Here is a 72089-nt window from a genome sequence, read left to right as displayed (position 1 = left end):
ACAATATTATATTTGTTTTTTGTTTTGGTTTGGTTGTTGATTTGTTTATTTTGAATTTGTCTTTTGGTGTTTTTTTTTTAATTTTGGTTTTTTTAAGACAGGGTTTTTCTGTGTAGCTTAGAGCACTTCCTGGCACTCACTCTGTAGACCAGGTTTACTAATTCTCTTTCTCATAGCCATCTCTAGTCACCAGTAGTTTATAACTATGGGTGGGAAGCTGCAAACTTTGTTCTTCTCTATGTTAACATGTCCACTGATATTGTTATTGTCCCAGTGTTTATTATACAGCTATTTTTAGGAGACATTGTTTCACAGCCATTATCCTTATTTTCTTGCCCTAAGAAACTTCTGCACCCCTCTTTTGCTGTGTTTCTTGAGTAATTGGTGGAGGAGCTGCCCTATGGTTGTATCCATAATTACTAGGCATGACCTGCCAAACTATTCTCAATAATACAATAGTGCCTCTTCTAATAGCTGGTAACCAACAACTCTTGATTGTATTTATATGTCTTGATCGCAGGTAGGAAATTTTCACAGTGTGCTAAATGGTAATTTGTTAATCATCACTTCTAGGGGAGGTATCTAGCTTTCTATCAAGGTAACTTGGTAGCAATTTCAGGTTGAATTGCATACATAAAGTGTTTCAAAAGGAAATTTTAATTTAATTTTTTCAGCAGAAACTTAAAAAAGGAAATTAAATTTTGCTACAGACAGTGAGTTTTAGACAAGCAAAGTTAACTGACCTTGTTGTCTCTTCTTTTTCCCAAGATATACAACCCTCATCAATTGGCCTTAAGTGGCATGTATATGTAGGACCAAGATTAGGTGTTGACAGAGACTGATCCTTCATTCATGGCCATTCCAACCCTGAAATAAACACACAGAAACAATATCATTTGCAATACTGTTTGGTAATAACTTATGTATATTTTAGCTATCTTTTATACCCTGAAATAACCAATCTCCATTAATCTGTGCGTCACCACAAGTTTGTGGCCTATTGGAAATTTTTTGCTGAGCTCCTATCAAGGCATCTGTCTCCTGTGGTGGCTACATGGCTTCTCTCCAACTCTGCCTTCTCTCTCTCTCTGCATCTCTGTTTGGATTTCCCACCTTGTTTTACTCTGTTAATCCATTGACCACAAGAAGCTTTATTCATTAAACAATAAAAGCAACACATATAAAGAAGAACTTCCCACACCACTCAGGAACCCTCAAATTTCATCTCTTATGTCAATTCTCAGGAGCCATTCAGCTGGTTTTTCAGACATGTTATTTCCTTGCACTGAAGCCTCTCAAATACCTTAGTTTAGCATTTTACTGATTCCCAGGGATCATCTTGTTATCATTTTCTTACCTCAAGAAAAACAAGTATATAATCCACATCCAGCACATTATATAGAACATGGCAATGAAATTAGATTTACAGGTTTACCCTGAAACCACTTTGTTAAAGGAGGTATCTCCCATGAAACTAAATTGATAAAAAATGATACAGGATCTACATATGTAGCACAGTTTTATGTGTATCTCTGCTACCACCATGGTCAACAGGGTAATGATCCGCAGGAGGCAAGAAGGTATTTTGGTTCAAAATGACTAAATAATCTTTGTTAGTCTGGCACCAAGTAGTTTATTCTAGCAATATTTAGGCACCACACAATTGGGTGAAAACTGACCTGTTGTTTATTAACTCAATGCCATCCACACAATAAATCACAAAGTAAGCTAAATAAAGATCCAATGTGAATACATCAAAACTCTTTACAAAACACAGGTGAAAGGTTCCATAAAGATGGGTCCTATATATTGAGTACATGTGACACATTCCATAATGATGGGTGCTATAGAATGACTGCATGCAACACCTTCCACTAAGTAAGGTTCGATAGACTGATGAGATAAAGAAGATCACTATAAAGGTTGCTGCAGGAATTCCTACCACCATCAGCCTTCAAGCTACCCACCCAGTTTGGCTTGGTCTCTTATACTATTATGCCTATGTAAATCACATGTATGACCTCGATTCTGGCTGCGGGATTTGGTTGCTGTTCCTCATTCCAGCAGAGAATTGTGATCTGTGAGTCTACCCCTAAATAAATAACCATCTATTATTCTCAAATGTGAGCTAGTATGGGATTTCTTTTAAGCGTCCTTCTTCATCCGGTGGCCCAAGTGGATTCGGATTCCACACCTAAGGGGTGGACAGCCTAAAGGCCTAACCAGTCCACAACCCAGAAAAGTTTCCCAACTCTGCCTGCTTGGCTTACATTTACCTAAGCAGTCCTTTCATTCATTAATTTATTTATTAAAACTTTCCACCTCCCCCCTCCCATTACCCTCCCACTCCCCCCAATCCCTCTCGCCCTTCCTCTCCAGTCCTAAGAGCAGTCAGGGTTTCCTGCACTGTAGGAAGTCCAATGTCTCACCCCTCCATCCAGGTCTAGGAAGGTGAGCACCCGAACAGATTAGTGTCCACAAGGTCAGTTCATGCAGTAGAATCAAAACTCAGTCATTGTCATTGGCTTCTCAGTCAGCCTTCATTATCAACCATATTCAGAGAGTCAAGTTTGATCACATGCTCCATCAGTCCCAGTCCAGCTGGCCTTGGTGAGCTCCCATTAGATCAGCCCCACCGTCTCAGTGGGTGAAAGCACCCCTCACAGTCCTGACTTCCTTGGTCATGTTCTCCATCCTGCTCCTCATTTGGACCTTGGAAGCTCAGTCCAGTGCTCCAATGTGGGTCTATGTCTCTATCTCCATCCATCACCGGATGAAGGTTTAATGGTGATATGCAAGATATTCATCAATGTGGCTATAGGATAAAGCCAGTACAGGCACCCTCTTCTCTGCTGCCCATGGAACTAGTTGGGGAAATCCCTTTGGCCACCTGGGAACCCCTCTATAGCCAAGATTCTAGCTAACCCTAAAATGGCTCCCTTGATTAGAATAACTTCTTTCCTGCTCCCATATCCACCCTTCCTCCATCTCAATTATCTCCTTGCCCCAATTTCTCTCCAATCCTCCTGTTCTCCCTTCTCTCTCCCCATCTCCTCCTCCCCCCAATTAACCCCCACTCCCCTGCTCACAACTTTTGCCTGACTATCTTTTCAACTTTCAATATCCAGGAGGGGGCTGGAGAGATGGCTCAGTGCTTAAGAGCATTGCCTGTTCTTCCAAAGGTCCTGAGTTCAATTCCCAGCAACCACATGGTGGCTCACAACCATCTGTAAAGAGGTCTGGCGCCCTCTTCTGGCCTTCAGGCATACACACAGAGACAGAATATTGTATACATAATAAATAAATAAATATCAATATCCAGGAGGATAAATATTTTTTTTCTTTCGATTCACCTTCTTATTTAGTGTCTCTAGGATCACGAACTATAGGCTCAATGTCCTTTGTTTATGGATAGAATCTGATTATGAGAGGAACATACCATATTCCTCTTTTTAGATATGGGTTACCTCACTAAGGATAGTGTTTTCTGTTTCCATCCATTTGCATGCAAAGTTCAAGATATCATTGCTTTTTACAGCTGAGTAGAACTCTAAAGTATCTATGTGCCACACCTTCTTTACCCATTCTTCTATTGAGGGGCACCTAGGTTGGTTCCAGGTTCTGGCCATTAGGAATAGTACTGCTATGAACATAGTTGAACAAATGTTTTCTGTAATGCAAAGGACACTGTCATTAAAACAAAAAGGCAACCTACTGAAAGGGAGAAGATCTTCACCAAACCCACATCAGACAAAGGTCTGATCTCCAAAATATATAAAGAACTCCAGAAACTAGACATTAAAACTCTAACCCAATTAAAAAGTGGGGTACTAAACTGAACAGGGAATTCTCAACAGAAGAATTTCAAATGGCCAAAAAACATTTATGGTCATGTTCAACCTCCTTAGCGATCAGGAAAATGCAAATCAAAAAACAACTTTGAGATACCATCCTATACCAGTCAGAATGGCTAAAATCAAGAAGACCAATGATATGCTACACTGGAGAGGTTGTGGAGTAGGGGGAATACTCATCCATTGTTGGTGGAAATGCAAACTTGTGTAACCACTTTGGAAATCTGTGTGGAGGTTTCTCAGAAAACTTGGAGTCAACCTACATCAAGAATCAGCAATTCCACAACCACAGCAGAGCTAACTATGTGCAGCAACTTGAAAATTTCCAAAGGTTGTGACTATCCTCCTTCCCTACTACTGCATTTCTTGCTTCATTGTGTCTCTTGTGCAGCTTCTGGTTTATGCTCCCTGCCTGTGAGTTCCGGGCTTCTTGCTCCATGTGCAGAATTAATTTAATCGCTTACAATTTGTCAAGCAAATTATATTTCTCACTATTTAACCAGTACCAAAGCAGGAAACAATAGTGGCTAGGGACCATTCCTGTTGCTACTTGTTGCATCACTGCTAGTCGCCACTCTGCAACCAGATATCTGCTGGTTAATAAAAATTATTACAGCTAAAACAATTTACCAGATCTCATAACAGGTAATTAATAAATCAATATGGCAAACTACATTAACATTAAAATTATTAGTAACTTTTTTGCTAGTACTATGAATTGTATTTTGCAAAGCTTCTATGGTTATGATGATATTGGGACTCAGTGTTTTTTTCATATTATACCCTTCAGAAAATGGTTTGATAACAGAGCCAAGAATTAGGCACTTTTAGAAATGATACAGTCTTTATAAACTAATAATAAACAGATTGTTAACAGTATTAATGACATCAAAAATCAAAAGTTACCTGAAAAAATTAATACACTTGAAAAGTTTAACCATAATTTGACAGACAAATTATGTCTAAGGGTTCTGAGAAATTACTTGAAAGAATTCATATAGCTGAATCTGATATTTAAAATTTGTTAAAAAGTTATGATAGGTTAGCAGATAGAGTATCTCCTCAGGATGTCATTCTACACACTATCCAAATAAGAGCATGTTATCTTTAATATTAAAGAAGAGGTTTTATCTTAAACAAAAAACTTTCAGACCTTGGAATCACATGTACAAAATGAGGAACAAACACTAGGGGTGTCTGTGAAATCACTAGTAATATATATAGGCCAATGGTGTTGGACAATTCTGTATTCTGTCAATTATATTTTAAATAAATGCTGATTGGTCAGTAGCCAGGCAGAAAGTATAGGTGGGACAACCAGATAGGAAGTAGAGGTGGAGCAATGGGAACAGGAGAATTCTGGGAAGGTAGAAGCCCATTCCTCTCCAGTCCTTTCCAGACACCGAAGAAGCAGGATGTGATCTGCCCTGCTGAAAGAGTACTGAGCCATGTGTCTAACATAGATAAGAATAATTGGCTAATATAAGTTAACAAGAAGCCTGAGTTGAGGGGACAATCAGTTTCTAACTTATGTAGATCTCTGAGTGATTTTCTTTGGAGCTAAATGGCTGTGGGACCTGCTGGACAGAAATCAGACGAGACAGAAAACTCAGTCTACAGGCCAGGAGACTAAGGCTGTACAAAAGATAATAGTAAAATGATTTGAAATGATTGAGGAAATTTTTAGAGCTGATGAACAGGGAAAGAAGTCACAAGGACAGGATTTATCATCACCAGCAGCTGTCAGAGATGACTTATCCAGGGTTTTAGCTTCTTTACCTGTAATCTACTCTGATGAAACATCAAGATCTACAGGCCCAAAAGGAACCAAAGAAGGTAAATGTATACCTATAGGAATGAATGATCTAAAATAAATTAAGCAAGCTGTAGTAACTTATGGCTTGCATTCCACATTTGTTTAAGAGTTGATAAAGACATGGGCTTTAAGCATTAAGGTGACATCACACAACTGGCTTCAGTTAGTTTTGGCAGTACTGGATAATGAGCTCCATTTATGTTTGAATGTTATTTCAGGGAAGAGGCTAAAATTTTAGAACAACATGGAAAAGCAAAGGGACTTGAGACTTCCCAAGATCAAATTCTTGGCGAGGGCACTTATGTTGAATGATGGGTTCAAGCACTTTACAAGGAAGAAATCTTGTTCCTATGCCACAAAGCAGCCTTAAATGCTTATGACAGGATTCAAGAACTAGGAATATGAAGTGAATCATATACTATGGTTAAACAAGGCCAGAGAGAACCCTTTAATGACTTTTTACACAGATTAACTGAGGCTGTTCAAATAGAAGGAGCAGACCCAGATGCTAGATGAGTACTTATTATATCTCTGACCTTTGAAAATGCCAACTTAGAATACAAAAAGATACTTAGGCCTTTATAGGTTAAATTAGCACCAATGGATGAATGGATCTTGCATACAATGAACATTGAGACATTTGACTATTATACTGAATCTTCTGTAGGAGAAGCAATTTTGAAAGGCATTAAGGACACATAAAAATGCCCAATGTTTTAATTTTGGTAGAATAGGACATCTGAGAAGAGATTGTACACAAGGAATTCCTAGGATTAATATTTCCTCTAAGAATGATAAGAATGGGAGGACTCATCACTCAGGTATATGTAGAAGGTATGACAAAGGCCAACTTTGAACCAATGAAAGCAGATCAACAAAGGACAGACAAAGCAACCTGATATCATTGGGAAATTCCTTGAGAAGATTATCACAGGTTTCCAAGCAAAAAGTGGTCCAGTCATTCCCAGTCACTATGGAGAACATGTTTCACCAGGAAAATTAAGATACCCAGAGCCTTCTGTAAAAAAAAAAAAAAAAAAAAAAACAAACATACTATTCTGGATGATGGAATAAGCATGGAGAATAAATAAAAGAGTCTGATAGGAAAGAGGAACCCTCTACAATTCTTCTGCCATCTCTATTAACAAAAGGATGGCCTCTTATAGTTATTGATTTGAAAGACTGTTTCTTCACTATACATTTACAAGAAAAATAATAGAGATAATTTGCCTTTATAGTGTCTACTTATAGTAACCATCAGCCTACTAGGTGATATCAATGGACCCTTCTCACAAGGGGAATTCTCAGTAGCCCTACTCTGTATCCATATTTTGTCAGTCAGCCATTGGAAATAAAATGTAAGCAAATTCCTAAGCCTATAATTTACCATTATATGTATGACATTTTGTTAACTAAATCAAATGTAGATACTTTAGAAAGAATGAAGGAAGTAAAGAATGTTTTGCATAAATGGGGATGACAAATTGCTCCTGAAAAAATACAGAGAGGAGATTCTATCAAGTACCTAGGTTATAAAATAGGTTTACAGAAAATTAGAACACAAAAGGCACAAATTAAGAGAGAGCAGGTGTGGACTCTTAATGCCTTTCAAAGATTGTTAGGAGACATTTCCAGGCTACAACCAGCTGTTGGGATAGCACCAGATCTAATTATTCATTTAAACAAAATCTTAGATGGTGATAAAGACTTGACTAGTCCCAGAGAATTAATAGCTGAAGGAGAAAAGGTATTGACAACAGTTGGGGAGAAATTACAGTACACACATGTGGATAGGATGAATCCAAATCTTAATTATATTCTAGTCATATAGCCTTTTGGAATTTCTCCTACACCAATTTTTAATGTAGAGGGACAATATTATCCTTGAATGGACATTTTTCCACATAAAAGAAGTAAAAAATCAAAAACTTATGTGAAAAAGTCTCTGGGTTAATTATAAAAGCTAAATTGAAACTTTGTCAATTATCAGGTATAGACCCAGCAGAGATAATAGTGCCTTTTACTACTGAGGAAATAAAAAAAAAATGTTGTGGGAAAACATTGAACCTTGGCAAAGAAGTTGTGCTAATGTTTTAGGAGAGATTAATAGCAATTATACTAAAAGTGATAGAATTAACCATAAGATTAATAAAAAGAGAATTACTTGGATCCTTTGGCTATGTTACAAGCAGTGGTACAGTTACTTCATACGCTACATTTACTGTCAGCTTTTTGAAAATTATCCACACTGTTTTGCAGAGTTGTATGATTTAGCAGTTTTACCAAGAGTGAATGAGTGTTGCATATTCCCTTTACCCCTTCTGATATTTCCTGTTTGTTGTGTTTTTTATCTTTGCCCTTATGTCAGGGGTAATAAGAAATCTAAGCAGTGCTTTGATGTGCATTTCCCAAATAACTACTGCAGACAGACATTTTCAAGATACTTTTTGAGCAATTTCCATCTTTTTCTCTCATTTAAAAAAATACACCAGGTACAACCTCTTGAATGTAGTACGTAGGTTCTGCCTCTGTTATTTGAGTTCTTTAATATTCTGGATATTAATCCTGTAAGCTGTAGAGTTGGCAAAGATTCCTTCTAAAATTGTGGGCTTCTCCTTCATTTTTATTTGTTTCTTTATTTGTTAAACTATGATTTCTATTTATTTTATAAAGTCCTACTTCTAAACATTTAACCTTAATTCACATCTTATATGTTTTCCTGCACTGAGCCTGAACTAGATATTCTCCATTCATTGGGAATTCTGAAGGAAGAGCTCACTTATATGGTTTTACACTTCTATTCTGAACTATAGGAAATTGAGAGATTTTCTGTGTAGAGAGACATTACCTTCACTATTTTTCCTAACTGTACAGATCCCTGGAGTTCCACTGTTTTCCAAAGTTATCTATAGTCACACTGATAGAATGAATTTACAAAGTCAGAGAAGAAATTTTTTTTTGAAAAAATGAAATAAAACACGGATCTGTAAAAGAAACTTCTTGGTTGGGAAATCTTTGATAATCTTAGCATAAATATCTGAGAAGTGTGAGGTAATTGAAGTAAGAGAAAACAGAATAAGAATTCTGTGTGTGTGTGTGTGTATGTGGGTTTTTGTGTTTGAACCATTCAAAGAACAGTTTTATTTAATCATTACATGATAATGGAGATACATATGGCAAACCACCTATTTTAACAAATAAGAAAATAATTGTAGAGTTATGTACAAAGCATGAAACATTGAGATATTCTATGCTTTTCAGGGAAATGGCACATGACTCACACAGAGTCCATGACCTACTACTATGCTGCCCAAAGAACTTAGCCTAAGGTGTGTGAAACTCTTGATATTTGTGTGTCTCAAAGACTTATGAAATAATTAGTGGAAGAGTGATTAATTTCAATATTTGTTCATGTAGCCTAACATTCTGGATTTTGTCTCTGATGTTCATGGGAAGACTGATTTTCATCTACCATGAAGGATTCAAATGCTAAGTTGCCATTAGATTGATAATTGATGGACATATTTTTATTGTTGTTGATCATTCAAAGTAAAAGGAACAATCAGTCACTACTTTTTGTCAACAACTGTGCAGATATGTTTCTTGGCTTGATACTCAGGTTTAGTGCTGTCATAAAAGGATAGATTTAATGCATTAACTCATTGACTCAAGAAAAGTGTTCTTTACTCCACTGTTCAAATTCTTAAATTCTATTGTGGCCATTCACACTAAATCTTCTCCACATTTCTTTTTAAATATTCAGATCTATGACATGCCTGCACATAACTCTACCCCACCCGGAAATAGCTTTTCTTATAGAACTTCAAATTACAGGAAAGAAAAAAAAAAGCCTACAACCACCGTAAAAAAAAAAAGAAAAAGAAAAAAAAAAGAAAAGAAAAAAACCTCAGCCCTTATTGCAAAGAATTAGATTTTATTAAGCTCAAACTTAGGAGAATCCTTCTGCATAGGATATTCCTGGACAACATCCATTTTTAGCTTTCCATTAAAGTAGAGTAGTGTTACTATTCACAAAATCATTTCTACATTTTGGCCATTGTGACATTAAGAAGGAGATAATAATTCTCTTTTAGAAAAATAAAATTTAAACAATGATAAGTTGAATCAAGTATGCCAACTCAAGAAAATAAATAAACTTTCATTTCACTTCAGTGACAAATCAACTCAACCAGGGCCTTTGGCTTTGGCTTCCTCCACAGTCCAGGAAAAATTATCTCATTAATTCAGATTGAAGAAAATGTTTCCTTTATCATTTACTTCCTGCTTTTCATGCTCATTCTTACTCCTCTGAATGACTTCATGGACATTCCCTCTATCCTTGCTGCAATGAAAGCAAATTGCACAAACTAGATGTAGAGGTAGGTGGAAAGATAGCAGTTGGGTTGTAAAATTAAACAAACATTCCAAGTGAAACACAACTTCATATACCTAAAGAAGCCTGGCTCTTGGATTGGGAGGATCAACATAGTAAAAATCCCCAGTTAGTTCATGGGGCAGCTGAGGATAGGGAACCTGAAATGACCCTAGCCTATAGCCATACTGATGAATATCTTGCATATCACCATAGAACCTTAATCTGGTGATGGATGGAGATAGAGACAGAGACCCACACTGGAGCACTGAACTGAGCTCCCAAGGTCCCAATGAGGAGCGGAAGGAGGGAGAACATGAGCAAGGAAGTCATGACCACAAGGGATGCACCCACCCACTGAGACAGTGGGGCTGATCTATTGGGAGCTCACCAAGACCAGCTGGACTGTCACTGAAAAAGCATGGGATAAAACCGGACTCTCTGAACATGGCGAACAATGAGGGCTGATGAGAAACCAAGGACAATGGCACTGGGTTTTGATCCTACTTCATGTTCTGGCTTTGTGGGAGCCTAGCCAGTTTGGATGTTCACCTTCCTAGACATGGACGGAGGGGGGAGGACCTTGGACTTTCCATAGTGCAGGGAACCCTGACTGCTCTTTGGACTGGAGAGGAAGGGGGAGAAGGGTAGGGGGAGGGGAAAGGGTAGAAGGAGGGGGATGGAAATGGGAGGCTGGGAGGAGGCGGAAACTTTTTTTTTCTTTTTCTCAATAAAAAATTTTAAAAAAAGGAAAAAAAATAAAATAATAAAAAGGAATATTCCAAAACTAACACATTTTCCTGAAGGTAAAATGAAGTATGTCTAGTGCTGTATTTTATTAGAAACAGTATTTCAACTCAAATGTAATTTTTTAGTTGTGTGCTTAATGTATCTGGTGCTGCTTTAATGAAGTTTTAAGTTGTTAATTGAAATAGGACCACATCAATTCCTTTCCCCAGCAACCCAAGATATGGTTTCTCTAAGTACCCTCATATACTTAGCTACTCTCTATTTCATTGGTATGGATTTTAAGGTCATTTTTTATATGTATATGTATTTGTGATCTTGAATAAGGTGTTGTGATTGTGTAGTTCATTTTTAAAATGTAATGTATAATTAGGAAATATAGGTTGTTGATGGATAATCATAAATAATAGTCAAGTTTGTAGTCATGTTACTTAGATTTTCTAGATATATAGAGATATATTTCAGATAGGCATTCTTCATATCTCTCAAAGGCTACAGAATATGGCATTTAAAATATTTTAATAACTTAAGACTTTTCATGACAATGAGACACTCTGCTCCTAGCAGCACCAATCTACTTCGAGAGGAAGATGGGCATCGAAGAGGATCCTTATGGAGTTTGATAGCCATTTGGGCAAGAAACTGCTCTTGCCTAGACTGTTGCATAAAATGGACACAGAGAACCCGCAGAGAGAGGACTGCTGAACTTGCCAAAAGGTGAGACGGTGTTTTGGGATTCATGACTCATGAAAGAGTCTGTGAGACATTCTGCAGGACACAGCAGATAGTGACTGAACTGTCTTTGAAATTGCCTGCTTCATGGAAATGTCTGCTGGATACTATGGGCCTGATGGCTGAAGCTGGATGCCCCAACGGTACAGAGGAACGTTGGGTGATTGTACAGGCAGCGAGATGTCTCTGTCATTTCTAGAGTTTTAAAAGTTGCTTACTTTTTGTTTGCTTAAGTAATATTGTATTCTTCTGGAGTCTTTGATGGAGTTGAAGAATAGATAGATAATTATAGTTTTCCATTGTAATGATAAAAGATAAAAGATAGAAATATTATAACTCTAATTCTTGCTTGATAACTGTTTTGTTATATGTAATTTTACTATGTTAAAGTTAAAGCCTTTCTTTTTTGTTTAAACAGAAAAAGGGGAAATGATGTGGGAGTGATTTCTTATTAATAAAGAAACTGCCTAGACCCATTTGATAGGCCAATCCTTAGGTAGGCGGAGTAAACAGAACAGAATGCTGGGAGAAAGAAGCTGAGTCAAGGAGTCACCATGATTCTGCCACTCCAGGCACACGCAGGTTAAGATCATTCCTGGTAAGCCAGCTCATGGGCTACACAGATTATAAGAAATGGGCTAGTCCAGGTGCGAGAGTTAGCCGAGAAAAGGCTAGATATAATGGGCCAAGCAGTGTTTAAAGAATACAGTTTCCATGTAATTATTTTGGGTAATGCTAGCCGTGGGGGCGGCCGGGTGCTGGGAAAGTAGCCCAACCGCTCTTATTACAACAATTCATTAACTCTAAGAAACATACTGAGCACCTCTTTTGCTGTGTTCCTTGAGCCATTGGTGGAGGAGCTTTGCTGAAGTTGTATGCATTATTAATAGACAAGACCTGCCATGCTATCCCCAATAATGCAATAGTGCCTCTTCTAATAGCTGGTAACCAACAACTCTCCATTGAATTTATACATCTTAATTGCAGGGAGAAGATTTTCACAGTGCACTAAATGGTAATTTGTTAATTAACACTTCCAGTAAAGGTTTAAATACCATGGTAATTTGTCAGTATTTTCAGGTTGGCCTACATATGTAAAGTGTTTCAAAAAGGATGTTTCAATTTAAATTCTGTCAGCAAAAATATAACTAGTGAAATTTGATTTTGCCACAAACAGTGAGTTTTAGACAGTCAAAGTTACCTGACTATGTTGTCACCTTTTTCTTTTCCTAAGTCCTACACATTTTCTTAATCCTCATCAATATTGTGCTTCAGCAGCATGCATTTGGAGAGAAAAGTTCATCCTCTTATGTCAGTTCTCAGGCATCAACAGGTTGCTTTTTATACATGTTCTTTCATTGCACTGAAGCTTCTCAAGTATCTTAGTTTAACAGTTTACCGTGGCCCAGGGATCCTCTTGTTTCCATTCCTACACTGCAAGATTGACAAGTTTATAGCCCACATCTAGTACATTATATAGAAGAGGGCAGTGCACTTAGATCAATAGGCTTTCCCCGAGAACACATTATTGCCTGAGGTATCTCCCATGAAACTAAAATAATAAAAAAATATTGAGACAGGATCTACATATGTAGCACAGTTTTGTATGCATCTCTGCATCCACTGTGGTCAGCAGGATAATGATTAACAGGAGGCAATAAGGTAGTTTGCTTCAAAATTACTAAATAATCTTTGCTAGTCTGGCACCAAGGAATTTATTCTTGCAATATTTAGGCACCACACAATTCAGTGAAAACTGGCCTGGGGTTTATTAACTCCATGCGATGTACACAATAAATCACAAAGTAAGCAAAATAAAAGATCCAATGTGAATACATCAAAATTCTTTATAAAGTACATGTGACACATTACATAAAGATGGGTTCTATACATTGACTACATGTGACAAATTCCAAAATGATGGGTGCTATAGAATGACTGCATGCAACACCGTCCATTAAGTTTGGTTCTATAGACTGGTGAGATAAACATGATCACAATAAGGGCCTAGGTGAGGTTCTGGTCTAGTCTCTATCACAAAGTTCACCCAAGCCCCAAGCCTTGTGGGCTGATATCAGTTTATGCATTACTGTATTTGAAGGAACAACCCCATGTGGTTAACATCCCAGTACCCTAGTACTTTTCTTCGAGCACAAAGACCTCAGTTTCTCCTACACTGTTAGACATTGAAATCATAATTCCCATGCCTCCACTCACCATGTCTTAAGATCAAAGAAGTTAATCACACCATAGAAAGTTTTAATATGACTAGTACTAGTAACTTCCAAACCTGTGTAAGTATAACACAATCTGTTTCTATGTTATTTTGCTTTCTCTAATGTTTGAATTCTTGTTACTTTGCATACTCTAGTTAATAAAAAACAATATATATATACTTTATTATATATATTTGAACTACTTAATAAAACATTACTGAAGTATTAGGCTTATTTATAATTGTTTACATAGAAAAAATATGAATATATGATTGTTATTTTGTTTAAGATATTGGATCATGATTCACATCCAAATACATTATTCTCTTTGAATTTACAAAAGCATAGATCAAACAATTCATATAAGAATAATTCTATAAAATGGCTGACTGTTGGAAAAGTATTAGTATACATTTAATTCACTTTTAGTGTTCATGAGATTTTCATTCCTGTTATCAGTGAATTAAAGTAAGTGAAAATTCCATTTACATTCTTAATTAAAATTAATGATATGCCTTTCTCTTTGTTGACCTTTTCAAACCAACTGACTAACTCATTTACTATTTTTTGTGAAGAAGTCTCCTACAGACTTCCTTGACATGATGGTCAAAATCAATACTGACAGAAGAAAGAATAAGTTAGATATATCTTTGCCTATTAATCTCTTCTGTTCTACTGATACCTATCCACACCACGCATTATTTCCATAGCAGTATGGAAGACTTTTGGTTTTATGAAGGTACAGTTGCCAATACTTGGCCTCTGTTCCATGGCAAATGGAAGGATGTTTGAAAAATCCAGACTTATACCTATAACTTGTAAGGTATTACCTATGTTTTCTTCCAGTGTTTCTACTGTTTCAGGATTCAGATTTAGGTCTTTGGTACATTTATATCTAATCTTTGTGAAAAGAAAAAGAAAGGGTCAAATGTCATTGTACTGCAAGTAGATGCCCAGTTTTCTCAGGATCGATCCTTAAAGATGCTTTCTTTACTCCAGTGTAAGTGCTTTGACTTTTAAGGAAGGTTGGACAGGGGAGCACAGAACCACAATTCTTAGTTAAGGGAGCCACTTTAGGGTTGGCAAGAGACCTGACCCTAGAGGGGCTCCCAGGTGCCCAAGCCGAGGTCCCCAGTTAGTTCCTTGGGCAGTTGAGGATAGGGAACCTGAAATGACCCTATCCTAGAGCAATACTGACGAATATCTTGCATATCATCATAGAACCTTCATCTGGTGATGGATGGAGATAGAGACAGAGACCCACACTGGAGCACTGGACTGAGCTCCCAAAGTCCCAATGAGGAGCAGATGGAGGGAGAACATGAGCAAAGAAGTCAGGACCACGAGGGATGCACCCACCCACTGAGACAGTGGAGCTGATCTATTGAGAGCTCACCAAGACCAGCTGGACTGTGACTGAAAAAACATGGGATAAAACTGGACCCTCTGAACATGGCGAGCAATGATGGCTGATGAGATGCAAAGGACAATGGCACGGGGGTTTGATCCTACGTAATGTGATGGCTTTGTGGGAACCTAGCCAGTTTGGATGTTCACCTTCCTAGATATGGACGGAGGGGGAGGTCCTAGGTCTTACCATAGGGCAGAAAACCCTGACTGCTCTGTGGACTGGAGAGGGAGGGGGAAAGGAGTTGGGGGAGGAGAAGGGTGGTAGGAGGGGGCGTAGGGTGGGAGGAGGGGGAGGGAAATGGGAGGCTGGGAGGAGGTGGAAACTTGTTTTTTTTTTCTCCTGTTCTCAATAAAAAAAATAGAAAAAAAAGTCCATATAACCATAGGAATAACTGTTTGTATTTGGATTTTCTACTTGATCCTCTTGGTCTATATATCTATTTTTGTACCTGTTCCAGATTGCAAGTTTTATTATTCTGTCTACGGACTGATCAGGCTATCTTTATCTATTTGGAAAGCATAGGAAAAAAATCATGCACAAATATGTAAGAGAGTTACAAACCCAATACAAAACTATATACAATGGGAATAACTATCAAGCATCAAAATTAGAACTACAACCAGCATAAACACTAGTAAGCAAGGAACATATGCTAAATGTTTCAATAATCATTATATCCCAAGGAGTCTAAGCCTTATATTAGAAATGACTTTGGTAAACCATAAGAAGGAAGTAATTACAACAAATCTGTAAACCCCATCGAAGTTCTGAGAAGGAAGATAATATTACTTGAGTAGGTAGGAAGTGTAATCAAGCAGTTTCCAAAATGTGCAGTAGATCACAGAGACAACTGACTATCTTGGCAATCACCCAAAGTCTCATTTGCAATGTTGAAGCATCCAACTTTGGTTAAGGCCTAGAGTAACTGACAGACCATTTTCAGAGGCAAGAAAATTTTTCAAAAGTGTCATACTCTGTCTTTGAAAGTTTTGGCAGTCTTTTTTTCTTGTACCCTGAATGTCCAGTCTGGACACCATTCATTTTGTCAGACGTTCATGCATGGGTAGTTCCTTGCCTAAAGGCCAGTTTTGCCAAAAAGAAAACAAGCTCCAAGTGGAGTGTCTTCAGGGCTGAACATTCTCTTCCAAATTGGTTGGTGCTGTCATGAATAATCATGCCTCATGTCAACAGAATCCTAAAGTATTTAAATGTCATATTCTACCGGTCTTTGAAGTGGTTGAAGATTACCTATCGATGCCGAATACAATCTCTGTGTATCTAAAGAACCTGATTAATCTAACTATAAATATGAGAAACAGGAATGACCATTGTACTATAATACTTAATGTGGGAACTGCAGCCCCAAGTTGATATCCCTGCTCCCATTTGAGGTGCTTATCTGCAAAGAAAACATAATAAATTCCCTCTGCTCCTGGAGCAGGGAAGGAAGGAATTTTAAGTGCATGGTGACCATTCCTTGATCCCTGCCCGGGTCAGGTTACAGTCCCTTCGTAGCCCCCTCCTCATTTGGTGCCATGGTATAAAGCCAACCCCAGTAAGACAATAAAGAGAAGCTGTTTCACCTCAACCTCATGCTCTGTGTATTCATTCAACCTGGACACCCTCCACCGAGACTCTTGGTTCCAGCCCATGCTGGCGCGGCATCTGGAGGTCCCACACATCCATTGCCCAGATTGCATTCCTTTGAGTTCCCTTTTGGTTACTCTCCTCAGGTAATGGTATTTGGTTATAGAAAGAGCAAGTACAACATCTCTTTCTAATCCACTTAGCTTATTGCCAAGTAACAGTAAACTGTTATTTTAAACTTTGGCTATTGACATAATGTTTCTTTTGAAATTCTGAGTCCTTTGGCACATTTCTAATTAATAATCAGTCAATTTGTGCATTACCTTGTGCTAGAAGACAGAGCAGATCCATATGGGATTAGATTGTGTTATGTGAATGGGATAAATGCTATTCCTGATTATAACTTGAACCTGAATGGATAATGAAGTCAAATCTGTATCATCTTGTATAAATTCAGTGGTTTCAATATGCAAGACAACTCTTTCTGCATATTGTCAGCAACCTCCACTGGGCCAGTCTCTAGGCATAGAACTCCTCAAGAACAGGCTTGAGCCAGAGATCTGCACAGGAGCAGGTTCAAGTCAGGAACATCCTCAGGAAGAAGTCCAAGCCAGTGACATCCAGCAGAACAGGCCTGAGCCAGCCATTTTTGGGGAACCAGGCCCAAGCAATCAAACTCAGCAGGAGCAGGACCAAACAAGTGTCCTCCACAGAAGCAGGCCTAAATGAATATCATGATAACAAAGCAAACCCCAGGAGCACTGAGCGAGCCCTCTGATTGCTCAGAGGGCTGTTGTCTGGTACAGTGATCTTCAAGTTTATTCCCCTTTAAATAAATACCATCCTATTAATCATAATTCCAAACTGGTGTGGGATTGTTTGTGACTTATGCCTTCAAGAAACTGAAAGTGATCCTACCGAAATTAAGAACAAAACAAGGTTGTCCACTCTCTCCACATCTATTCAATATAGACTTGAGGTTCTAGCAAGAACAATAACAAAATGAAATAAGAAAAGGTAATTCAAATTAGAAATGAAAATGTCAAACTTTCACTACTTGTTTATGATATGATACATCACATAAGTGACTCCCCCCAAATTCTACCAAGTTACTTCTAAAACTCATTAATACATTCAGTAATGTAACAGGATAGAAGATTAATAACTTGTTTATTTACACTGCTGATAAATGGACTGAGAAAGAAATCAGAGAAACATTACACTATATAATAGTCACACACAGCATAAAATATCTTGGTATAACTCTTACCAAGCAAAAGGAAGAGCTGTATGACAAGAACTTTAAATTATTAAACAAAGAAATTGAAGATGACACCAGAAAGTGAAAAGGTCTCCCATGTTCTTGTGTAGATAAAAATAACATATTAAAAATGGCAAACGTATCTATAAAAAGGCACAGGTTAAGAGATTGGATACGAAAACAGGATCCAACATTCTGTTGTTTACAAGAAACACACCTCAACCACAAAGACAGACATCTACTCAGAGTAAAGGGCTGGGAAAAGGTTTATCAAGCAAATGGACCAAAGAAACAAGCAAGTGTGGCCATACTAATTTCTAACAAAGTTGACTTCAAATTAAAATCGATCAGAAGAGATGGAGAGGGATATTTTATACTCAAAGCAGGAACAATTCATCAGGATGAAGTCTCAATCCTGAATATCAATACCCCTAATATAAAAGCACCAACTTATGTAAAAGAAACATTATTAAAACTCAAGGCAGTCATCAAACCACACACACTAATAGTGGGAGACTTAAACACTCCTCTCACTCCATTGGAAGGGTCAATCAGAGAGAAACCAAACAGAGAAATAAGAGAATTAATGGTGGTAATGGATGAAATGGACTTAACAGACATCTATAGAACATTCCACCCAAATAGGAAAGAATATACCTTCTTCTCTGCAGCTCATGGAACCTTTTCAAAAATTGACCACATACTCGGTAACAAAGCAAACTTCCACAGTTACAAAAAAAAATATTAGTAATCACCTGTGTCTTATCGGATCACCATGGATTAAAGTTAGAATTCAATAACAATGCTACCCCCAGAAAGTCTACAAACTCATGGAAACTGAACAGTCAACTACTGAACCACACCTGCATCAAGGAAGAAATAAAGAAAGAAACTAAAGTCTTTCATGAATTCAATGAAAATAAAGACTCATCATACTCAAACCTATGGGACACAATGAGAGCAGTGCCAAGTGGAAAGTTCATAGCACTAAGTGCACACTTAAAGAAAACGGAGAAAGCATACATTGGAGACTTAACAGCCCACCTAAAAGCTCTAGAAAGAAAGAGAAGCAGACTAACCTAGGAGGAGTAGAACACTGGAAATAGGGGCTGGAGAAATGGCTCAGTAGTTGAGAGCACTGCCTGCTCTTCCGGGGGTCCTGAGTTCGGTTCCCAGCAACCACATGGTGGCCCACAACCATCTGTAATGAGATCTGATGCCCTCTTCTGGCCTGTGGGCATACATGCGGACAGAATATTGTATACATAATAAATAAATAAACAAATATTTTAAATAGCCGGGCGGTGGTGGAGTTCTGATCTCCAAAATATACAAAGAACTCTAGAAATTGGTCATCAAAAGAACACATAATCCAATGAAAATGGAATACAGACTTAAACAGAGAACTCTAAACAGAAGAATCAAGAAATGGCTGAAAGACAGTTAAAGAAATGTTCAACATCCTTAGTTAATGATGCCTGTATTTATTGCCAGTGGACATCTAATGATTTTTGTTCTATTATTTATACAGTCGACTTATGCTGGAGAGGTTGTGGGGAAAAAGGAACACTTCTGCATTGCTGGTGGGAATGCACGCTGGTACAGCGTCTTTGGATGTCAGTGTGGCAATTTCTCAGAAAATTGGGAAACAGCCTTCCTCAAGACCCAATAATACCACTTTTGGGTATATTTACAAAGGATGCTCAATCATGCCACAAGGAAATGTGCTCAACTATGTTCATAGCAGCATTGTTTGTCAGAGCCAGAACCTGGAATCAACCTAAATGTCCTTCGATGGTCGGGGTCCAGTGCTAGCCTGGACCATAAATTATTTCTCTTGACTAGACCTCAACATAAACTATCTTTGCCTCTCTGGACTGTCATGGAGGCATGGGAATACAACAACCATGGCTTTAATGGGAGGAGGATTCTCAGTGGTCCCTCATGAAGTCTTGAGTTCAGATCCTGAATAATTCCTCCTGCATTATTTTCCAAACTGTCTTTTTACCAAAATGTAAACTGAAGGGTAAATACATTAGCATTCTGTATCCTAGGTAACCAGGCTTTTAGTCACGTCCACATCTACCTATCTGCTCTGTATGCTACCTGGCACGTGGGCTTAAATCAGCATCTCTATCAGGCATCCTCCAAATTACAAATAAACAACATCCCGACCTTTTGTTAGGTTAGCACCAGCCTGTCTGGAAGGTAACTTGACCACTTTAAATACTGACTATGACTTTATAGCCTGGCTGCCATACCATATAGTAATAGGGGCCTACACTCGACCAAAGAATGGATAAGGAAAATGTGGTACATTTACACAGTGGAGTACTACACAGCAGAAAAAAAATAATGACATCTTGACTTTTACAGGAAAATGGATCCACTTAGAAAACATCATTTTGAGTGAGGTAACTCAGACACAGAAAGACAATTATCACCTGTACTCAGTCATAAGTGCTTTTTAAACATAAAGCATAGAAAAATAGCCCACAAAATACAATCCCAGAGAACGTAGACAACAATGAGGACACCGAGAGACATACATAGATCTAAGCTATATTGGAAATAGAAAAAGACAAGATCTCCTTAGTAAATTAGGAGCATGGGGACCTTGGAAGAGGGTTGAAGGGGAGGGGAGAGGCAGGGAAGGGAGTAGAGAAAAATGTAGAGCTCAAGAAAAATCAATAAAAACGAAAAGGGAAAACACCTACACTGGAGAAAAGGCTGCATCTTCAAGGAATTCCGCTGAGAAAACTGGGAATCTACTTGCAGTACAATGAAATTGAATCCAATCTAACACTTTGCACAAAAATTATATACATGAGGATCAAGACCACAATCTGAATCCTGAAACAGTAGAAACACTAGAAGAAAACATAGGCAAAAAAAAAAAAAGAAAGAAAAGATAGGCAATATCTTACAAGTTGTAGGTGTTGGTCAGGATTTTCCAAACAGGATACCATTTGCCAAAGAATGGAGGCAAATTATTGGCAACTGTACCCTCACAAAACTGAAAGTCTTCCATACTGCCATGAAAACAATGTAGGATGTGGAGGATAGTATCACTAGAACAGGAGAGATTTATGGGCAAAGATATTTCTAACACATTCTTTTTTTCTGTCAGTATTGATTTTGACCATCATGTCAAGGAAGTCTGTAGGAAAGTTATTAAGAAACAGTAGTAAATGAGTGATCTATTTGGTTTGAAAAGGTCAACAAACAGAAAAGTGTATCATCAATTTGAATTAAGAATGTAAGTGGATTTCTTCACTTACTTTGATTCACTGATAACAGGAAAAAAACCACATGAACACTAAAAGTGAATTAACTTTCTCCTAATACTTTTCCAATAGTCAGCCATTTTTAAGAAATATTCTTATATGAATTGCATAATCTATGCTTTTCTAAATTTGAAGAGAAGCATGTATTTGGATGTGAATGATGATCCAATCTCTAAAACACAAGTCATAACCATATCTTCATATATTTCCGTGTGAGCAAGTATAAATAAATTGTAGCAATGTTTAGTTAACCAGTTTAAATTAATGTAATGAAGCATATATTACGTTTTTATTATTGCTTACATTATTTCAAAATATTAAGAATCCAAACATTATAGAAAATATTAAATCCAGAGCCTACAGCCTCCACAACAGCAGGCCTGAGTCAGTGACTTCCAATTGAGCAGGACTGAGGCAGCAACCTCCACAGGAGCAGGTACAAGGGAGCAACCACTGAGAGAGCAGGACCAGCCAGAGACCTCTGCATGACTGGGCACAAGTCAGGGACCTCTGAGTTAGCAGGCCTAAGACAGGGACATCTGTGGGAATAGATTTGAGCCAGCAACCTCCATCAGAACAGGACTGATCCAGTATCCTCCACCAGAGCAGGCCTGACACAATGACTTTCACAGAAGCAGGTACAAGAGAGCAGCTACTGAGGAATCAGGCCAACATCAGAGACTTCTGCGGGATTTGACACAAGCCATGGACCCTGAGGGAGCAGACCCAAGTCAGTGTCCTCCTTGGAAGTAGGCCCAAGCCAGGGACATCGGAGGAACAGGTCTGAGCCAGTGACCACCGCTGGAGCAGGGCCAAGGAAGCGATCTCCACAGGAGCAGGTGAAAGGGAGTCACAGGCCCAAGTCAGAGACCTCTGTGGACTGGGCTTGAGTCAGCGAGAACCTGCCTGGGAGCAGGCCTGAGCTAGCAACCTCTACAGGAGCTGGCTTGAGCTAGCAACCTCTGTTAGAGCAGGCCCAAGGCAGCAACCTCAGTGGGAGCAGCCCCAAGCAAGCAATCTCCATTGCAACAGCCCAAATGACCCTCAGGATTTCAGAGTGACTTCCAGGAAGGCTGGGCAAATTCTGGGAACACCAACTGACCTCTGGGGGTCTGGAATCATGGCACTGACTGTACCATGAGGAGCTACCACCTGAGCATTTGATCTACTGACACTTGAAAGATTGATCACCAGAGAAACAGCCCAGTTACATCAATCAGGAAAAGATGAATAGACAACACTCAAAACCACAAAGAACAACACAATACCAACAAAAACTACTGGCCTTATAACAGCAAGACGAACACACAAATGTCGATGAAGCAGAAGAAAACATCCTAAAATATAACTGTAGAAGAATGTTTTCAGCCCTTAAAGAAGAATTGAGAAATTCCCTCAAAGAAACAGAGGAAAAGAAAAACAAATAATTGGAAGAAATCAACAAATCTCTTAAAGAAAACCAAGAAAAAAGTAATCAAAGAGATGAAACAAATGATTCAAGACTTGAAAATGGAAATAGAAAAGATAAGGAAAACACAATCCCAGGCAATTATAAAAATGAAAATTATGAGAAAATGATCAGGAACCACAAATGGAAACATAAACAGCAGAATACAAGAAATGGAAGAGAGAATCTCAAGCACTGAATGCATTATAGAAGAAATAGACTCATTGATCAAAGTAAACATTAAATCTTACAAAAGCTTAACATGAAATATGAGACACCATGAAAAGACCAAACTTAAGAATAATAGGGATAGAAGAAGGAGAAGTCCAACTGAAAATCACAGAAAATGTATTCAACAAAATCATAGAAGAAAATTTTCCCAGCCCAAAGAAAGATATGCCTATGAAAGTACAAGAAGCATATAGATCACCAAATAGACTAGATATAAAAAGAATCCCCTACACATCATAATCAAAACACTAAGCATGCAGAATAAAGGAAGAATATTAAGAGCTGCAAAGGAAAAGGCCAAGTAACATATGAAGGCAGACCTATCACAATTTCATCTGATTTCTCAATGAAAGCCAGTATGTCCTGGTCAGGAGTTAAGAGACAGGTATTAAGAGACCATGTATGCCATCCCGGACTACTATGTCCAGGAAAATTTATAATCAACATACACAGACAATACAAGATAGTCCATGAAAGAACCAAATTTAACCATTACCTAGCCACAAACCCATCACTACACAAAATAGTAGAAGGAAAACTCCAACCCAAGGAAGTTAGCTACAACCACAAAACACAGTCAATAGATGATCTCACTAAAACAAACCCCAAAGAAGGGGAAAACACACACAATAACATTGCCAACAATGAAAATTTTTAAAAAAAAGTAACTAGCAATCACTGGTCATTAATATCCCACAATATATATGGATTCAACTCACTTATAAAAAGACACAGGTTAGCAGATTGGATATGAAAAGACAATCCATCCTTCTACGGCATACAAGAAACCCACCTCAACCTCAAAGACAGACATTGCCTCAGAATAAAGTATTTGGAAAAAAATTCCAATAAAATGGAAATAAGGAACAATCTGATGTAGCTATTCTAATATCTAACAAAATAAACCTCAGACTAAAATAAACCAAAAGAGACAAAGAAGAACATTTCATATTAGTTACGGGAAAAGAATCCATCAAGAGGAAATCCGAATACTAAACATCTATGCCCCAAATATGAGGGCACCCTCATATGTAAAAGAAACAGTACTAAGGTGTAAGTCACACAACAAAACCAACACACTAAAGTGAGAGACTTTGACACCCCATTCCAGCACTGGACAGGTCTGTCAGAAAGAAAATTAACACAGAAATAAGGGAACAAACATGTTAGAACTCAAATGGACTTAGCAGATACCTATAGAACATTCCACTCAAACATACAATAATATACCTTCTTCTCAGAAACTAATGAAACCTTCTCAAAAATTGACCACATACTAGGTCAGACAAAGCAGACCTCACGAGATAAAAAAAAATATTGGAATAATCCCATGTATCTTATAAGATGAAGATTACTTAAAATTAGAATTCAACAGCAACGCTGGATTAAAAAATCTGGCAAACACACAGAAATTAAACAATGCTCACGTGAATCGTCAATGGGTCAAGGAAAAAATTAAGGAAGAAATTAAATACTTCCTAAAATTCATTGAAAGTCACCAAACAACATATTAAAATTTATGGGACACAATGAAAGCAGTGTTACGTGGAAAGTTCATAACACTAAATGCCTACACGAAGAAGCAGAAAAAATCCCACAGAAGTAAGTTAACAGGACACCTGAAAGCTCTTGAACAAAAAGAAACAAACTATCCCAAGAGGACTAGTTGGCAGGAAATAATCAAATTGAGAGCTGAAATCAAAAAATAGAAACAAAAGAAACAAAACAAATAATCAATGAGACAAAGTGTTGGTCCTAACAGAAAATCAACAAAATAGACAAAACTTTATCCAAACTATCCAAAAGGTATAGAGAGAATATCCAAATTAATAAAATCAGAAAGGAAAATGGGGACATAATATCAGACATGGTGGAAATCCAGAGAATCATAAGGTCATACTTTGAAAACATGTACTGCCCCAAATTGGAAAACAAAAGGTAATGGACAAATTTCTGGATAAATATCACTTACCAAAGTTAAATCAAGGTCAGACAAGCACATTAAATAGACCTATAATTGCTAAAGAAATAGAAACAGTCATCAAAGTTCTCCCAACCAAAAACAGCACAGGGTTGGATTGTTTCAGTGCAGATATCAACAAGTTTGCCAAAAAAAACTAATACCAACACTCTCATATTGTTCCACACAATGAAAACAGAAGTAACATTGCCAAACTCTTTTCTAAGGCTATGACTACTCTGATACCGAAAACGACACCAGGACATTACTAAGAAAGAAAATTACAGAGCAGTCTCACTCATGAACATTGATGCAAAAATACTCAATAAAATACTGGCAAAACAAGACAAAGAACACATCAGAAAAATTATTCACCCATGATCAAGTAGGCTTCATCCCAGAAAAGCAGGGATGGGTCAACATATGAAAATCTGTCAATGTAATCCAACATGTAAACAAACTGAATAAAAACCACATGATCATCTCATTAGATGCTGAAAAAGCCTTCCACAAAATTCAACATCCCTTCATGAAAAAGGTCTTGGAGAGAACAGGATACAAGGAATATACCGAAAAATAATAAATAAATAAATAAATAATAAGTAATATACATCAATCCAACAGCCAACACAAACTAAATAGAGAGATACTCAAAATGATATCATTGAAATCAGAAACAAGACAATGTTGTCTTCTCTCTTCATATCTATTCAAGAGGTTCTGACTAGAACAATAAGACAACAAAAGATCAAGAGGATACAAATCAGAAAAGCAGTAGTCAAACTCTCACTATTTACTAATGATAGGATAGTCTACATAAGGGACTCAAGAATTCTACCAAGAACCTTCTACAACTCATAAACACCTTCAGCAATGCAGCAGGATACAAGATTAAGTTAAAAAATATCAGTAGTCCTAATTTACACAGAAGATAAATGGACTGAGAAAAAATCAGAAAAATGTCACCATTCACAATAGCTACAAATAGCATAAAATATCTTGGAGCAGCTATAACCAAACAAGTGGAAGGCCTGCATGACAAAAACTTTGAATCTCTGGAGTAGGAAATTGTAGAAGACACCAGAAAATGAAAATATCTTTCATGTTTCTGTGCAGATAGTATTAACATAGTAAAAATGGCAATCTTACCTAAAGCATTCGACAGATTCAACACAATATCAATCAAAATCCCAGCAACAAGACAGAACTGAGTTCTTGGAGGAAGAAGGCAAAGTCAGAGGAACGCCATGGAACCCCCAGAGACAGAAGCTTGGAATTGTACCCAGTAAGCCTCTGCTAAGTGGTGATACACAGGTTACTAGAAGTGGATTAAGTTAGTGTAAGAGTTAGCCAATAAGAAACTGGAGCTAATGCACCAAGCAGTGTTTTAAACCACATAGTTTCGGTGTGATTAATTCGGGTGTAAGCCACCTGGGACCTGCTCCTACAGCCATGCACAAAATTCAAGCCCAAAGGGATAAAACTATCCATACTGAATCCCATAGAGGCTAATGTGGGAAGTACACTAGAACACATTGACACAGGAGACCGCTTCCTAAATGTAACCCCAGCAGCACAGACACTAAGAGAAAAAAAAATTAATAAATGGGGCCTCCTGAGTCTGAGAAACTTCTTTAAAGCAAAGGACACGGTCAACAAGACAAAACTGCAGCCTACAAAATGGGAAAAGATTGTCACAAACTCCACATAGGATAGAAGGCTGGCCTCAAATATACACAAAGAACTCAATAAATTGGTCATCAAAAGAACAAATAATCCCAGTTAAAAATGGAATACAGACCTAAACAGAGAACTTTCAACAGAGGAATTTAAAATGGCTGAGAGACACTTAGGAAGTGCTCAACATACTTAGTCTTCAGAGAAATGCAAATTAAAATGACTCTCAGATTCCATCTTCCACCTGTAACAATGGCCAAAATAAAAAAAAAAACAAAAACACTAATGAAAACTTATGATGGAGAGGATGTTGGGTAATGGGAACATTCCTCCATTGTTGGTGTGTATTTAAACTGCTACAACCTCTTTTGATATCAGTATGGTTATTACTCAGAAAATTAAGAAACAAATTACCTCAAGACTCAACAATAGCATTTTTGGGTATATACTCAAAGAATGCTTAATCAAACAAAAAATATGTGCTCAGCTATGTTCATATCACATTTTTGTCATAGCCAAAACCTGGAAACAGCCTAAAGTGGTTCATTTACACAGTGGAGTATTACACAGAAGAACCAAATACTGATTTGGCATCTTTTTATTAATGAGACCTGTTTTTATTCCCAGTGGACAGCTAGTAGCATTTATTTTCTATTACTTATACAGTTAAGTTTTGGTGATTCTCTTGTAGTTATGTACCATAGCCTTTGAATTCCATGTGCTGGAAGAATAAAGTAGTCAATATAGAAGACTTAAAGGTAGCACAGGATATATCAGTATCCGTACAGGAAAACCTTCTTCAGTTTTATCATCTTATCTTCTAAGAATGTGATTATTTTGACTCATATTTCTCAGGCCACAGTTTGAAATTCATGTAACTGCACAGTGTTATGCTTAGATTCAGAATGTATTTTATTTTTTATTTTTTTTTTTGGTTTTTAATTTATTTATTTATTAAGGATTTCTGCCTCGTCCCCACAACCGCTTCCCATTTCCCTCCCCTCCCCCGATCAAGTCCCCCCACCTCATCTGCTCGAAGAGTAATCAGGGTTCCCTGACCTGTGGGAAGCCCAAGGACTGCCCACCTCTATCCAGGTCTCGTAAGGTGAGCATTCAAACTGCCTAGGCTCCCACAAAGCCAGTACGTGCAGTAGGATCAAAAACCCACTGCAATTGTTCTTGAATTCTCAGTATTCCTCATTGTCCGCTATGTTCCAAATCAGGAGCAGAAGGAGACGGAGCACGAGCAAGGAACTCAGGACCACGAGGGGTGCACCCACACACTAAGACAATGGGGATTTTCTATTGGGATCTCACCAAGGCCAGCTGGCCTAGGTCTGAAAAAGCATGGGATAAATCCGGACTAGCTGAACATAGCAGAATGTATTTTAAAAGGCAGCATTGATTAGACGAATCAGATACAACATGTTCATATGGATATTGACATTTACCCACCAGTAGAGTTGTGGAGTCTAAACAATTGCTTTAATGCTTTCACAAGGATAGTTCTTTCTTTCTGACAGGAACGCTCAATTCGTCATCCCAACAGAACCCGACCTTTAGCCTAATCTTATTAGTTTAGGGATATGAGATAATGTGCCATTCACCAGGGCCAAAGAGCAAATACTGGACAGATGCAGGTTGTTGTGGCACAGAACCATTGGTTGATTCCATGAAACTCCCTCTAACTAACTGTATAAAAAGCTTTGTCAGTTCAGTTCCTTCACAGCAATATCTTAATTTGAGCTTCTACCAAAGAGCAAAAGCAGGTACCACCATGTTAAAGTTTCTGCTGCTGGCTTTGGCATTTGGTCTGGCTCACGCTTATGCTGAGGTAAATTCATTTGGTCTGTGAACAGGTTTGATGTTCTTCAACAGCATATTTCTGTGGATGTGATGTTTCATTCAGTTTGTCCGTGCAAGTCCATATTCATGAAATAACCTTTCTGGCTTTCACACATGTGCACTTTTTAAATAAGATTTTTCTAGGATGAAACAATTGAAAGAAGGATACAACGGGTTGAATTTCAGAGCTTAAGAGGCCAGCACATGAGTAGTTCCAAAAAGTCACTGGTACCAAATGCTATGTAAATTGAGTCATCGTATTACCCTGTGTTATTCTACATCCCTAGAAACATAATTTTTAACTAATAAACAAAATATTTTTTATTTTATATTTCTTGTTAGCTTATGTATTTCTAAAGATTCAGATAAGAGACGCGAGTACCAACTCACATTCCCAGGGACTTGGTTGTTTTTTTCAGCTTGAAGGAAAGTGGGTTACCATTGCCATCGCTGCTGACAATGTTGACAAGATAGAGGAAGAAGGACCTCTGAGACTCTATATTCGTGAAATTACTTGTAGTGAAGCATGTAGTCAAATGAGAGTCACATTTTATGTCAAGTAAGCAAATTGTCAACTATGTAAACTGAGTAGAATATTTCCATTTCTCAGCATTTATGTTGTCAAACTTCCAGGGGAATGTTCTGTTTCTGGTCATGAAATTTAAGGCCTCATCTTTGGCAATGTGATTATTTTATTCCGAGATGGGTTAGCTCCCGGTATTACATGGATGTTTGATACTGTCTTCAATTCCCTGAGTGTTTCCTTAGAAATCCTTTTGGTTGGAGGACTGTGGTTGAATTTTGTGCTCTAATATTAGATGCAAGAGACTCTAAGAATCTCATTTCTAGTAAGTTGAAGGGTAAGTGTGAACATTTGGTTCATAATCGTATATGTTATATTATTTAGTCAATGACATCATAAAAAGTCTTTCACAAACAAATTAGACAAATCTAATTTGCAAACCCCTTTCTTTGATGCTCTACTTTCAAAAACACTTTTTGCCATTTAGATGATTATGTTCATTGAAAGGTTGCATAACAGCATAAGAACTTACAAAGCTTACAACCATTTCTTTCTTCTAGCTATGAATGTCAGTTTTAGGTTATCAATTAAATCACTTAAAACACGTGCATATGAAACTATGTACATGTTATCATTGGATTAGAACATGAGAATTAAGATATTGAAAACCATACGCAGTGAATAGTGAAATTTGAATAAGGAAGCCATCAGAGAATTCATAGCACTTGGTAAAATTGCCACAAATAAAAAAAGTCATGTGTATGATTACAAACAGGATGCTATTTTCTAAACAAGAATTAAGAGAAGTGAGGTAAGCATAGGTACTTCTGTTACAGCTCTGTACACTGTTCATAGATTTTATTATATCATCAAGTTCATTATAATACTTAAAGATATTTAATATGAATTAAAGGTTATAAAGTATAAACCAGGGATCCTCTGTTTGATTTTTAGTGCGAATGGCCAATGTTAAGAGACCAAAGCCATTGGGTATAGGCAAGAAGATGGCAAATACAGAACCCAGTGTAAGTATGGGTCTGGGAGCTTCCTCTACGAACAGAAGCATTTTGAGTGAGCACATTCATGCTGACACTTAAGGTACTGATAGGTACATGGACCTAGAACAATATTAGTTACTTGGAAATTCATCAGTTCTTCCAACCAACTGAGATATGCTACAAAGTCAGAGTAGAATGTAGGTCATCTGAAGTTTACATGGAGAAGAACACTGAACCTGAAGATGTAAGTAATTATGCTAACAAAAGGTCTCCAAATAGTTTCCTGCATGAAAATTTATTTCTATATAATATTCAGTGTTTTTTCTTTTCTTAAATTTGTTATTATTAGGCTATATATTTTTCTCTGCTCCCCTCCCTTCCTAGCCCAACCCCTTCTACCCTCTCCTTTGTTGTCCATGCTCCCATTTTTTTTCCATGCTCCCATTTTTCTCAGATCTGGTCTTTTTGTATATCCCATGTAGATTGTATCTATGCCAGTCTCTCTTAGGGTCCTCTTTGTTGTCTAGGTTCTCTGGGATTGTGAATTGTAGGGTAGTTTTTCTTTTCCTTATGTCTAAAAAGCACCTATGAGTGAGTACACATGATATTTGTTTTTCTGGGTCTGGGTTACCTCACTCAATATAATATTTTCTAGATGTATTTATTTGCCTGCAACTTTCAAGATGTCATTTTCCCTGCTATGTAGTACTCCATTGTATAAATGTACTATATTTTTCTTATCCATTCTCCTGAAAAGGGCTAATTACGTTGTTTCTAGGTTCTGGCTATGACAAATAATGCTGATTTCATACAATATCTCTGTTTGTCATCAGACAGGCCTGATACTCACTGATAGGTCTCAGTGGCCTCAAACATCATTGAAAACTTCTTGCCTCAGGCTGACAAGCACTCATATTACAGGCCTGAACTGTCATTCTGGATTCAGGGAAATTTTAAATTAATGGTCCTATTTTAAAGTTTCCTATTCTCTTACTTTGTAGCGATCATAAAATTTACATCATTAAATGATAAACTTCAATTTTGAAAGGCAGTTAGGGAAAATCTGTTTAAAAAATTCAGACAGACTCCTTCAATTTTGTAAACATTTTTAAAATAACAGTAAAAATATTGGACTGAAGTATGCGTAGGATGATCTTTGTTTAGATCTTGAATGAAGGGAGGGCACATTCTTCTGCCAACTTTATTGTTTTCTTAAGTTTACATGACCATTATAAAGTAGTGAAGTAATAGAAATTTACTAGATAATAAATTCATTTTATTTTTCCATGAACCACTTTTATAACTTAATAAATGTCTTTAAGATAAAATACTACACACACACACACACACACACACACAGAGAGAGAGAGAGAGAGAGAGAGAGAGAGAGAGAGAGAGAGAGAGAGAGAGATGATGATGATGATGATGATGATGATGATGATGATGAGAGACAGAGAGAGAATGCAAACAGAAAAACTCTCACACAGAGAGAGAACACACACACTATGAATGTCTGGTAAACTTAAAATGTTGATTCTTACATCTTTTCTATCTATAATCTAACAAGAATAAAATTTTGTGCAGATGTCTAATTAGTATGTTCTTTTTAGCATATGTATCAATTCTCCCACCAAGTATTACTATGGTATGACATCAAAGTTTTCAGTTCAGAAAACTGACAAGTGTCTTTTTGGATCTGGTTGAAAGGGGAAGGATTACCCAACAGAGTGATCCCATAGGTCTTGACACAAGGAATTCAGAAAAAAGGAAATTGTATGAACCTTGGATTCACTATCGGGTTTAAAGAGTGGAAATGATTGGTTCTCATATTATGATTGGATATGCAAAATGAATGACTACAAGAATACCTTTGCCAACATGTGTTAAATGATAGTGAATCAGAGATGATTGCTACAGTCAGGATCAATATTAATGTTTAGTCAACAGGTGATGCCAAACAAAGTAGAAAAATGAGTGGCACTGAGTTTGAAATATTTCTGTTATTACAGTTGAAGGTGACAACAGATATGAACCTGTGCATGTAACACCAGAGAACATAGTCTTTACCAGTAAGAATGTGGATAGAGCTGGCCAGACAACTAACCTGATTTTTCTTGTTGGTAAGAATGGTAGTGGGTTTTCTGATGTAGTAAGAGAAGTAGCACACTGAAAATCGAGGTTAAGTCAGATTCACACTCCAAACAGAATTGTGGTGTTTCCAAACTCATCTCCACTAAATGACAATATGCTTGTTGTGTGGACCAACTTTTACCTTATTTTGTAATTTGAGTTGTATGGTCATTGAAGAGTATTGGTGATGGTGAATGTTATTGGAAGTGTTTATGTTCATGTTTCCTTACTAGAAAGAAAAGACTAAATACTATTTGTCTGAAATTTAAAACATTTTGAGTGTCATTTGATCAAGTGTGTACTAAAGAAATCATAAACTCTAGAGTATAGACTCAGGAGAAATGTGAAGCTGCCATTGATAAGCATTCATGATTCTTTAGTGTTATATTTTTGAAAATACATAGGCTTGAGATGTGAGAATTCCCTAAAGAAGCTGCTTTATTTTTGCATACCTCATAAAACACTGAAAATGGAATTTGGGGAAAATTATCACTGTCTGTATTGATATACCTAGGATAGATCTTTTGAAGCAGTTGGGACTTTCTATTGCATGTGATGCAGGGATAATAAAGAAGCAATATAATTTCTCCATATTTCTTGAACATGTCTTTGACACTGTGTTTAATAAACTGTAGGAAAAGGTAAACCTTTGACTCCTGAACAATATGAAAAACTTGAAGAATTTGTTAAGGAACAAAACATTCCAAAAGAAAACATTAGAGAAGTTCTGGCTACAGGTAACCCCAATGAATATTATTTTGGCCACAGAATCTCTCTCTCTCTCTTTCTCTCTCTCTCTCTCTCTCTCTCTCTCTCTCTCTCTCCCTCCCTCCCTCCCTCCCTCCCTCTCTCTCTCTCTCCCTCCCTCTCTCTCCCTCTCTCTCATAAATTCATGTATTTATATAACATATACATAATATATATATATACATAACGAATCTAACTCTATCTATCTATCTATCTATCTATCTATCTATCTATCTATCTATCTATCTGCCTATATATCTACTCAGTAAGATCCCTGATTCAGATTATATGGATTCGTATGCAATCTTTCAGTTGCTATTTCCAGAAATAATCCTTGGGGATCTGTTATTATATTCCTATGAAAACGTTTCTGTTAATCCTTACCCCATTCATATTCTTTTGCAGATATTTGTCCTCAATAATGACTTTCTGGAGGTGAGTAGAAACAAAGGCCATGATTTGTGCTTATTACATAAAAATTAGAGATAAGTATGTCACCAAGGAAAATGTGAACTGAAAATTAGCAAAATCAAGACTGGGTATCATATGTCTTTTAAAAGAGAAAATATTACAGAGATAGAAATGAAGGATAAAATATCTTTATTTATAAAAAGATGAAGAATTTTATCTAATTCACAATTGCTAATATGCTTACATAGAAGAATACTTCATCAAGAGAGTCTGCCTTGCTATTTGTAAAAATCTTATATAACTTATGATTGTGGGGTATTATTTGTCACAGATATGGTAAAATGATGTTGATATTTTCAGCATATTCCTTGAAACCACTCAATATAAATTTTCATGTAAGGGCACAGAATATCATTATTTTCTGTTGACAGTGCTTCTATAGTTTCCACAGTACAAGGTATTGGTGATTTCTAGGATAGGACCTGTTTGTGTACCATCATTTATGTATACTCATTATATTGTTATATATATTTTTGCATCCATGAACTCTCAATGATGAAATCTTTACTGTCTGTTCAATCATGTTTTAATTTTTGCTTTCATGTCTATCTGCACAGATGACAGGAGGAATAGAATGATGCATCATATCCTCTTAACCATGGAATCAATGTCATATATAAATCACCATTTCTTTTAAATGAATTGTCTTTTCTCCTGTGAAGTCAGAGCAGCCTATACCAAATTCCTGACTTGTATTTCCTTTCCCTTCTTATGATTTATAAGGTCTTCATATTTCTTAATGATTAAATAAAGTGTTTCAAGAAGCAATAAAGATGTTGTGAAAAGGATCTCATTCAAAAAGCACATAAATATTCACTAAACTAATAAAATAACCACTCTGGTGTAACAAATGATATCAGTATTACTAAATCAGGACTGCTGAGAAGTCAAGAAAAATGGCACTGGGTTTTGATCCTACTGCATGTACTGGCTTTGTGGGAGCCTAAGCTGTTTGGATGCTCACCTTACTAGACCTGGAAGGAGGTGGGAGGTCCTTGGGCTTCCTACAGGGCAGGGAACCCTGACTGCTCTTGGAGCTGATGAGGGAGGGGGACTTGATTGGGGGAGGTGAGGGAATGGGAGGCAGTGGCAGGGAGGAGGCAGAAATCGTTAATAAATAGATAAAAACGAAATTTGATAATTACTGGAGATCCATGATTAAGAACACTGAAGAAATAAATTTTATATTGTGCTTCATGCTTACTTTCAGCTTAAAATTATGATTTGCGGTTGAACAGTCCTTACACTCTATAAGATTTCACAGAAAAATCTCTTTGGGTCTGCCTCCATGTTACACATTATTTAAAAGAGAGGATGAAATATGTTTTCAAAAGTCTATCTGAGGAGATTACTTTTTGCTAAATGACTTCAGTAAGCAAATGAATCAGGATATGCTTTAATAGTGTACATATGACTCAGTTACATTTGAAGAATAATTTCTTAAGAATGATATTCCACAGATACCATGCCCCACATATGTGCATGTGCTGGTTACAATTTTCTCTTTGTATTGCAACAATTACTTAGGATGTAGTTAGTTATCAAATTAGAAAAGGCAGAGGCGATCTTCTTTTAGGGCTTGGAACAAGGAAAAACAAAATATATTAGAAAATGTTGTTACATACAGTTTAATGAAGTCTTAAGATATAAAGAAAGCAAAGTGCATTCAATATTCATAAACAAGAGATATGAATAAGAAACAATGATAATTTTTCTGTGAAAAATCCTGTTATTTAAACTTTCACTGTGTGACTGGCAAAACAATGTTACTTTAGAAAAAATAATTGACCAATGTCTTCTGTAAATTTGGTATATTCAGTGTACATTTACATCACATCACCTTCGTTCTCCTACTAATTAGTGCTATTCCTGTGTCCTCTTCTTGCAATTTCTCCAACTTCTTCATGAATATACAAATTCATTTCAATATATGTGTGAATATGTGTGTGTATTAAGAAAGAAGAGGTTGACACAGAAATTTATACCCAATTGTGTCCATTTAGAGTTTCTAATATGCATTTGTACCCAGTGCTGTCCTTTTATGCTTCAATTACTTATTACCCATAAGTCTCATTTTAGAAGTAAAGGGAATATGGCTACATCTTGTCCTATCAGAAGTGGCTTTCTAAACTGCCAAGACTTCAAATGGTATAGAAGTTCTAAAGCTCACCATTCACATTATGCTAACATGGGTAAAGCTTGCGCAATCTGAGAGGTAACTCAGAGGTGATTAGTTAAACTTACACCTTGAGCTGTAGAATGTAAATCATCCTTGATTCCATAAACATATTCCTCTATCATTGCTCTTTTCACCAACTATTGTAATTTCTATGTATATTCTGCATGGTAATTTCTTAATTACGACTACTAGAGATGATTTAAATACTGATCTTATTTAGTAGTACTCTCATGGTGACCAGGAATAATCTTCCTTCATCAAATTGTAGAATGCATTGTTCCTGCAGATATGTTCTTATAACAGCCTGAAGCCTTCCAAAGGTGTCAGTTTTACAAGTTTACACTGCAGGAATCCTCATCTTTCTATCTCCTCAGCAAAATTAATACCAAGAAAACATATGACTCCATATCAAAACATGTATTATAAAACTAAAACTCATGTTCTCAGAGAGTGAAGCATAAATATCTGAGACACACTTCAAAGTGTTCAATGTCTTTAGCCATCACAGAAATAAACTTGAATCTCCTTAGAGATTTTGTCTATGATGCAGGGAAAGGGCTGTACTTGGTCCTGGTTGGTGGGAGTGAAAAATGATTCAACTGTGATCAAAATCAGCGCGGGAAATGGCTGCACTTGGCCCTGGTTGGTGGAAGTGAAACCTGATTCTGCTGTGATCAACATCAGTGGGTAGGATCCTAACATCCGTTTTACCATAAGTCCTTCAAAGAATAATTACAAAACTCTGTTGACATATTTTACATTCATACACACGCACACACACACACACACACACACACACACACACACTCACATATACATTGTTTGAATGAGTGTGAGGTCCTATGTTCTGGGAGTCCCATTTATTGTGGCTTAACCTTCACATAACCAAAGAAAGCTCGAGGAACCTAATTTTGGCCACAACATCATTTATTGAAGGAAGTTGGATTAAATTGTCATAAAGCTACTATCTTTGTCATTGTTTTGATATGGCAATGGTTTATGACTAAATAGTTTTCCTTAGCATTCCAAGATAGGAGACAATCCTATTGTTCATGTTACCCCAGACAACTGATTTATTTTAATAGGAAACCAACCCTACCTGAATATTCTTGGTCAGTATCTTTCTGTAATATAAAATATGTGAACAAAAGAAGAGCATCTTTGTATACAACAGTTCCTTTTCCTTCATTTTTAGAAAAAATGCTACTTGCAAGCAAAGCTTTGAAATCCCTAATTAGCTGCTCTGAAGCTCCTCTTGCCAAGAATAGCATTTGAATTATAGACTCTGCTTGACACACATGCCACCCAAATAGGAAAGAATATACCTTCTTCTCTGCAGCTCATGGAACCTTCTTGAAAATTGACCACATACTCGGAAACAAAGCAAACTTCCACAGTTACAAAAAAAAAATTAGTAACCACCTGGGTCTTATCGGATAACCATGGATTAAAGTTAGAATTCAACAATGCTACCCCCAGAAAGTCTACAAACTCATGGAAACTGAACAATCAACTACTGAACCACACCTGCATCAAGGAAGAAATAAAGAAAGAAATTAAAGTCTTTCTTGAATTCAATGAAAATAAAGACTCAACATACTCAAACCTATGGGACACAATGAGAGCAGTGCCAAGAGGAAAGTTCATAGCACTAAGTGCACACTTGAAGAAAACAGAGAAAGCATACATTGGGGACTTAACAACACACCTGAAAGCTCTAGAAAAAAAAGAAGCAGACGCGCCCAGGAGAAGTAGAAGACTGGGAATAATCAAACTGAGGGCTGAAATCAACAAAATAGAAACACAGAAAACAATCCAAAGAATCAATGAAGTAAAAAGTTGGTTCTTGAAGAAAATCAACAAGATCGACAAACCACTATCCAAAGTAATTAAACGGCAGAGAGAGAACACGCAAATAAATAAGATCAGAAATGAAAACGGGGACATAAACACAGACACAGGAAATTCAGAGAATCATTAGATATTACTACAAAAGCCTGTATGCCACAAAACTGGAAAATGCAAAAAAAATGGACATTTTTTTAGATAAGTACCATATACCAAAGTTAAACCAAGACCAGGTGAACAATCTAAATAGACCCATTAGTTGCGAAGAATTAGAAGCTGTTATGAAAAAACTCCCTTCCAAAAAAAGCCCAGGATTAGATGGTTTCAATGCAGAATTTTCCCAGAACTTCCAAGAGGAGCTAATACCTATACTCCTTAACATATTTCACAATATAGAAACAGAAGAGGCATTGCCAAATTCCTTTTATGAAGCTACAGTCACCCTGATACCAAAACCTCACAAAGACATAACCAAGAAAGAGAACGACAGACCAATCTCACTCATGAACATGGACGCAAAAATTCTCAATAAAATACTGGCAAACCGAATCCAAGAAAACATTAGAAAAATTATCCATTATCATCAAGTAAGCTTCATCCCTGAGATGCAGGGCTGGTTCAACATATACAAATCTATCAATGTAATCCATCATATAAATAAACTGAAAGAAAAAAAAACATATGATCATTTCATTATATGCTGAAAAAGCATTTGACAAAATTCAACACCACTTTATGATAAAGGTCTTGGAGAGATTAGGGATACAAGGGTCATACCTAAATATAATAAAAGCTATTTACAGCAAGCCGACAGCCAACATTAAGTTAAGCAGAGAAAAACTCAAAGCCATCCCACTAAAATCAGGAACATGACAAGGCTGTCCACTCTCTCCATACCTCTTCAAAATAGTGCTTGAAATTCTAGCAATAGCAATAAGACAACATAAGGGGATTAAGGGGATTCGAATTGGAAAACAAGGAGTTAAACTTTCGTTATTTGCAGATGATATGATAGTGTACATAACCAACCCTAAAAACTCCACCAAAGAACTCCTGCAGCTGATAAACACCTTTAGTAATGTGGCAGGATAGAAGATCAACTCCAATAAATCAGTTGCCCTCCTATACACGAAGGAAAAGGAAGCAGAGAGGGAAATCAGAGAGGCATCACCTTTCACTTTGGCCACAAATAGCATAAAATATCTTGGGGTAACTCTGACCAAGGAAGTGAAGGATCTATTTGACAAGAACTTTAAGTCTTTGAAGAAAGAAATTGAAGAACATACCAGAAAATGGAAGGATCTCCCTTGATATTGGATTGTGAGGATCAACATAGTAAAAATGGCAATTCTACCAAAGGCAATTTATAGATTCATTGCAATCTCCATGAAGGTCCCATCAAAATTCTCAACAGACTCTGAGAGGTCAATAATCAACCTTATATGGAATGACAAAAAACTCAGGATAGCCAATGCAATCTTATACAATAAAGCATCGTCTGGAGGCATTACCATCCCTGACTTCAAACTCTATTACAGATCTACAGTAATGAAAACAGCTTGGTATTGGCAAAAAAATAGAGAAGTCGACCAATGGAATCAAATACAAGACTCGGATTTTAACCCTCAATCCTATGAACACCTGATTTTCGATAAAGGAGCTAAAAGTATACAATGGAAGAAAGAAAGCATCTTCAACAAAAGGTGCTGGAATAACTGGATACCAACCTGTAGAGGAATGAAAATAGATCCCTCTCCATCACCATGCACAAAACTCAAGTCCAAATGGATCAAAGACCTCAATATCAATCTGAACACACTGAACCTGATAGAAGAGAAAGTGGGAAGTACTCTTCAACATATGGGCACAGGAGATCACTTGCTACGCTTAACCCCAATATCACAGAAATTAAGGGCAACTTTGAATAAAAGGGACCTCCTGAAATGGAGAAGCTTCTGTAAAGCAAAGGACACTGTCACCAAGAAAAAACAGCAACCTACTGACTGGGAGAACATCTTCACCAACCTTGAATCAGACAACGGTCTGATCTCCAAAATATATAAAGAACTCCAGAAACTAGACTTTAAAATGCTAATTAACCCAATTAAAAAATGGGGCATTGAAGTGAACAGAGAATTCTCAATGGAAGAAGTTCAAATGGCCAAAAGACAATTAAGGTCATGCTCAACCACCTTAGTGATCAGGGAAATGCAAATCAAAACAACTTTGAGATATCATCTTAAACATGTCAGAATGGTTAAAATCAAAAACACCAATGATAGACTTTGCTGGAGAGGTTGTAGAGTAAGGGGTACATGCATCCATTGTTGGTGGGAATGCAACACTTTGGGAATCAGTGGGGCGATTTCTCAGGAAATTCAAGTTCAAACTACCTCAGGACCGAGCAATACCACTCTTGGGAATATAACCAAGAGATGCCCTATCATATTACAAAAGCATTTGTTCAACTATGTTCATAGCAGCATTATTTGTAATAGCCAGAACCTGGAAACATCCTAGATGCCCTTCAATGGAAGAATGGTTGAAGAAAGTGTGGAATATATACATACTAGATTACTACTCAGTGGTAAAATACAATGACATCTTGAATTTTGCATGCAAATGGATAGAAATAGAAAACACTATCCTGAGTGAGGTAACCCAGAACCAAAAAGATTAACATGGGATGTACTCACTCATAATTGGTTTCTAGCCATAAATAAAAGACATTGAGCCTATAAAATAGAGCCAGAAAAATTCTTCAAAGACCTTTAAAGAACACTACTCAACTTCTTATAAAAAAGCAAAAAAAAGTACCCATGGAAGCCAAAACAATAATGTACAATAAAGGAACTTCTGAAGGCATCACAATCCCTGACTTTAAACTCTACTATAGACCAACAGTACTGAAAAAAATAAAACTCATACAGACATAAAAAAAAAGACAGAAGGACCAATGGAAGTGATTCGAAGATGGAGATAATAAGCCACACATCAAATAATACCTGATTTTTGACAAAAAAAGGCATAAAATATAAAATAGAAAAAAAGAAATTTTATTTAACAAATGGTGCTGGCAAACTGAATATTGACTTGTAAAGGAATAAAAATAGATCCATATCTACTAACATGCACAAAACTCAAGTCCAAATGGATCAAAGACCTCAACCTAAAACCAAATACACTGAACCTTATAGAAAAGAAATTGGGAAGTAAACTTGAATGCATTGACACAGGAGACCACTTCCAAATATAACCCAAGTAGCACAGAAACTTGAGAGAAACATTTAACATGCGACCTTCTGAAACTGAAAAGCTTCTATAAATCAAAGGACATGGTCAACAAGACCAAATGGCAGTCTACAGAATGGGAAAAAAATCTTCACCAAACACACATCACACAGAGGTCTTATCTCAAAAATATACAAAGAACTAAAGATTCGGCCATCAAAAGTAATAATAATAATCCAATTTTAAAAAATGAAGTACAGACCTAAACAGAGAACTCTCAACAGAAGAATCTAAAATGGCTGAAAGACACTTAAGAAAGTGTTCAACATCCTTAAACATCAGAGGAATGCAAAAAAATACAACACTGAGATTTCATCTAACACGTGTAATAATGGCCACGATGAAAACACTGATGACAACTTATGCTGAAGAGGTTGTGGGGCAAAGGGAACACTCCTGCATTTTTGGAACAGCCACTTTCAATGTCAGTATGGCAATTTTTTAGAAAATTAGGAAACAACCTTCCTCCATACCCAGCAATACCACTTTTTGGTATGTACCCAAAGGATTCTCAAAAGTACCACAAGGACATGTGCTCAGCTATGTTCACAACAGCATTGTTTGTCATAGCCAGAACCTGGAAACAAGTTAAATGACCCTTGACCAAAGAATGGATAAGGAAAATATGGTATATTTACACAATGGAGTATTACACAGCAGAAAAAAATGACAACATGAAATTTGCAGGCAAATGAATGGATCTAGAAAACATCATATTGAGTGAGGTAACTGAGACCTAGAAAGACAAATATCACATATACTTCCTCATAAGTAGGTTTTAGACATAAATAAAAACAACAGCATATAATTCACAACCCCAGAGAACCTAAACAACAATGAGGATGCTAAGAGAGACATGCATGGATCTAATCCACATGGGAATTAGAAAAAGAAAAGATCTCCTGAGTAAATTGGGGGTATGGGGACCATGGAAGAGGGTGGATGGGAATGGAAGAGGAAGGAGGAAAAACAGGGAAAATATATAGTTCAATAAAATCAATAATAAGAATAATAGGTTATCTAAAAAACAAGAAGCAGACAAGGACAGTGAGGACAAAACAAATGGCAATCTTACCGAAAGCAATCTACAGATTAAGTGCAATGCCCTGTAAAATCCCATCAAAATTCTTCAAAGACCTCTAAAGAACATTACTCAACTTCATATGTAAAAGCAAAAATAAATAAATAAATGAATAAATAAACAAATAAAATCAGAAAACTAGGATAGCTGAAACAATCATGTACAATAAAGGAACTTCTGGAGACATCACAATCTCTGACTTCAAACTTTACTACAGAACTACAATACTGAAAATATTCTGGTATTGGCATAAAAACTGACAGGAGGACTAATGCAACTGAATCGAAGACCCTGATATTAATCCACACATCTACTAACACCTGATTTTTGACAAAAAAGCAAAAAAAATAGAAAATATAAAATAAAGAAAGCTTTTTTAACAAATGGTATTGGCAGAACTGGATATCAACATGTAAAAGAATAAAGATAGATCCATATCTATCGCCATGCACAAAACTCAAGTCCAAATGGATCAAAGACCTCAGTATAAAACCAAACACGCTGAACCTCATGGAAGAGAATGTAGGAAGTACACTTCAATGCATTGGCACAAAACACTTCCTAAATGTGACTCTAGTAGCACAGACACTAAGAGAAAAAAATTAATAAATGGAACTTTCTAAAACTGAAAATCTTTTGTAAAGCAAAGGACATGGTCAACAAGACAAAACAACAGCCTACAAGAATGGGAAAAGACCTTCACCAACCCCACATAATACAGAGGACTGATCTCCAAAATAAACAAAGAATTCTAGAAACTGGCCATCAAAAGAACAAAATATCCAATAAAATAATCGGGTACAAACCTAAAGAGAGAACTCTCAACAGATAAATCTAAAATGGGTGAAAGACACTTAGGAAATGCTCAACATCCTTAGCCATCAGAGAAATGCAAATCAAAACAACACTGGGATTCCATATTTCATCTGTAAGAATGTCCATGATCAAAAACATTGATGACAACTTATGCTGGAGAGGATAAGGGGTAAATGGAACACTCCTCCATTACTGGTGGGAGTGCAAACGATATAGCCACTTTGGAAATCAGTATGGTGATTTCTCAGAAAATTAGGAAACAATTTACCTCAAGAACCATCCATGCAACTTTTTGGTATATACCCAAGTATGCTCAATCATACCACAAGGACATATGCTCAACTTTTCATAGCAGCATTATTTGTCATAGCCAGAACCTGGAAGCAACCTAAATGCCCCTCAATCAAAGAATGGATAAGGAAAATGTGGTACATTTACACCATGAAGTACTACACAGCAGAAAAAATAATGACATCTTGAAATTTTCAGACAAATGGATGGATCTAGAAAACATCATACTGAGTGAGGTAACAAAATCTCAGAAAGGCAAATATCATCTGTACTCACTCACAGTGGCTTTTTAACATAATGCAAAGAAAAGCAGCCTACAATGCACAATCCCAGAGAACCTAGACAACAAAGAGTACCCTAAGAGAGAAATACATGGATTTAATCTACATGGGAAGTAGAAAAAGACAAGATCTAAGTAAATAGGGAAAGTGGGAATCATGAAAGATGGTAGAAGAGGAGGGTAGAGGAAGGGAGGGGAACAGAAAATATATAGCTGAATAAAAGCATTTTTTATTTATTAGATTATTAAAAATTACCAAATCCAAGTCCACACTCCCTCTTCTTCTCCCACTCCCTTCCCTCCTCCCACACCATTTCATCCCACACCCCGACCACTCCTCAGAGAGGGTAAGGCACATTGCTTTATGGAAGGTCAAGGCGCTCCTTACTATATCTAGGCTGAGCAAAGAAGGTTTTCATCCAAAGAGAATAGGATCTCCAAAAGCCAGTACATGCAGTACCGATAAATTCTGGTGCCACTGTCAGTGCCCACCTAGTCTTCCCCAGATAAACAATTTTTTAAAAGAAAGAAATTTGCCTTCTTGTTTTAATTTATGTTTAACCCAATATATTTTCTTTCCTTCCATACTATTGTAAATGATATTCCGTACATGAACTCTTTCTAAGGTTGCTTGGCTATTGGTAGATAGAAGGGTTGTTAACATTTGTATGCTGATTCTTTGCTTGTCATGCTGCTGAAATTGTTGACTCTGCTACATGTCTTCTGGTACAATGCAGCCATGTGTTAAGTATAATACCATGGCATTTGAAAATGGGGATGATTGGAATTCATCTGTTCAAATGTGTGTGATTATAATTTCATTCCCTTTCTCTATTGCTCACTGCAAGAAATCCAACATGACATTGTAAAGGAATAGGGAGAGTGGGCACTCTCTCTTCTTCAAGATTTTAGTCAGTTTCCTTGCCAGTTTTCTACATGTAGAATGGATTTTGAAGTATGTTTCTCAGAGATAGCCTTTAATATTTTGAAGTATATTTTCTCCATTTCGACTCTCCCTGGGGATTTTATCTTGAAAGTATGATATATTTTATCACTGGCTTTTTCTTCATCTATTGAATTAATCATGTGCTTTCTTGCCTTAATTATGTTGTATGATCATTATATTTATAGAATTATGTATTTTAAATCAAGCCTGTATCCCTGGAATAAATCCATCTTAATCATTGTGAACAATTCCTTTGATATGGGTGTATATTCATTTTCTAGTATTTTATTAAGGTTTTTTTAACACTATGATCCCAGTTATGTTTTTCTGTATGTGCATGAATGTTCATATGCATACATGAATGCATGCCTCTGTGTGTGTATGCAAGTGCATGTGTGTTCTTTGATAGGGATTAAATTAACACTGGCTATATATAACATATTTGGAGGTGATTCTTTACATTCTGTTGGTTTTTTTGTATCAATGCTAATAAAAACTCACATCCACATAGGCTAGGGGAATGGTTCAGTTGGGAAAAGTTCTTCCCTCCCAAGTATGACTGGAGTTTAATTATTTATTTTATTTTATTTTAAAAATCATCTTATTTTATATTCATATCACAGTTTCTTCTCCCTCTCATCCTTCCATTTGCTCCATCTTCTCCCCACCCCTATCCACTTTTCAGAGAGGGTGATGCCGTACATGGGGAGTCAACAAAGATTGTCACATTATTTGAGGCAGGATCAAGGCTCTCTTCCCTATATCTGGTTGAGCAAGCTAACCATTCATAGAAAATCGGCTTCAAGGAGCCAGTTTATGCATGAGGATAAATACTGGTTCCACTTCTAGTGGCCCCACAAATTGCCCAAGCCACACAGCTGTCACCCACATTCACGGGGCCTAGTTTGTTCTTATGTAGGTTCCTCAGCTATAAGTATAGAGTCAGTGAGCTCCTACATGCTCAGGTTAGCTATATCCGTGGGTTTCCCCATCGTAGACTTGGCCCATTTGCTCGGAATATCACTCCTCCATCTCTATGTCTGGACTTCAGGAGTTCATGCCAGTGGTTAGCTGTGGATCTATGCATCTGTTTCCATCAGGTGCTGATGAAGGCTCTATGATGACAATTAAGATAGTCATCAATCTGATTAGAGGGGAAGGCCAATTCAGGTACTGTTGACAGAGGTTTCTGTCCTGCCTGGTCCCATAGCCTTTCAGTCCCCCCCAAAAGCACACAAAGATGTACATTAACATTCGCTGGTTTCCTCTTAGCTCAGGCTTCTTACTAACTCTTATAACTTATATTGGCCTATAATTAATGTGTGCATTAGCCACGTTGCTTGAAACCTGTTATCAGGAAGCATTCTCATCTTGCTTCCTCTGTATCTGGGTGTCAGCTGCAGACTGAGTCTTCCTCTTCCCAGAATTCTCCTGTTCTCATTTCCCTACCTCTACTTCCTACTTGGCTGCCCCTCCTATGCTTCCTGCCTGACTATTGGCCAATCAGCATTTCACGAAAGCAATATAACTGATAATTTTTTACAGAGTAGAAGACCATTGTCTCACAGCAAGGTACCCTCTCCACTATTGCTTAGATTCTTAGCTGGGGTCATCTGTGTAGATTCTTGAAAAAAAAAGTCAAGATAGTTGGGTTGTAATTCTTCTTTGAAGGACTTGTGGTAAGACTGATGTCATCTTTAGGATACTCGTCATTGATTTTGACAGCAGCTGAATCAGTTTTCACTTCCACATACCTGGACCAAGTGCAGCCCTTTCCATGCATCATTTCTTTTATTGAGCTAGGCCATGCTGACACCAGTAAGACAAAATATCTAAATAGTTTTAATTTTATTTCCCTAATGCCTAAGAATATTGAACACTTTTAAGTGTCTCTCAGACCTTTGTGTTTCACTTTCTGAGAACACGCTTTTTTGATCTATAATCCAGGTTTGGAAAGAAGTCATTTGTTTTCTTCATGTTTATTTTGCTGAGAACACAGAGAAATAAGAATTCCTGGAATTCTTAACTTGCAAAACTGACTGCTTTGAGAGGTTTCTGGCTATTATAAGAATATATCTGCAGAAATAATAATACACTCTACAAATTGATGAAGGAAGATTATCTTGGTCAACATGAGAGTACTACAAACTAGGATCGATATTTAAATCATCTCTAAAGTCTTGGTTAAGAACTTAACATTCAGAATGTTCAGAGAAATTACACTGGTTGATGAAATCAACAATGGTAGTTGGACATGTTTATGGAACCAAGCATGATTAATCTTCTATAGCTCAGGATGAAAGTTCAACTAATCACCACTGAGTTACCTCTCAGATTGCGCAAACTAGCTATGTTATGACGATGTGAATGGTGAGCTTAAGAACTTTCATGCCATTTGAAAGCTTGGCAACATAGAAAGCAACTTCTGATAGTAAAAGAAGTAGCCATGTTCCTTTTACCTCTAAAATGAGACCACTCATAAGTTGTAAGTAATTGAAGACCAAGGGTCCAGCACTAAACATGAATCCATATTAGAAATACTAAATGGACTCATATGGGCTATAAATTTCTCTATCAATCTCCTCTCTTTAAATACACATCCAGGCACACACACACACATTCACACATACTTTTAAATAAATGCGAATATTCCTGAAGAACTTGGAAAAATTGGAAGAAGAGATGGGACACAAGTATAGTAGTAATTATTTTGAGATTTGTGTGAAGTGATGTAAATGTACATTGGAAATACAGAACTTTTATCAAACATTAGTCCAGTATTTGTTCTGACGTCACTGTGTTTTAAAGAAACAGAAGAAAGGTTAAATAACATGTTTTAGTCAACAAGAAACTATTTCATTCTTTCTAATTCATATCTGTTGCCTATGAATATTGAATGTACTTTGACTTGGTTATATCTTTAGATGAGAGACCGGATGCAGCGACACTGTCTAATATCTTTTCTTTTTCCTTGTTTAAAGCTCTCAAAGAAGCCAGGCGGTGGTGGTGCATGCCTTTAATCCCAGCACTCGGGAGGCAGAGGCAGGCGGATCTCTGTGTGTTCAAGGCCAGCCTGGTCTACAAGAGCTAGTTCCAGGACCGGAACCAAAAGCTACGGATAAACACTGCTTCGAAAATAAAAAAAAAATTGCATTGCCTTTTCTATAGCTTTCTATTTTGAGAGCTAACTACATTCTAATGAATCATTGTATCACAAACAGAAAATTGTAATAAATATATGAATATTTATAGGGATTGTTATAATTTTCATGAACTTATTCTTCAAGTGAGAATGACTCCTCAGATTTACATTATTGAGAATATCTTGATTCATTTGCTTACTTACTGAAGTCATTTAACAAGAGACAATCTCCTCATATGAACTATTGAAAACATATTTTACCCTTTATTTTAAATAATGTGTAACATGGAGGCAGATCCAAAGAGTTTGTTGCGTGAAATCTTTTAAAGTTTTATGACCATTCATCTGCAAATAACAAATTTTCAGCTGAAGGTAAATAAGAGCACAACACACAATTTACCACAGCAGAGTTCTTGCCCATGGCTCTCCAGGAATTGTAAAGTTTCCAATTATTACAGTAAGTTCTAGTAATACAGACATCATTTCTTACAGCCGAGTGGTGATTTTAATTATCTTAGTGAAGGTTTAAGTGGTTTTTAAATGAAATCCTTTTCACAAGGTCCTCATTGCTTCTTGAAACATTTTATTGAATCATTCAAAAAGTAACAGCTCATAGATCATACAAAGAGAAAGGAAAAGTAAGTCAGGACTTTGGATGGTGGTATCTTGAATTCATAGTCAAGGGGAAATTTATTCAGAAAGAAATGGGGATTTGTATGTGATGCTAATTCCATGGTAAAGAGGACATGATGTGTAATTCTCATCCTGTTGTCATCTCTGCAGACATGAAAGCAAATATTAAAACATGGTTAGTCCGACAGGAAAATTTTCATCCTTGGGAATGTATGAATACAAAATTAAATATAACAATATAGAGTATAGAGAAGGGATTGCCCATGAACAGTTTCTTCCCTAGAAATCACCAATATCTTGTGCTTTGAATTCTATAGGAGCTCTGTTGACAGGAAATATGACACTCTTTAATCTTATACGACAATTTATATTGACAGGTTTAAATGAATTTATTGAAAAGATCAACCTGCTTATACAATATCTGTGACAAATCATATGCCACAATCATGAGTAAAGTAGGATTTCTCAAATGTCAAGACACACTTTTAATGACGGAATATTCTTCTATACCAAAAATATTAGCAATTATGAATACATGTCCTTCAAACTGCTTTATAAATAAACATATGCTATCCTTCGTTTTTGTCACAGTAAGATTTTCATTTTTAAAAGACAAATAATAACCTGTCTTTATTTTGCATTCATTTTTCCCATGGTCCCATACTTGTCTCCATTTTTTTTTAAATAATAAGCACAAATCCACTCAAATATCAAGGTGATTAGACATGCCTTCTGTTTCTACTCACCTACAGAAGATCATTATTTAGGACAAGTATCTGTAAAAGCAGTTGAATGGAGTAAGGATTAACAGAACTGATCTCATAAGAATACGAGAACAGCTCCCCAGGGGATGTTGCTGGAAAGAACAACTCAAAGATAACATATAGCTAGATATAACATCATTCAGAGATCTTACTGAGTAGATAAGTAGGTAGATAGATACATAGAATAATAGATACATCAATACATAAACAGATACATAGAGAGACAGACTCAGTATGTAGATACACATACATGTATTTATGAATATCCATTGTTATACGTATACATATGTATGTATGTATGTATTTATGGATGCTATGGACAAAAATATTAATTAAGGTTACCTGTAGCAAGAACATCTCGAAAGTTTTCTGGTGGAATGCTACGTTCCTTAGCATATGCCTCAAGTTTTTCATGTTTTTCAGGAGTCAAAGGTTGACCTTTTCCTACATTGCATGAATTCCAATGGCAGAGACATGATCAGTAGAATTCTGGAGAATTTACATTGCGTCTTTAGTATCCCACCACTACATAGAATAAAAATACCAACTGCTCTAATTTCAACTACCCTGGGTGAGTCAATATAGGCAATAATAATTTTTGAGAGTTCCATGGACACATTTAAAAATGTCTAAATGACGGTATGAGATCACTTTTCAGCGTTTCATGATGCATCAAAAAATTAAAAATAAAAACTTCTCTAGAGAATTCACTCATCTCAATCCTACCCACTTTCTAAAACATAACACTAGAGAGTCACAGATGCCTATGAATGGAAGCTTCACTTTTCTCCCAAATCTATACTCTAGAGTTCATGTTTTAATTTAGTACACACTTGAACAAATGAACTCAAAATGGTCTGAATTGTGGGAAAATACTCCATTTTACTCTATTCTTTCCAGTGAGGAAACACGAACATCAACTCTTCCAATACCCCCCACCCCGCCATCGTCCCTAGTCTTCAATGACCATGCTACTTGAATTACAGTATAATGTAAAAATTGGCTCACAAAACAAATGGACTGTTATTTAGTTGATAAGAGTTTGGAAATAACAGGATACTGTATTTGGTGGGTGAATCTGACTTAATCCTCATTTACAGGGTCGTACTTTTGTTACTGTTACAGGAAACCCACTACCATTCTTACCAACAACAAAAATCAAGTTTGTTGTCTGGCCGGCTCTATCCACATTCGCACCGGTAAAGACTATGTTGTCTTCTGTTGTACTCACAGGTTTAAATACATTATCCCCTTCAACTGCAATAACAGACACATTTCAAAACTCAGTGTCATCCATTTCTCTACTTTGTTGGATGTTACCTGTTGACTAAACATTAATATTGACCCTGACTCTGCAATCATCTCTGATTCACTATCATATGACACACATGTATAAAGGTATTCTTGTAGTCATTCATTTTACATATCCTATCATAATGTGGTAACCAATCATTCTTACTTTTTAAACCTGGTACTGAATCCTAGGTACAGACACTTTCCCTTTTCTCTGAATTCCTGTGTCAAGACCTGTGGGATCACTCTGTTGGGTAATTCTTCCCATTTCAATCAGATACAAAAGGCCACTTGTCAGTTTCCTGAAAGTGTAAAACTTTGGTGTCATACCATAATAATACCTGGTGGGCAAAGGGATACATATGCAAAAAAGACTGTACTCATTAGAAATATGCACAAAAGTTTTCATCTTACAACTTGTAAGATGAAAAACTCTCTGGTGTGTGTGTGTGTGTGTGTGTGTGTGTGTGTGTGTTTTATGTGTGTGTGTCTATGATATTTTCACTTACAGATACTAAATGAATGATAGAATGGTTCACAGAAATAAGTGGATTTTAGGATCTGGTCATTTTCTGTTACAGGACTGCTTTTTAATATTCATGTGAGGTTAGAAAAGCATTATTTTTGCCAGAAGAATGTGCCTTCTCTTCATTTAAAATCAAGCCAAAAGTTATGCTGTGTACAATTCAGTTGAATAGTGTTGATATTATTTTAGCATTTTTTTTTCAAATTTGGGGTAGTAAGTTTGAAATTATTAAACAGATTTTACCCTAACTGCTTTTCAAAAGTCAATTTTATCATCCAGTGATCTAAATGTTATGATGTTTATAAAATGTAAGAAAGGGAAACTTTCTTATATCATCGTTAATTAAAATCCTCTATAAATCTAGGATGATAGATAATCCTTGTAATATAAGTACTTGATAAACTGAATCATGAAGTTTGCAAAGATGTTTGAGGCCACCGAGACCTAATAGTGAGCGGCAGGTCTGTCCAATAACAAACCAAAATACTGTATGAAAGAAAAGACACTGAATATTGTTTAGAAGTAAATTTTCATGCAGGAAACTATTTGGAGACTTTTTGTTAGCATTACTCATGTCGTTACTTTATTGTGTTCTTCTCCATGTAAACTTCAGATGACCTACAATGTACTCTGACTTCATATCATATCTCCGTTGGTTGGAAGGACTGATAACATTCCCAGTAACCAAAATTGTTCTAGGTCCATGTATCTATCCGTGGCTGAAGTGTCAGCATGTATGCCCTCACCCACAATGCTTTTGTTCATAGAGGAAGTGCCAAGATCCCATACTTACACTGGGTTCTGTAGTTGCCATCTTCTTGCCTATACCCAGTGATTTGGGTCTGAGAACATTGGTTATTCACACTGAAAATCAAACAGAGGAATCATGGTTTATTGTATTTATCCTTTGAATTAATATTAAATATTTAATTAAATATTACAGAACATGAGATATTTTCATATCTATGAACAGTGTTCAGAGCTAGAAGAGATGAAACTGTTTACCTCACTTTTCATAATGTTTGTTTAGAAAATATTATCCTGTTTGCAATCATACATATGAATTTCTTTATTTGTAGCAATTTTCCCAATTGTTATGAAGACTATTTTATTCCTTATCCAAATTTCAGTATTCACTGAGTATGATTTTCAATATGTTCATTCTCTTTGACTGTTCCAACAATAAATATGTACACAAGATTTTATGAATGTGTTTTAAATGCTTTTGTGTCTAACCAAAAACAACAGTTGTGGCTAGAAAAAAATAATGGTTATAAACATTTTAAGTTTTTACAGTGTTAAGCACCTTTTCATTGAACATTGTCATCTAAATGTCAGAAAAAAAATTTTGAAACTAGAGCATCACAGACATGTTTCTGGCAGTTCAGACCCAAAATAATCACACAGAAACTATATTATTTAAATCTCCACTTGGCCAATCACTTAAGCATATTGCTAATGACTTTATCATCTATAATTAACCAAATTCCATTATTTTATATTTTCCATGAGGCTCGTGGCCTACTGGCAAAGTTCCGGCTGGCAACTCACGTCTATTCCCTCTGGCGGCTACATGATATCTCTTTGACACCGACTTCTTTCTCCCAGCATTCAGTTTAGTTTTCCCCGCCTAGCTATATTCTGCCCTATCACAGGCCAAGGTAGATTCTTTATCCATTAACTAATAAAAACAACACATATAGAGAAGTACTTCCCATACCAGGCATGGATTTGCAAATTAGATTTTTCTGACCTGTTTGTGGAAGAATATTTTTATGACACCTATGCCTGAATAATATAACATGCATGACATTGACCCAAATGCTCACACCTACCTTTTGGCTAACTAGAAATGAGATCCTTAGAATCTCATGATTTTAATATTAGAGCATAAAATTCAGCCACAGGCCTCCAGCCAGAAGAATTTCTCAGGAAAAGCTCATAGAATTGGAGACAGATTTTTACTTTCCTGTGGTCTCCAGAGCTAACCCATCATGAAATAACAAAATTGCATTTCTGAAGATGAGATTTTCAGTTTCATGACCAGAAACAGAACATTCACCTATACGCTTAACAATAGAAAAATCTGTGAAACGTAAGCAGTCTGCTCAGGTTACACTGTTGACAATTTGCTTACTTGACATAAAATGTGACTTCCATTTTACTACATGCCTCAGTGCAAGTAATTTCACGAACATAGAGTCTCAGTGGTCCTCCTGCCTCTATCTTGTCCACATTGTCAGCAGCGATGGCAGTGGTAACCCACTTTCCTTCAAGCTGAAAAAACAACAAAGGCCACTGGAATTTGAGTTGTTACTTTCATCTCTGATTCGAATCTTTGGAAATACATAAGCTAATGAGAAAGATAAATCAATAAGAGTTTGTTTGTTAGTTCAAAATTATGCTTCTGGGGAAGAAGAATAACTCGGGACAATATGATAACTCAATTTACATAACATTTTGAACTTGAGACATTTTGGAACTACTCATATTTGGTCTCCTATGCTCTGCAAATTCAATCCATTGGTTTTTTTTTTATTTTCTTCGTTTGATTTTTGAGAAATCTGGCTGGAAAATTGTATCTGAGTGAAAGTCAGAAAGGTTATATCATGAATATGTATTTGCAAGGACAAACTGAATGACACCCGCACCCACAGAACTAAACTATTGAAGAATATCAAACCTGTGCACAGATCAAATGAATTTACCTCAGCCTGAGCATGAGCCAGACCAAATGCCAAAGCAAGCAGCAGAAACTTTACCATGGTGGTGCCTGCCTTTGCTCTTCCACAGGAGATCAAAGAAGGGTATTGGTTGTGAAGGAACTGAACTGAAAAGCTTTTTATACAGTTAGTTAGAGGGAGTCTCCTGGAATCAACCAATGGTTCTGCACCACAACAGCCTGCATCTGTCCAGTATGTTCACTTCACCCTGCTGAATGACGTATGATCTCATACCCCTAAACTAATAAGATTAGGCTAAAGGTCAGGTTCTGTTGGGATGATTAATTGAACATTCCTCTCAGAAAGAAAGATCTGTCCCTGTGAGAGAATTTAAGTAATCATTTTGCCTCCAGAGCTATACTTGTGGGTAAAGGTCACAATGCATGTAGATATGTCATATATGATTCATTTAAAACCATGGCACATACTTTAAAATACATTCTGAATCTAATCCTAACACTGTGCAGTTAAATGAATTTTTTATTTGTTTTTTTAAATATTTATTTATTGATTATGTATACAACATTCTGTCTGTGTGTATGCCTGCATTCCAGAAGAGGGCACCAGACCCCATTACAGATGGTTGTGAGCCACCATGTGGTTGCTGGGAATTGAACTCAGGACCTTTGGAAGAGCAGGAAATGCTCTTAACCTCTGATCCATCTCTCCAGCCCAGTTAAATGAATTTTAAGGTGTGGCCTGGGCTATATGAGCCAAAGCAACCACACTGTTAGAAGATAAGATGGAAAAACATGACGAGGATTTCCTCGAAGGGTATTGATATATCCTGTGCTACCTTTAAGTCTACCAATATATTGACTACTTTATTCTTCCAGTATACTGAATTTAATGGCTATTGTATAGATCTACAAGAGATATCACCAAAGTTTAACTGTATTTATAATAGGAAAAAAAAGTTGCTAGATGTCCACTGGCAATAAATACAGATATCACTAACCAAAAGAAAACAAATTAAATGAAACAGTCTATTAAAATAATGGCACTCATAAAAAAACTGTACAATGTGCAAATGGACGGGACTCTGCATTTAGGAAATATGATTATATTTACTAAAGCAAGGACCCTCCCTGCCCAGTTTACCTCTTTGCACATCAAAACTAAGGTCTGTGTTGTGCTTAGCCATAGGATCCTATCATTCATTTCTAGGAACAACCATACATATCAAGATTTGTCCTCTGTTGCTTCCCTCTCTGATACGTGGCATAACCTACGGTTAGCAATTTGATATTTTCGGTTGAGAACAAATGATTACTAACTCCATCATTATAAAGAATCAGTCAGCCCTTCATGACACTTTCTTTAACTACTATCCTATTATTATGTCTATTTCTTTTAATGTTGAGATTATAGCATAATTACAAGATTCCCCGCTTTCCTTTCTTTCTTCCTTCTAAACCCTCCAATATGCATCCCCTTCATCTCTTTCAATTTTGTGGACTCTTATATCACTGAATGATTTTACATGCATATGAATTCCAAGGTAGGAAGTGAGTCCTAAAATGAGGATGCTAAGAGAGACATACATGGATCTAATCTATATGAGAAGCAGTAAAAGATAAGATATCCCGAGTAAATTGGGAGCTTGGGAGTATGGGGACCATTGGAGAGGGGTGAAAGGGAGGGCAAAGGCATACAGGGGAGCAGAGAAAATCAATAAAATAGTAATCAATTATAATAAAATAATAAATAAAATAACAAATCAATAATAAAAAATAATAATAAAAATCAATACAAAGAATCTTCTAGATACCCATTGACAACTCTCTCCTTTACATTTACCATTATACAATGTATTTTTAAATTCCCAAATTAATATATACATTTTCTCCCAATGTATTATAAAAAGATACAAATTATTTTTGAAAACCATACTTAGGTTTAGAGCACAAAGTTGAATGAACCATGAGAGTTTGAAAAGAGAATATTCTTTATTTTCAGTTGAGTGACAAATAACCTCAGAGGCCCCAACATCAACAGTTCCCTGCGGTTTTGGCATCATGTTCAATCCTAGGCAATTTGTCTCATCTTTCAGGTGGAGGTCAAATCAGGACAGTTTTTAAATACTTCCTACTTCCTTCTTCCTTTCCTCTCTAACATTAATGTGTCAAGAAACTGCCTGTGTCTTTGCTTGAGTATAAACATATGTACAAACCTAGTTAAGGATTTCATATTCTGAAAAGCTTTATGGAACACTAAGCAAATTCATTCACTCCAATTCCCTTTCTTCTATCTGTACTCACATAACAGTCATATTCGTCAAATTTTCACCATTTTGAATATGACAGCAACTAATTTTTAAAGAAGTCCCAAATAATGTCAGAGAAAGGAGGAACATTGAAATGCTTCTGAAGGAAGAAATGTAAGGAGATTTGGTTTGGTTATAATATAGTATCTTAAAATTAAAGGAATCAAAAGATTTTACAATTTAAATTAGTATCTGTTATAAATATAATCCTCCATCTGTTTTATGAACATTTTTTCCAATTTTTTTTCATTTCTTTCATATGATGCTGATTTTTATTCTATATCATTTTTATGGGTGATGAACCTTAAGGGTTTATTTTGATCTTGTATTCAGTATTCTACACAGAGTAGTAACTATGAATTCCATGGTCACAGAATTAAAACACCCAGGATATTTACACATAAGTTCCTTATCTAAAGACACATTACATTCTCAGATCCTTCTCTAAGTATGATGACAGACTTTATACTAAGGTTTTTCTAGAAGGAGAAATCTCAGGCAATATCTTCCATGGCAAATACAACTTTACACAGATGAAGCTATTTGTCCTTTATTTCACATGGTTGATTCTTAGGTTCACACATCCCACAGAGAAAAACAATACACTTCCTTATAATTTCTTCTGCTTCTTCTTTTCTCTGTATTTATTTTTCTTTTTACAAAATTAATTTGGCAGACACTAGCTTCATAAGTCATAGCTTTGAGGAAAGGGTGCTGTCGGGAGTTACTCAATTGAAACTATGCATATATGGAAATATCTTAAATGATCTTCAAGATATGTAATGAAAATAAAAGTAAATAATCCTCAACAGAGCGAAAAATAACATGGTTAATATTGAAAAGATTTAAATGAATCACACTCAAGTAACATATCGTCTTGATGCAAAATATATGAAGTTCAGTCATCTGTGATATTAGAAACTTTCAACACAAATGTCAAATTTTTAACTGTGTTTTTTAGATATGAGGTGCTGTTTTATTGCATTTTATTGTTTTCAGTTGTCATCAACTTACATCATTTTCCCTCTTTCTTTCCTTCCGCAAGTCCCTCCCACCTACCTACCCTCCATGAAACATCTTGTATGCATACACCCACAAAACTTACAGCCTTTTATTTTGATTCTTCTTGATGCACACACACAAACACACACACACACACACACACACACACACATATATATATATATATATATATATATATATATATATATATATTTCTTTGAAGCTTGCCCAAACAAGTTTGATGTTATTTCACTCCCCCTCCCCATGCCTTATTGTATTAAAAGATCTCCCTCACCCAACTTGGAAACTTGACACTATGATTATGTTTTCATTTTTAGAGAACCTTTATGTTGTCATTTACCTCCCAATCCTCAAACCCCACTTTATACATAGTCCGTTTACACATTCTGATAGCTCTCTTTTTTTTACTCAACTTTATATACTTATCTCTTGATTTGGAGCCAGCAACTGCAGATGAAAAAGAAAATATGATGTCTGTGTTTTTTGTGGTTCTTTATTTTCTTTTTGGATCTGGGTTGCCTCACTCAGTATAATATTTCCTTTTTTCATTTATGTTTAAAGGTCATGATTGCATGTTTATTTGCAGCTAAATCTTATTTCCTAGTGCATTGGTAACACATTTTCATTATCCATTTCTCAGTTTGTTCCATTTCCTAGGTATTGTGAATAGAGCAGCTAAACATTACTGAGAAATTATTAGTGGGATATTAAATCAAATTCTTTGAGCATGTGACAAAGAGTGGTATCATTGTTCCATGTGCTAGATTTACTGTCATCTTCTCAAGGAATTGTCCACAGTGGTTTGCAGTTTTACAGTTTTGCAATCCCACCAAGTGTGAATAAGTGTTCCTTTTTCTCTACATTCTCTCAAGGTTTTCTTTATTGTTATCTTTTTATATTATATTTTTATAATATTTTATATTATATAGTCCCAAATGACTAGTACAAAGGGACATTTTATAAGATGTTTTGAGTTATGTTCTCTCTTGCTGTGAAAAGTTATTAGAATTCAAATCACACACCAAACCCCACACTAATAGTATGATATTTCAACACTCCTATCTCACCAAAAGACCAGCCAACCAGACAGAAACGTAATAGAGAAATAATAAATAAATAAATAATAAAAATAAATAAGAGGACTCACAGAAGTTATGAATCAAATGGACTTAACAGACATCTATAAAACATTCCACCCAAACAACAAAGAATATAGCTTCTTCTCAGCATCTCATGTAACCTTTTCTAAGATTGATCCATACTCGGTAACAAGGCAATCACCCACAGATACAAAAAAAAATTGTAGTAACCACCTGTGTTATCAGATCACCATGGTGTAAAGTTAGAATTTAACAAAAATACCACCCCCAGAAAGCCTACAAACTCATGAAAACTGAACAGTCAACTACTGAACCATCCCTGGGTCAAGAAAGAGAAAAAGAAGGAAATTAAAGTCTTCCTTGAATTCAATGAAAATGAAGACACAACATACCCAAACCTATAGGACACTATGAAAGCAGTGCTAAGAGGAAATTTCATAGCACTAAGTGCCCACATAAAGAAAATGGAGAAAGCTCACATTAGAAACTTAGCAGCACACCTGTGAGCTCCAGAAAAAAAAAAAAGAAGCAGACTCACCCAGGAAGCGTAAAGACTAGAAATAATCAAATTGAGGGCTGAAATCAACAAAATAGAAACACAGAAAACAATCCAAAGAATCAATGAAAAAAAGAGCTCTTTCTTTGAGAAAATCAACAGGATTTACACACACTTATACAAAGTAATTAAAAGGTGGAGAGAAAACACTCAAATTAACAATATCAGAAATAAAAAGGGGGCATAACATCAGACACTGAGGAAATTCAGAGAATCTTTAGGTCTTACTACAAAACCCTATATGCTACAAAATTGGAAAATGTAAAAGAAATGGATATAAACACCATATACCAAAATTAAATCAAGACCCGGTGAACAATTTAAATAGACCAAGTCATGAGGAAATAAGAGCTGTCTGTCATCAAAAACCTCCCAATCAAAAAAGCTCAGATGGTTTTAGTGTAGAACTCTACCAGAACTTTGAAGAAGAACTAATACCTATACTCCTTATTGTGATCCACATAAGAAAAACAGAAGAGTCATTGCCAAACTCTTTTTATGAAGTTACAATTACCCTGATACCAACAACACACAAAGACTCAACCAAGAAAGAGATATAAAGACAGATCTCACTCATAAACATCGATGGAAAAATTCTCAACAAAATACTGGCAAACCGAATCAAAGAACACATCAAAGAAATCATCCACTATGATGAAGTAGGCTTCATCCCAGAGATGCAGGGTTGGTTCAACATATGAAAATCTATCAATGTAAACCATCATATAAATAATCTGAAAGAAAAAAAAACATGATCATTTCATTAGATGCTGAAAAAGCATGTGACAAAATTCAATATCCATTTATGATAAAGGTCTTAGAGATATTAGGGATACATGGATGAAATCTAAATATAATAAAAATATACAGCAAGCAGCGGGCAGCTAACATCAAATTAAATGGAGAGAAACTTAAAGCAATTCCAATAAAATCAGGAACAGGAAAAAGCTGTCCACTTTTTCCATATCTCTACAACATAGTGCTTGAAATTCTAGCAATAACAATAAGACAACATAAGGAGATCAAGTGGATTTGAATTGGAAAGGAAGAATTGAAACTTTTGTTATTTGCAGATATAATAGTGCTCATAAGTGACCACAAAAACTCTAAAAGAGAATTTCTACAGCTGGTAAATATCTTCAGTGATGTGCCAGGATACAAGATCAATTCCAAAAAATCAGTAGCCCTCTTATATACAAAATATAAAGAAGCTGAGAGGGAAATCAGAGAAACTTCAACTTTCAAAATAGCCACAAATAGCATAAAGTCAGTTGGAGTAACATTAACCAAGGAAGTGAAAGATCTATTTCACAAGAACTTTAAGGCTTTAAAGAAAGAAATTGATATTGCTGGGTCCAGGGGTAAGTTGATCCCGAATTTCCTGAGAAACCGAAACACTGACTTCCACAGTGGTTGCACAAGATGGCATTCCCACCAGCAATGGATGAGGGTCCCCGTTCCTCCACAGCCTCTCCAGCAAAGGTTATCCTTGGTGTTTTTGACTTTAGCCATTCTGACAGGTGTAAGATGATATCTCAAAGTTGTTTTGATTTGCATTTCCCTGATTGCTAAGGAAGTTGAGCACGACTTTAAGTGTCTTTTGGCCATTTGAACTTCCTCTGCTGAGAATTCTCTGTTCAGTTCAGTGCCCCATTTTTTAATTGGGTTAATTAGCATTTTAAAGTCTAGTTTCTTGAGTTCTTTATATATTTTGGAGATCAGACCTTTGTCTGTTGTGGGGTTGGTGGTTACCCCTGGACCCAGCAATACCACTCCTGGGAATATACCCAAGAGATGCTCTATCATATGACAAAAGCATTTGTTCAACTATGTTCATAGCAGTATTATTTGTAATAGCCAGAACCTGGAAACAACCTAGATGCCCTTCAATGGAAGAATGGATGAAGAAAGAATGGAATATATACACGCTAGAGTACTACGCTGCGGTAAAAAACAATGACTTCTCGAATTTTGCCGGCAAATGGATGGAAATAGAAAACACTATCCTGAGTGAGGTGTCCCAGACCCAAAAAGATGAACATGGGATGTACTCGCTCATAATTGGTTTCTAGCCATAAATTAGGGCCACGGAGTCTACAATAGGTGAACCTAAAGAAGCTAAGTAAGAAGGTGAACCCAAGGAAAAACATATAGTTATCCTCTTGGCTAAGGGAAGTAGACCCAATTTCCGGGGAGAAAATTAGGATCTTGGGGGTGGGGTGGGATGGGGGTAAGGGGAGATGGGGAGAGAAAAGGTAGAAGGGAAGGAGGGGGGATTTGGGGAATCAGGAGAATTGGGATAAAGGAAAGGTGGATAGGGGAGCACGGAACCACAATTCTTAGTTAAGGGAACCACTTTAGGGTGAGCAAGAGATTTGACCCTAGAGGGGCTCCCAAGTGCCCAACATGAGGTTCCCAGTTAGTTCCTTGGGTAGCTGAGGATTGGGAACCTGAAATGACCCTATCCGAGAGCAATACTGACGAATATCTTGCATATCATCATAGAACCTTCATCTGGTGATGGATGGAGACAGAGACAGAGACCCACACTGGAGCACTGGCCTGAGCTCCCAAGGTCCCAATGAGGAGCAGAAGGAGGGAGAACATGAGCAAAGAAGTCGGGACCACGAGGCGTGCACCCACCCACTGAGACAGTGGAGCTGATCTACTGGGAGCTCACCAAGGCCAGCTGGACTGTGACCGAAAAAGCATGGGATAAAACCGGACTCTCTGAACATGGCGAACAATGAGGGCTGATGAGACGCCAAGGACAATGGCACGGGGTTTTGATCCTACTTAATGTGCTGGCTTTGTGGAAGCCTAGCCAGTTTGGATGTTCACCTTCCTAGATATGGACGGAGGGGGGAGGACCTAGGACTTACCACAGGGCAGGGAACCTGGACTGCTCTGTGGACTGGAGAGGGAGGGGGAGAGGAGTGGGGGGAGGGGTAGAAGGGTGGAAGGAGGGGGAGAAGGGTGGGAGGAGGGGGAGGGAAATGGGAGGCTGGGAGGAGGTGGAAACTTGCTTTTTGTTTATGTTTTTTTTCTTCTTTTCTTAATAAAAAAAATTATTAAAAAAAAAAAGAAAGAAATTGAAGAATATACCAGAAAATGTAAAGATCTTCCATGCTCTTAGTGACAGTGTCCTTTGCTTTACAGAAGCTTCTCAGTTTCAGGAGGTCCCATTTATTCAATGTTGTCCTTAATGTCTGTGCTGCTGGGGATATGCGTAGGAAGTTATCTCCGGTGCCCATATGTTGTAGAGTACTTCCCACATCCTACAAAGAACCCCAGTAGCACAGACAATAAGAGCAACAATGAACACATGGGACCTCCTGAAATGGAGAAGCTTCTGTAAAGCAAAGGACACTGTCATTAAGACAAAAAGGCAACCTACTGAATGGGAAAAGATCTTCACCAACCCCACATCAGACAAAGGTTTGATCTGAAAATATATAAATAACTCAGGAAACTAAACATTATTTTTTTTTTTGATTTTTCGAGACAGGGTTTCTCCATAGCTTTTGGTTCCTGTCCTGGAACTAGCTCTTGTAGACCAGGCTGGCTTCAAACTCACAGAGATCCGTCTGCCTCTGCCTCCCGAGTGATATAAAATTTTAAATAACCCAATTAAAAAATGAGGTTCTGACCAGGATAGAGAATTCTCAACAGGAGAAGTTCAAATGGCCAAAAGATACTTAAGAACATGTTCAACTTCCTTAGCGATCAGGGAAATGCAAATCAAAACAACTTTGAGATACCATCTTATACCTGTCAGAATGGCTAAAATCAAAAACACCAAAGACAACCTATGCTGAAGAGGATGTGGAGTAAGGCGAACACTCATCCCTTGCTGGTGAGAATGCAAACATGTTCAATCACTTTGGGAATCAGTGTGGTGGTTTCTCAGAAAATTGGGAGTAAACCTACCTCAAGATCCAGCAATACCACTCTTGGGAATATACCAAAGAGATTCCCAATCATACTACAAAAGCTTTTATTCAACTATGTTCATAGCAGCATTATTTGTAATAGCCAGAACCTGGAAATAACCTAGATGCCCTTCAAAGGAAGAATGGATAAGGAAAGTGTGGCACATATACACATTAGAGTACTACTCAGTGGTAAAAAACAATGACATCTTCAATTTTGCATGCAAATGGATGGAAGTAGGAAACCCTATCCTGAGAAAGATAACCCAGAACCAAAAATATGAATATGGTATGTACTTACTCATTAGGGAATTCTAGCCATAAACAAAGGACATTGAGCCTATTGTTTGTGATCCTAGAGAAGCTAAGTAACAAGTTGAACTCAGAGAAAAACATACATAGATCCTCATGGAAACTGGATGTAGACAAGATCGCCAGGAATAAGTTAGGAACATGTTGTTGGGGTGGGAGTAAGGGGAGAGTGGGAGAGAGAGGGGAGAAGGGGAGGGATTGGGAAAGCTTGGAGGAGTGGGATATTGAGATGGAGGAAGGTTGGATATGGTAGCAAGGAAGGAGCTATCTTAATTGAGGGAGACATTTTGGGGTTGGCAAGAGACTTGGTTCCTGGGAGTCCACGGGGTTGACCCCAGCTAGGACCCTGGGCAGTGGAGGAGAATGTGCTTGAACTGGCCTGGTCTCGTAGTTAGACTGATGACTATCTTGAATATCACCATAGAACTTTCACCCAGCGAGACCCACATCAGATTACTGGAATGAGCTCCCCAGGTCCAGTTGAAGAGCAGAAGAAGGGAGAATATGAGCAAGGAAGTCAGGAACATGAGGGGTTGGTCCACCCACTGAGACAGTGTGCCTGAGCTAAAGGGAGCTCACTAAATCCAGCTGGACTGGGACTGAACTAGCACGGAATTGAACTGGACCCTTTGAATTTGGCTGACAATTGGGCAGACTGAGAAGTTAATGATAATGGTGCTGGGATTTTTCTCTACTGCATATACTGGCTTTTGGATCCTATTCCATTTGGATGCATACCTTCCTAAGCCTAGATGTAGGAGGGAGGTCCTTAGACTTTCCACAGGGCAAGGTAAATTGCCCTATCTTATGACTGGCGGGAGGAGGGAGGGATGTTGTGTTCGGGAGCAGGAAGGAAGTGGGAAGAGGGGAGGACGTGGAAATTTTGATTGGTATTATTGATAAAGTAATAAAAAAAATTAAAAAAGAAAAGGCAGAAAAATAAGAAAACTCTTTATTTTCAGACCCATTTTGAATGGAGTATTTGTTTTCCTGACTCTGTATTTTGAGTTTTCCATGTTTTGTGAATATTTATCAACCTTCAGTTGTAAAGCTGTCTAAGATTCCCACACATTCGATGTACCTTCTCTTCATCCATCTTTTTCCTTATCTCTTCAAATGCTTTTCAGTTTTCTGAAGTCCCACTTTTCAATTGTTGAAATTATTTACAGTCAACGTAGTTTCCTACACGGGGCCTGTTCTAGACCTTGCTTATCTGACAGGAGACATGGATGAGGACCTGGTATATAGGATTGTACCCATTCTTCCTGCGCTCTGTTCTCTTGATAGGTTTTTTGCGGTAGGTAAATTCCTGGCATTTCCCCTTGCTCTTACTAGTGATGCCCTTAGGGTCCAAGAGTTAGTTGCAAAGCTAACTCACAGGGATAGCCCTGATTAAACTCATAGGGCCACAAATAAGCTAAAATAAATGACACTGTAAAAGAGACTTGTTGCTTGAAGGGGTTTAATCAAACTTCACGTGGAGATGTGAATCATATTGGATAAGGAATAGTAAGTATTTGTTTGAGTGTGTGTTTGCAAAATTGTCAAGGAATATTTTCTAAAAAGAAAAACATGTTTCCTGATATATCAATGACAGGCTACTATTTTCACAAATGAAAGCATTTGCAAAGAATGAAATGAAATATGAAACTATGTGCCATTCTGTGCACTTTGGATCACAAAACAGAGTCCCTAGATCACACATAGTTCTTCTTCCATACACTATCTCCATCCCTTTCCAAGTTCAAATTTTCTGTTTTGTGACACTCATAGAATGAGTGTGTTCTCCCACATTCTAGAATTCTAAAATCATAGTAAAATAGACATTAGTTTTAATTTGTTCTTCATATAGTTTTGTTTTCTGTTACCACTCAGTAAGAATTACAGGAGAATCCCTTATAATCAATGCAGATTGATGATATTTTTTTGTGTGTTGACCTATTTTTATTGAAAATATGTTTTTATCTTACACAACACACCACAATCACAGTTTTCTCTCCCACTACTCATTCCAGTTTCCCTTTACCTCCCCTCTCCCTCAAATCTACTTTCCCTCTATTCCCTTCATAAAAGAGCAGGCCTTCAAGAGACAACAATGAAACAAGAGAAAACAAGATTCAATAAGACAAGGCCAAAGCCTTCATAGAGAGAATGAACAAAGCAACCCAGTAAGAGGAAAAGAGTCCCAACAGCAGGCAGAAGAGTCAGAGATATACCCTCTCCCACTGTTAGGAGTCCCATAAAAATACCAAGCTAACAGCCATGACATATAAACAGAGGATATGATACAAACCAATGCAGGCTCCATGATTGCCAAATTAGTCTATGTGAGCCCTGCCTGGCTGATTCAGTGGGCCATGTTCTCCTGTGTCCTCCATCCCCTCTGGCTCTTACAATCTTTCCTTACCCTCTTTCATGAAACTCCCAGTTCATCGAGAGGAGGAATCTGATGGGTACTTCCAAATGAGACACTCTCCCTCGCTGCATGTCTGGCTGTTATTCTCTGCACCCACCCCCATCTGTTGGCAGTGAAAACATCTCCGATGATGACTGCAAACAAAACAAATCTATGAGTATACCAGAATATCATTAAGAACCCCTTCACTGAATTTTTAGCCAGGTGTGTTTGGTTCTAACCTAGGTATCTGGGATTTCCAAAATTCCTGGCCATCCATACAGTATATATCATGATTTGCAGCTTATGGTGTGGGCCTCAAATTCATCCAGACATTGGTTGGCCACTCCCACAAGTTCTGCATTACCATTGCCCCAGCATATCTTGCAAGAAGGACAGATTGTAGATTGAGGGTTTTGTGGCTGGTTTGATGTCCAGGTTTCTCTTTCTATAGCCTGTAGAGTAAATTTGGATGCAAAAGAGACTAGAAATTAGGGGTAAAAGGCTCCATGTAGGCCCAGGTCAATCATTTCTCCATTCACTGAGGTGTGTGGATGTTGCTCTCAATAGTGGGGTACTTAATGTCATTTTTCAGAGAGAAGCCCACTGCCCTAGCATCAGTCTGAGTTATTTAGGAATCTCCATGGGACCCACTTGGCAACAGCACAACCAAACACAACCCATTCCCACCAGTGAAGCCTTCCCTGGCTAGAAAAGATGCTGAGTTCAGAGTCTGGATTTTTCATTACTAGGAGTTCCCAAAAGGGTCACCCTCATAGATTCCAGGAAGTTTCCAATTCACCACGTTTCCACATGCCCCCCGCCCCCATTTTCAACCAATTCTTTCCACACTCTCCCCTTCCTTGAATCCAACCTGATCCTTCCTGCTCCAGTGTCAACCTGCCCTTGGTACACTCTCAAAATATATTCTGCTTCCTCCTCTCAGGGAAAGCTCTTAACCCCCCAAGAACCCTTTTCTTTACCTACCCTCTCTTGGTCTGTGGATTGTGGCTTGCTCATCATTTACTTAAAAGGTACTAACCAGTTATAAGTGCGTACACACCATGCTTGTCATTCTGGGTCTGGTTTACCTCACTCATGATGATTTTTTTTCCACTTCCATCAATTTGCCTGCAAATTTCATGATGTCATATTTTTAAGAACTAAGTAAGTGATAGTCCATTATGTAAATATTCCTCATTTTCTTTATCCGTTCTTCAGTTGAGGGGCATCTAGGTTATTTCTGCTTTGTAGGTATTATGAATAAAGCTGTCTTAAACATAAATAAAGTGTCCTTGATGATGATGAAACATCCTTTGGGCATATGACTAAGAGTAGCATAGCTGAGTCTTGAGGTATATATATTCCCAATTTTCTGAGAAATCACCATATTGCTATGCAAAGTGGCTGTTCAATTTTGCACTTCTGCCAGAAAAAAAGAGGAATATTCCTTTTGCTCTACATCCTCTCCAGCATAAGCAATCACTTTAGTTTTTATTTTAGAAATTCTATTAGGTATAGGATGGAATCTCAAAATAGTTTTAATTTGCATTTCCCTGATGACTTAGAATGCTAGACATTTCTTTAAGGTTTCTCAGCCATTTGAAAGTCCTCTGTTAACATTTTTCAGTTTAGATGTGTACCTCATTTCTTAATTGGATATTTTGAGTTCTTGAAGTCTAGTTTCTTGAGTTTTTTAAACCTTTGATAGTGGAACTTTTCAAACTAAATGGATGATTCACTGACTTTTTTTTATCAAGAACTTAGCTGTGATATCTCTTGGTTTGATGTTCAGGATCAATATAGAAAAAGGAGCACACCTGTGTGATGTCACGTTTCTCAAATGCCACCACTATTTTTGTGAATACTGAGCCATTGTTCAAAGAAACATTGCAATATGTTTGTTATGGCTTCTATGCAGTTTTGTTTTACATTTTCAGAAGAATTATTATAAAATATATGTTCTATAGACCTATGTCCAATTTATTACCCACTAATATTTTATGTGCTTATTTTTAACTAATGATATTAAGGATTTCTTCATATATTTTGAATATGTGTTATAAGCAATGTTTATCTCAATGTCCCAAATATCTACATTTTTTATAAAGTTTTCCTTTCCTCTTTGCTTCCCTGTTCTATGTAGGACAATGTATTAACTCAACTTTTGTTCCCCTACAATTTTTACATTTCCAGTGTCCAAATTTATAAAGTTTCGTGGGTTAATACTCATATATTTTTTCAGCTTTTCCTCTTAAATCTATATGTTTTTGGTTCACTTAGTTATCTTTTTATAGAATTGATTTAGAGAATGTGGATTACAGAACTTCATTTTAATCAAAAATCTTATTGTAATGAATTTTGTCTCATGCTTATCAAAATCCTTTTCCTTAGAAAATATTTTGACAACTTGCTACCTTACATGTCCTTGAATCTTTATATTTTATTATTCCCAAATTAATATCTACAGTTTGGTCTCAATACATCATCAAAAGAGATAATAATTCCCTTAACCACAAACAACTGTTTACTCACTATCAAGATCAACTGACTATGAAAGTCTGGAAAGTAAAAACTATTTAATTTTCAATTGAGTGACAAATTTGACAGATTCTCCAACCTTAACACTTCCCTGTGGCTTTGGCTTTCTGTACAACATCGAACAATTTTCTTCACTCATACAGGCTGAGGTCAAATGAGATCAGATTTTAACATTATCTCTTTCTTCTGTACTCTTCTATTAAATGCAAATGCTCCCGGGAATTTTTCCATGTTTTTGGTTGATCATAAGCATATGCACAACATAATTTCGTTTTCTGAAAGCTTTATGGAATACAAAGCTAACTCATTTATTGACTTACTCTCTCATGCCTCTAAGTAATCACAAAAGAGGGTTGGTATTTCATCATTGCTCACAGCATTGAAATTAAAGCCTGTACTACAAATCGACCTCTCTTTATTTTCAACAATAAAAGTCCACGTCGTGTTTTCTTTCATTTCTTTCAATTCTTCTTATATTTTCATTCCATTTTATAGTAATCTAATTGATGAAGTACATTAAGGACTTATTTACTTGTGGACTCATCCAACCACAGAACAATGATTCCAAGTTCACTATATGAAAACACCCAGAATATTGACATAACAGATTGTTTCTAAGTACACATTGTACCCTCTCAACATCCTCTCACTGATGCTTGACCTTATACTAACATTTGGAAAAAAAATAAAATAAAAGAATAAACAAGGAAGTGCCTCAAAAGCCAAGTATAACTTTATACTTAGAAAGAAGAAAAGCTATTGTCCTTATCTTTGCTGTTAGAAATTCAGTTTGCTCACTCTATTCAATGCATCAGTTTCTATTTCTGCTTGTCTTTTAGCTTTTCTTTCCACAGTGTAACTACTGGTGGAAATTGCCCATGAATAACAGGGAGACAGGATACAGGAAAGGAGTTTGGAGACACTCATTGAAAGATGTTTGAAAAATACTTAAGGAATATTTAAATCATATAGTGAAATATAAAAATAAATAAAATACAACAAAGAGAACAATCACATAATTTATTAATGAGAAGATTAGAAACAAATCCTAGTAAAAATAATATGTGGTCACAAATGTAAAATGTTGATGGGGGATTCCCCTCTGTATGCTGTGAATACCACTGGTGAATACAGAAACTACCTTGACCTGTTGATAGGGCAGAACTTAGGTAAGCAGGGATGGGGGAAGTAAACTGGAGTCTTGGAGAAAGGAAGCAGAGTTGGAGAGAAGCCATTTAGCCCCACCAGAGAAAGATGCCAGAACTTTACCCAGTAAGCCACAGCCACATGGTGATAAACAGATTATTAGAAATTGGTTAAATTAATACTTAAGAGTTAACCAATAAGAAGCTAGATCTAATGGGCCAAACAGTGTAACATAGGTTCTGTGTGATTAATTTAGGACTAAGTGGCTGGGAACCAACAAGCAGCCTTCTTCCAACAAAAGGTGAAGCCAAGCATTGTGTCATATTAGAAACATTACTCCCACTCAAATGTAAAATGTTCATGCTCTTTGCATATCAGGTCATACTTTATTTCTTTTTTTTGTATTTATGTTAACATATAACTACAAAACCGACCTTCCCTTTTCTCCCTGCAACTTCTTCCTTGTCTACCCACATACTACCTCTCAAACCAATAGCCCTTTTCTCTAATTATTATTGTTACATGTACAATTATCTCATATATTTAAACATGAATATATAAATATCACCTGCTGAGTCATTTTTGTGTGTCTTGTTTTTCTTTCAATTTTCAGCTGACCACTTAGCATTGGATAATCAGTTAGGGGATTCATTCCTGGGAAAGAATAATACTTCTCCTCCCTTCTTCAGGCCTTAGTTGATTATAATTTTGTCTATGGCTGGGAACCAATAAAACTGCCCCTTTTATGATACCATAATTATTTTTGTTGCCATCCTTCAAATACTCTTTAAAGAGCCATATTTTTATATGTTTTGTATGGAGCTTCCCTATGATTTTAAGAGACACTGTCTCTCAACAGACTTCCTGATCCTCTTTCTCTCATAATCTTTCAGCCCCCTCCTCTGTAACAACTGCATAGTAATTGGTATATATTTATGCTGTAAGTATCCTTACTGGATCTGTGTGCACTATGATGTGTTGCTTTCTCCATTTTGACAAACTGTGATTTTCTGTGATACTGTCTGTTATAAAGTAAAGGGTCTTCAAGAAAAGGTTAAAGATACATTTATTTGTGGGTAAAAGAGTAAATATTTAAATAAGTAGTTTTTAATCATGCTGGTCTAGCAAAATCATTAGACTCATGATCTCACTAGCCCTGGTTACTTTGTGAGGTACCCTGGATAGTTTGCTAGTTTCCTTCTTGCATTATTTACATTTTGTGAAGTATGTCTTAAGTTCGGTTACGGAAAGTTTGGTTACTGCCAGAATATGAGTGCCTCGAATGAACCTTTAGGGATATTTTATCATACTGGTCATTATCATTCCAGCCTTGATCAGATGATATTTGACCCCTAAACTCTTGAGATTGCTGTTGTTATTTTTATACTTGAGCCAGAAATCACAATCTATCCTGTATTAGCATTGGACTCACTATTAAATACTTAACAGTATAACAGTCCCTGCCTCCTATGTACTAAGTTTTTTTTTTTTTGTGAACAACCTCATTCCTAGCTGAAACCTTTACATTACTTATAATTGATTTTGATTTAGAATTTATTTGATCCAGAAGACTTTGTCTTATTGGGTACACAGGAAAATCAAATCACATTTTATTTTCTAACTATGGAGTGGATCTTGATGTCGTGATAAGTGTTCTGTCTTCAATTCATGTTTCTTCCTTTTCTTTTACTTTTGTAGTCTATATTAGGCTGTGGTCTGAGGGTAGCCAAGTCAATAAATACCACGAAATGAAGGTTAATAGAAGAAGCCAATGACTTCTCTAATTTTTAGCAGACAGCCTTCAAAGTCATCCTCTTCACATATTCCATCTTTTAAACTCAAACCCCACTTCTCTGACCTAGTTTCTGCATCATCAGTGCAAAGCAGAGACCCCTTGAATTGTGGTGAGAATCCATCCTCAACAATAGAAAAAACTGGGTAAATTATGACCACATTCTTATGTTCAACATGAAACTTCTTTGTTGGTTAGATACTAAACCAAAGTCAAATTTATCTTCACCTCAGACTAAAGCATTTTTTCCAAAGAATCAGTGAGTGTTCTTTATAGCAGAACTTCTATTTTAATAAAAGGCATATGATGAGAAACACAAATAACAGAAATGTCTGCTCTCACATTTAAGACCAGAAGTGCTAATTTGTCAGCAGGATTAATTCCTGCTCTTTGTTCTGAAACACAATTTTATCAAATCTTCTCTCCTAGTTTATGGAGGTAGACTGTCAATTTTTAGTCTGTTTGATCCTGTACTCTGCTTGAGGTTCACAAAATCTCCTGACTATAGGCAGACCTCTGTTTCCAATATTCTCTCTCTTTACAAGGGGAGTTGAAGTAATTAACACAGTTCAGCAGCAGATATCATTACACTTGAAGACATCTGCAAAGATTGTTTTCAGATAATTGTTGATGGGACATATAAAATGAAACTCTCTAAAATATAAACATTGTGGAGAACACAAATGAAAACTAAATAGACTTTAAATGGACATATATCTCAGTGATATTGCTTTCATATAGCACACAAGAAAACCAGGATTTACACACACACACACACACACACACACACACACACACACACTAAAAAGCTATATCTCCCACCTGTTCACCTACAAGCTCAGTGGAACCCTGGAACACAGATTGCTCCAATACTGAGGGGACTTGGGAGGTAATTCAACAGCTGCAGGGACAGACAGATGGATGTCCTACTCTAGGACCTCTCCAGTGGGAAAAAATCCAGGGGCCGCTCCTCAATTCTTTCAGCTTTTGTAGCCAGCCATCAGGGAGTATTCCTGCTGCTGGGTTATCCCCCAACTCACCCTGCCCCCACATTCACCTGTTCACCTGTGAGCTCTGTGGAACACTGGAATGTAGCTTGCTCCAATACTGATTGCATCCAAGAGGTGAGTCAGAAGCCACAGGGCCAGACAGCTGGAAGCTCCACTCTCTGAGTCCTCACCAATGGGAAAAAAAAACAGACATCCTTCCCCAACTCCCTCAGCTTTTCTAGCAATCTAACAGGGAGTATTCCTGCCACTGGGCTATCCCCCAATCCACCCTGCCCTCACACCTACATGTTCACCTAAAAGCTCAATGGAAGCCTGGAACACAGCTTGATCTAATACTGAGGGTATCTAAGAGGTGAGTCAGTGGCCACAAGGCCAGACAGCTGGATGCCCCACTATCTGGGACCTCACCAGTGGGATAAGAACCAGGGGACTGTCCTAGGTCATTCCCCCTCCGTCCATATCTAGGAAGGTGAACATCCAAACTGGCTAGGCTCCCACCAAGCCAGCACATTAAGCAGGATCAAAACCCCATGCCATTGTCCTTTGCGTCTCATCAGCCCTCATTGTTCGCCATGTTCAGAGAGTCCAGTTTCATCCCATGCTTTTTCAGTCACAGTCCAGCTGGCCTTGGTGAGCTCCCAATAGATCAGCTCCACTGTCTCAGTGGGTGGGTGCTCCCCTCGTGGTCCTGACTTCTTTGCTCATGTTCTCCCTCCTTCTGCTCCTCATTGGGACCTTGGGAGCTCAGTCCAGTGCTCCAGTGTGGGTCTCTGTCTCTATCTCCATCCATCACCAGATGAAGGTTCTATGATGATATGCAAGATATTCTACAGGGCAGAAAACCCTGACTGCTCTTTGGACTGGAGAGGGAGGGGGAAAGGAGTGGGGGGA

The 72089-nt window shown here is 36.9% G+C and overlaps 1 protein-coding gene and 1 pseudogene across 1 annotated transcript; one reads left to right on the top strand and one right to left on the bottom strand.

The window, feature by feature from the left end:
* The first annotated feature begins 28375 nt into the window (after positions 1-28375).
* LOC121444884 lies at positions 28376-33263 on the top strand (annotated as a pseudogene).
* Positions 33264-35986: 2723 nt separating this feature from the next.
* On the bottom strand, positions 35987-53167 carry LOC121444882 (odorant-binding protein-like). Its single transcript, XM_041646807.1, has 6 exons — positions 53111-53167; positions 52540-52679; positions 51196-51266; positions 49730-49840; positions 48926-49027; positions 35987-36210 (listed from the first exon to the last, which is right to left on the bottom strand). The coding sequence occupies exons 1-6, from the start codon at positions 53165-53167 to the stop codon at positions 35987-35989; spliced, it is 705 nt and encodes a 234-aa protein (XP_041502741.1).
* Positions 53168-72089: the final 18922 nt, after the last annotated feature.

This window comes from Microtus oregoni, unplaced genomic scaffold (assembly GCF_018167655.1).
Source record: "Microtus oregoni isolate MIOR12 unplaced genomic scaffold, Mior012 000145F_ref0000173, whole genome shotgun sequence".
NCBI classification, from domain to species: Eukaryota; Metazoa; Chordata; class Mammalia; order Rodentia; family Cricetidae; genus Microtus; species Microtus oregoni.
The sequence above is the reverse complement of the archived record's forward strand: the minus strand, read 5'-3'. Positions and strand labels throughout refer to the sequence as shown.

Coding starts and splice junctions, on each gene's coding strand:
- LOC121444882 (XM_041646807.1), bottom strand. CDS start 53,167: ATGGTAAAGTTTCTGCTGCTTGCTTTGGCATTTGGTCTGGCTCATGCT. Junction 51,267..52,539: donor GAAGTCACATTTTATGTCAA/GTAAGCAAATTG, acceptor TTTGATTTTCAG/TGTGAATAACCAATGTTCTC. Junction 36,211..48,925: donor TCGAGATGTTCTTGCTACAG/GTAACCTTAATT, acceptor TATTCTTTGAAG/GACTTATGGTAAAACGGATG.